This window comes from Periplaneta americana, chromosome 9 (assembly GCF_040183065.1).
Source record: "Periplaneta americana isolate PAMFEO1 chromosome 9, P.americana_PAMFEO1_priV1, whole genome shotgun sequence".
Taxonomy (NCBI): Eukaryota; Metazoa; Arthropoda; class Insecta; order Blattodea; family Blattidae; genus Periplaneta; species Periplaneta americana.
The window spans coordinates 169,530,486-169,591,433 of record NC_091125.1 but is presented as its reverse complement, the minus strand read 5'-3'; the positions used below and the strand labels follow the sequence as shown (position 1 = coordinate 169,591,433).

Here is a 60,948-nt window from a genome sequence, read left to right as displayed (position 1 = left end):
GAAAAAAAAAAAAAAAAAATATACCCAATGCAGGGCTGTACTAAAACCGATATATCTAAACCGTTTTTAAAGATAGATGCAAACAGTTTTTTGCAATGTATTTGCAAAAGCATGTTCTACAAACTGTTTGTAACAGAATTTTGATATTAATCCCTACGTTTGTAAAATAAACAATTAAAATTTAATAAGAATTTTCTGATTTTCTTCCTTGCAAACAAACGGACGTATTTTTAAAATGAAATCAATTAACAAAATTCTGTTACAGAGAAAAGTTTCCTAATAGTCTAAAGAATGTGTGTTCTAAATTTTATGCATGTATATTTAATAGTTCAGAAATTATATCCATTTTTGTCTGGCAATGTAGCAAAAAAAAAATGAAGTTACTGGAAACCGATAAAAGCGGGCGTGTGATTTAAAAATCCATAACGCAGGAAGTTTAAAAATGACGTCTCAACATCCGATAAGGGCACAAATACCAAACAAATGTTATGCAATGCATTCCACACATATAAAAAGGTATTTTAAAGAAAAAAAATTTGAAAATTTAATTTACCGGAAACAACAATAAAAGTGGGCGAGTGATTCAAAAATCCATAACGCAGGAGGTTTAAAAATGACGTCTCAACATCCGATAAGGGCACAAATACCAACAAAATGTTATGCAATGCATTCCACACATATCAAAGGGTATTTTAAAGAAAAAAAAATTTAAAATTTAATTTACCGGAAACAATAAAAGTGGGCGAGTGATTTAAAAATCCGTAACGCAGGAAGTTTAAAAATGGCGACTCAACATCCGATAAGGGCACAAATACCCACAAAATGTTATGCTATGCACTCCACACATATCACAGAGTATTTTAAAGATTTTATTTTTAATTTACTCATTTTTCACCAAAAAATACCATACTCTCCCCTGAAGCGATCAATTGAAACCCAAATTTATGTTCCAAATCAGTCATACAGAATAGCTGTACGTAACGATCCCAACAGTAGGTTTTTTTCCTTTCTCTCCTTCCTTCCACCTGAAGACGAAGGGAGAACCACCCTTCGAAACGTTGTGTTTTAATTTTTTGATTGTGACAACCAGCAATGGAAAAAGTCCAAACCCCTCACCTAAACATTAATGATCCACCATTGCTTTCCAACCCCTCATTTAGAGTTTAAAAATGACTATGAAAACCGAACTACACGGAGAAAATTGTCCCTCAACCTATTCGGCACAAATTTCAAGAGGAACTTTGGAATACTGAATTTCGGCCTTAGGAAATCTGGGGCAATGAGAACAAAGATTGTAAGTCGAGTTACGAAGTACTCTGCAGGATATGTTAGCAGCAAGAGTCTGGTTAAAAGTACGCACACTAGGTGACGCTTATCGCTGTGTTGCGGGATGTGGTGGAGCTGACTTCCTGAAAGCTCACACAGTACGAGCGAGGCACCCGGCGATGGACGACGAGGTGGAACGCCCCGTGTGCAGGACGCTGTTCAGGCAGGCGTCCCAGGAGATGCACCTGCGACCCACGCTGCCCTCGGACTCCGAAGATGAGGATGACGCCGCCCCTCGCGTCGTCGACGTTTTAGTCAAGACGCCCAGCAGCCAGTCCGCCGCTGACAGGGACGACGTGGGCAGCCAGTCCGCCGCTGACAGGGTTGGCGAAGGCAGCAAGTCCATCGCTGACAGGGTTGGCGAGGGTAGCCAGCCTACCGCTGACAGGGATGACCTGAGCGCCGAACGGAATGTATTGCAAGTTGAGCAGCGACACAGACCCGTTACGTTTGATGCGTCACGTCTGCAGCCGCCGGGTGACGAAAGCGTGCAGCGGGAAAGACCCGTGACGGTAGGCGAGGAGGCGAATTTCCAGCAACCGGAATCCGTCGGAACGCTCAAAGGTAGGGCGCTGCTATAGTAATCGTCAAGTAAGAAGGCGGCCCGATTTATAGCACTTCTGCGCATGCGGTCACGTGATTTCATAGTAAACTAATCAGCTTCATTCAACTGTTAGAAGATGTTACATTACTATTGCACTCTGCTTAATTATATATTTTTATATGTTACTTTTGATTAGCAATAATTGTGATTTTCATAATACAATTACTGTATCTGTTTTTTTCGAAACATGGGACATGAAGTTAAGCGGCCGTACTTGGAACTACAGCGCTTTGTTGCCAATTTGGGCGATCATGCGATCAGCTGATGCCAACTACCGTTGAAACATTCATTGATAAAATTAACGCGATGTTTTTGAAAGAATATAAAACTTGACAGGGAATGAAATTAAAAAAAATATATAAGAATCCTTGTGTGGCGGGCCTTTAGATAGATTCTGTTCTTTTTTACAAAAAGATAAAAATATCTCAAAATATAATTCCTCAGGGACATAGATTTCGCATTTTATCGCAGATTAAAAAACTACAATACTATATTATTTAACATGTTTTTGAACATAAAAATACTTACTTGAACAACATTCGGGCACATTTAGCATTTATCGTGATAGCGAAAATCTACCATCTCTACCAATGTGGTTATTTTAGTGCTTAACAGTTCACTAAAACAGATTGACTCGAGAGTTCAGGTGATTAGACGTGCAAATCTTTACAAATGATGACCGCCATATCTCAACGAGTCTAGAATCTATACTTCGTTTCATAATATATGATAGACGAATAGATAGACAGACAGACAGACAGATAGATAGATAGATAGATAGATAGATAGATAGATAGATAGATAGATAGATAGATAGATAGATAGACAGACAGACAGACAGACAGACAGACAGACAGACAGACAGACAGATAGATAGATAGATAGATAGATAGATAGATAGATAGATAGATAGATAGATAGATAGATAGATAGATAGATAAATACATGACTGAATGAATACCGATTAAGTGAATAAATAAATGAAAAAATAAACGAATAGATAAACGAATAAATAAATAAATAAATAAATAAATGACAGTGAATAGATAAATAAACCAGTAAATAAACAAAGAAATAAGAACATAAATAATTAAACAAAAAATAAATAAACAATGTTTCATTTAAAGAAGATTCTACGTATCTACGACATATAACTAGGGAAGGAAATATATTACTTAATCGAAATCCGATCTATTTCAAATACCTAATAATACGTCTTAATAATGATTCTTCCCTTGTGATTAGAGCTAGGATTTGTATGTAGTAAAAGCTAATATTTTTAGTCGGTATATTTATAAACATGCAAGCCATGCCCCCCCCCCCCACTCCTTTTACTTGTTATTCAGTACTTCCATTAGTTAGCGCTTAAGGTATTTAATCCTCTTAACCACCACTTACAAAACAGCTGGAGGTTTTAAAGCTGCATTGTCTAGTGCTTGTGACTTTTCTTGCATTTCGAGTCTTGTCAACCTTCTTAACCGGCATCACATCGACTCAACTATACTCGGCGTCATTCTTAACTCTTACTACGTAAAAATCCTAGCTCTACACCCGAAAATGTGTGTGACGTCGCAGTAAAAATTGAGATGTTTACAGAAACAACAGTCTGTACTTCGTTGGGCGGTCTGAAGCGTTCTACCTCCGTCCAACTTTAAGATAAGCGTGGAATGAGATTACTGCCATTGGTTGAATAGTAATTATACAGAGTGATTTATATAGAACTGACACATTTCTTTCATTAATTGTTTCAAAACGAATTATGCTAGCGACAACTTATTATACCTAAAATGTAGAGGAATTTTGGGAGATTATTTACCTCTATAGCAAATGTTCAAAATGTCCTCCATCCTGCATAAGGCACAACTCAACACGTCGTTCCATGTTACTGGCCACTCGTTGGAGGACTCTGTTGTCAATAGCTTGAATCTCCTGTGTGATGTTGTGTTTCAGATCGTCCAATGTCTGGGGACGTGTGGCGTAAACCCTGTCTTTTAAGTAATCCCATAGAAAGAAGTCCGGCGTTGTCAAATCCGGAGATCTCGGTGGCCACAGGTTCCTGGAAATTATTCGGTCGTCAAAGAAACTTGCTCTTACGTCAACAACAACCGTGGGAAGCCTAGATGAACGATGCTTGGCCTTTTCACTCACCAGAGACCCAGTTGTTTCCAATTTGTTTACCAGTCGCAGTATTGTGTTTCTTTTGGGAGGATTGCGAACACCAAATTCTCTCTGGTATGCCTTTTGAGTAGCTGTAATTGAATTCGTAATCCAGTATTGCTTCATAAGGAAGAGTCGTTGATTTAATGTGTACTGCATTTTCACGTTGACACAAAATGTCGAAAACAGCTGCCAACAATAGGAATAAAACATAAACATCTCCGCATCTAGTGCTGCCAACAATAGGAATAAAACATAAACATCTGCGCATCTAGTGACAAGGAATCGAAACTCCAGAACATTCTGCTTAATTTGGTGCTAAAATTGGGTCATTGAATGAATTTCCAACGGAATAATTAAAGAAAGAAATGTGTCAGTTCTATATAAATCACTCTGTACTTCTCTCCTCCTCTGCCGGGAACATTTACTTCTCCTGTCAGACATTACGGAACGAAGTATAGATAAACTAGAGACGCACCGTCAACTGAATGTCTCGCGTTCTTTCCTCTCTCCATGGCAACACATCATAAGGGGTGTTGGCGACCTTTTCTCTGTTTTACATAATACTGCTTAATAATCACTTGCTGAGCATAAAAAGAAAGCAGATTTCCTGATCAAAGGCAGTCGGTGTCGATAGCACAGAACACAAAGAACGTCTGATGTTCTTTTGGCGTCTTCCAGTCCGCTTGAACAAACTTGTCTAATTTTGTTTTGTCGGTGTCACTTTAAAGGTTAGAAGGAAAACCACCTACACAAAAAGGTAGTGGGTAAAGCTGCAGTGAATGTTATAATTTATTTAACGAACTAAAACAGACGTTAAACTTTTTACTTTCTCATTATAGAAAAGTAGTATTAAAAAGTATCGTGTCGGCCTGGATGGAGCAATCGGTACAGTGCTGGCCTTCTTTTTTTTTTTTTTCAAATTCAAATTTCAAATTTATTTACAATTTAAATTTGAATTGAATACATATGAATAGATACCCGAAATGAGCATATGCTCCTGCTCGGGTACAGTCCAGTAGTCTACATAAATTTTACAGGGTTCAAATAATAATGCTGATGATATAAATAATAGTAACAATAATAATAATAATAATAATAATAATAATAATAATAATAATGATAAAAAATATTTACAATAATAAAATAAATACTAAGACGGATAAAATAAAATATAAAACCACTAGCGAGAGTTAACACAACTTAAATAAGCATATAATAACCGGAAAAAATGCCAAACTCGAAAATCAACAGAAAAGTTCGTTGTATCGCAGACGACAGCAACCGCCGTATTGACGTTGTGTTGTGCATTAATGGTAGTAGGGGGGAGCCGAAAGTCTACGTAACTGCCGTTCTCTTCTAATCTTCACGTAAAATCATGGGAAGTTAATGCTGAAAAACAAAATGTCTACGAGTCAAACTGTTCATTATTACCAGGATAAATACAAATAATACTGAAATATATTAATCGAGTTTCAGTTATAGATCTCTCCTTTTGTGCAAGAGGTATCATATCAAAATATTTTATGAATGACGGGGAAAATATAAATTTCAATAACTTTCTAGTGACAAGATATAGTGACAAGTGCAATCAAGTGTATCTGTGGCGATGCTAAGAAAATCATTTATTGGAGATATACACTGTTATTAATCAAGAAAATGATCTATTTATATTTATTACAATGTTTTATCCTATAGGGTACATGCATAAGATAAATACAATAAAAATTAGTACCATATAATGCTAGTAACACTTAAAAAAAATTATAATAAAATTTATCAAATATCATACAAACATTTTCACTTTATTTTTAAACTTAAGAATGTGTAAATTGCTTAGGTCTGGATTATTTTTCAATACTAAATTGTATAGTCTTGGTCAATAATTCCTACTGTGTCTTAATCCAGCCGTGTCCGAGGTTGCTGGTTCGATCCCGGCCCAAGTCGATTGTATTTAAGTGTGCTTAAATGCGACAGATTCATGAGAGTACATTTACTGGCATGTAAAAGAACTCCTGCGGGACAAAATTCCGGCACAGTGGCGACGCTGATATAACTTCGGCAGTTGCGAGCGTAGTTAAATAAAACATATTAAAAAAAAAGGTACCCTGATTACGCAGAAATAAATGTCCAGACTCTTAAGGCAATACGCGTTTTCAGCGCCTCTGATACCGAAAGCGCGCTTTTTGGCATGATGTCTGCCTACGTACTGCGCTCTCGCAAACAATATCGGAGTTTTCTCGATATTTAATGCCGGTATTTAGGAGTAAATTTACCTAACGAACAAGAAATATACTTATTAAAAATTAACGAGTCTTCATTTCAAATCGTGAAAAGACAAACGCTTTTCTCTTCAAGAAACATCAGATGATTGTATTCGTGATTTTCTGTGCAAAGGTAGAATAAACTGGCAACTGAGACTGCGGGATTTCAGTCAAGGACAAAACGATAAACCAGTAATTGTATACTATTCATAAAAATTTCTATTTTTTTTTTTTTTAATTATTAGTCCAAGTTTTTGTCCCTTCAGTGAGATTACTGAACAGGTATTGGAGGGTCGCTTCTAGTCCCTCACTTATTCAAGGCTACCATTTACTAGTTGTAAACCGCTACGCGAAGGTGACTTTCCATTGGAGTGAGATCTCAAAAAGGTTATAAAGGGTGCCCCAACGAAAACACCGGATTTAATATGAATAAATGCAACAAAATAGGTAACAGAACAGATAACAGTGTCACCAATTCAATGACAACAAAACACTGTTGGGACATTGCGTAATAATTGTCTTGTTGTTGGGTCCGCGGAACTGTTATCTGTTTTATTGCATTTATTAACATTACATCCTGCGTTCTTATTGGGACACCCTATATATTAAAAAAAACATGCTTAGAGTGTCATTATAAATCACTAATAAATTTATATCAATTTAAAAGCCTCTTTTCGTATAGAAAAATATTAGGCAAGATTACAATACAGGAATAGCTATTTTACACACATTTGTGTAAAATAAAGCTAAACGCAGAAAACGTACCTACATGCAGAGCCACGTTACGTACCTTAATGACACTAATTTTTTAAAATAAAATCTTATTACTTTAATTACTCGAGTAGGCCTACTGAGATACAGGATAATGTGGTGGTGGTGGTGGTGGTGGTGGTGGTGGTGGTGGTGGTGGTGGTGGTGGTGATAATAGAAGGAAAAATGAGAGGAGAAACAAAAAGGTACGCAATCGTGCGTCCTTGCAAAGAAATTTGGGGCTGTGAGGAAGAATCTAAATGAGCTCCAACTCTGTTATACAGTCTTGCACAGGGCTGGGCAAAATACTGACATCTAAGTATTTCAAATACAAATACAAAATACTTCAAATAATTGTATTTGAAATACAAATACAAAATACTTTTAAAAAATTAACCAAAATACATTTGTATTTCAAATACTCGATACAATATATAGGCCTAAAGAAATAAGAATATTACCGTACTGAAAATCTAAAATATTATATTAACATTAAAGGTATTTTTACCTCGAAGTTTTATATAAACTCTGTAACTGAACATTCTTCCTTTTCCCAGTCAGGAATGAAATTATGCTACATATGAATAATTACTGCTCCCTTTCAAAAAAAAAAAAAAAAACAGTTCCTCAAATGTTCATAAGATAAGGATCCCCTTGCTGGTGAATGAATAAATCCTGCAAAACAGAACAGTCTCTCTACAGGCGCAGAGGAACACAAACTTGTATTATATTTATAAAAGCTTGTTTCACTGTTGGGTAATTCTCTAGAGTGCACAGGGATGTCCCTTTGCCATTGAAGAATTGTATGAGCTCATACTCCACAGCAGACAAGTTCTTTTCTTTTTGCTTTTCAAAGTCTGTTTTACTTGAGTTGAAAACATAAAAATTGTTTTTATTGTCTTCATCGTCTGAACTGACCAAAGATGTAGCAGACAACTGCTCAGCTGATTTCACACACATATTCTGTGTCCTCTTCTTATCATTTAGTGAGGCAATGTCAGGTAGCCATCTCATCTTCAATGATGGGTGGAGCAAGCTGCCAAAATAGCTCAATTTTCTTCTGGGATCAGATCAAACATCACTTTAAATCTTGATGAAAGTGAACTTATTAGGATTGGAGTTACTTGGAATAGATGGCGTAGATTACTAGGTAACAGAATATGTAATCTGTTTTTAAGGGAAATTAATGTGGACAAAAGTTGGCCGTAATAGCACGTCTTCTCGTTTTGCATTAAATCAAGGGCTACGGCAATGGGTTTCAGAACTGTACAATATTCGTCAAGGTACTGAAACTCAACATCTTTGAAGGTTGGCAATCCCAGTTTTTCACATATACTGTTTATATCATGTTTGAATTGAAATATTTGAGAGACTGAGTCATAAAGAGAATTCCATCGAGTTGGGCAAGGAACCTTTGATGAATATTTCAAGACGTCTGATATAATTTCTGAGGATTTGGGTCTCCTAGACGCATTCCATAATGCTACACATTTAGCAAGTGTTGGGTGATGGATCCTTGATGCTGTTGGAGATTTCTTTATGGCATTAAGGAAATCAGTTGTGGCAAGAAAACTAAGTGTAAGGTTAGCACAACTGAAATGGGCAGGCAAATAAGACGAAAGTTCATTCTTCAAATCCAAATCCAAAACTTGAAGAACAAGAAGAATAAAAAAATATTTTGAGTATTTGAAATACAAAATACATCAATTTTATGTATTTAAATACAAAATACTTTCGAAAATCCTTACAAATTACAAAATACAAATGTATTTCAAATACTGCCCAGCCCTGGTATTGCAAAACAGGTTGACAATAACGATACTGAGCGCCTGGCGCTGTAGGCAGTATGCAAAGCTCTTCCGCCATGCGGGCTGCCTTAGTGTTAGATTTAGTTCGCTCTCTTTTTGGGTGGAGGCTGCGGTTTTGTGATATAAAAGGCAAAGCACGTCATTTAGCCATCCAGGTATCACAATTAGCTATCTTCAAGAGCAACAACATGCAGCGTAAAACTACAAACTACAACTATCAGAAACCTGAAAGTACGTTTTTGTTAAAAATAACATTCTTTTTTTAAAACTAATATTCTATTTTCTTAAAAATGATTTTAATGAAATGATAATGAATTTGCTTACAATAGTTAAAAACATTATTTATATGAACAATAAGCTTTTTTTAGGTATACATTTTGAGTCTTAAAGTATAAACGATACAATGGAATGTATGTTCTTATTTGATCTATTGTTTTGTAATTCTGCAGGTTGCAATTGTTCATATATATTTCACATTATGCTTATTTCCTTTGCTATTACGAATTGCTAACAGATTTTGTTCATTTATGTAATAGATATTTATGAAGTTACTGCAAGTTCAAAATAATAAAAAATATAAATGTGTTAAAGTGTCGAATCAACTGTAGGAGTAGGCCTACTTGCAAACACTTTTTTAATTTAGACAATCAGAAAAATTCAATACAGAAGAAACGCAGACATATATTACAGTAGTTTTATTTATTGCAATCTGGCTATATGCAGACAGTTCATCATTGTGAAGAATTTCGCGGCAGTCAACAAAGCGTTCCACAATTAAATGGATTAATGACTATGTGCAAATGTATAATGTCGGGGTGGTATGATTGTATTGCACTGTGTTTAAATACATTTCATGGTATTCGTACATTGCTTCACAGCTAGAATATAAAACATTTCAAACAAAAAAAAAAAAATTTAATGGTACTATAAAGTCTTAATTATAGTCACAGTCTAGTTGAAATATTTACAGACGAGTTTTAGAATATAGTCTACTAATACAACTGAAAGGTTTAGAATCAATACTTAATACAAGACAAATATTCACGAAGAATTGTCGAATGTCATAGATTCACCTATGGAATAGTAGGCGTGAGAAATTAAGGCTCATTCACAATGAAAATTAAACATAACGTAAGCGTTAACTTAACGTTACAGTAAAACCAAGAAGTCATACCATCATTCACGATGGGAACATAAACATAACAGCAAACATACTTGGTAACCATGGAAACATAACAACGACGCCATTTCCTCATATTCTGTCGTATACTTCAGCGCTCCACGATTGTGTTCTGTTTGCAAATCACGTAAGCATAAGCATGAAAGTTTGGAGTTTGCAAACTTTCATGTTAACGTCTTACGGTAATGTTTATGTCAATGCTTATGTGAATCATTGTGAATGATCCCATTTGAGGGTACACGGGAAAAACGATCAAGGTCCATAAAAAATCGAAATTGAGTTAATAATGCTATCTTATAGTGGAAAGGAAGTACTATCATGTGTAGCTGGTAATAAGAAATCATCGTTCTTGACATTCCACTACGTCAATTTCTATTAAATGCACACATAACAAAGTATTAAGTACTTAAACTTTAAAATTCGTTTTTCTCGAAACTTTCTAAAATGCATCTTGATCGTTATTCCCGTGTACCCTTCATTTGGTAGCCTGGGCGCAAACTTGTGTTTATGTTACGGTCATGTTTAATTTTCATTGTGAATGGGCCTTTAGGTATTTCTTTAATTTGGCCCTAAATAATCTTATGTTTTGAGTTTGATTTTTATATCCATATGGAAGCTATTGAACATTTGACGATGGATGAAACTTGAGATTAAAAGAACGGATAATCAAAACAATATCATCTACTTCGCACATGCTAAGATTTTGACAGTTGTCACGAAATTCTTGCAATATGTTCGTCGCGGACGTTACAGAATTGTTGATAGACTTCTTTGCGCTCGCTAAACTCGAATTTAGCCGCCTGACAACAATAATATAGATATAACAACACAATTTTATTTTCTGCTCTCTTCTTGCCGACGTGTCAAATCAGAATTATTTCATTTTATTGTGGTGACAAGTCAGAGAAACTTCGATAGTGTGTTGAGTGCATTGCATTTTAGAACAGCTTAGCCGTAAGAAAATTATTAATTTTGAATTAGTTTTATCAATTATGCCTGCCAGAAATGTGCAGCTGAAGCAATGGTTGAAGGATAAACAACTTTAACAACTGATGGTATTTTAAAATTCTTATAGGCTTGTTTAACAGAAAAACCATCAATAATAGTAAATCGCTTGAATGAAATAGTTTTTTAAAAATTTAATTACGCATATTTTATTATTTTAGTGCATATACCCTGGTTTAAGTCCATACGTGAATGCATATCTTGTCTTTTTTGGTACATGTGAATCCACCTCCTAGCTAATGTTACAGACAGTTTTCAGTCAATATTTCAACTCATCTTCCCTTCACTTCTCTGCTTCCTTAAATTAAATATTTTAATCGGTCGACAGCCAGGGTTGCCAGATTCTCTCGTCAGGAATCCAGGACAGGTGACGATACTGCATACCATACGTGACTACACATTTGGATTAATCCAATTAGTAATACAACTGATTTGATTAGTTTTATGTAGGCCTATTTAGTTTATTTTATTGGGTTATTTTACGACGCTGTATCCACATCTAGGTTATTTAGAATCCGAATGAAATGGTGATAATGCCGGTGAAATGAGTCCGGGATCCAGCACCGAAAGTTACCCAGCATTTGCTCGTATTGGGTTGAGGAAAAACCCCGGAAAAAACCTTAACCAGGTAACGAAATCGAAAAATCGAAGGAGAATTGGGAGGAAAATTTAAAAGGTACGCAAAACGCGTCCTTGCAAGGGGTCGGGGGCTGTACAAAACTAAATATGTGAGCTCCAAGCCTGTTGGCCACTAGTCTCACTCCGGGTTACGCTGCTCCCCTGAGGGAGCTCTAGAAAATTTTGAAGGGGAAGCCGAAATTGGACGTAACCTCTTAGGTACCACATTCGCGGGGGGGGACTGACTTTGATCAATTGATCACGGAACGGGGCGAGGAGGAGTTGGCTGGTGTTTGCCGTTAGAATAGCAAGACGCCGTCATCTGTTATTCGATGACAAAGCATGTGAAGGCCGTCGGAAGAAGCGCCGTGAAATCTAATCTGCAATTTGAGAGGTCCCTGTCCTTTCAATTTGCGACTTATTGAGTGACCTCGTATATTTAATAGACTATTTATATTATCCGAACTAGGGCATACATCGTTTATAATAAGAGTGGAATATATATGGGGAAGGGCATATAGGTCCGTGGCCCATTTCTTATAGGGCTCATCCCGACATTTGTCTTACGCCTGAGGAAAACCACGGAATACCTTAGGCGAGATGAGTTGTCTCATGTATAAGAGACTAGCCAATTTGGCTATTATGTAGGAGGTGATTGCTGTCATGAGCCTTGTTGAATCGTCTCAATTTTGAGACAAGCCATTTGGCTATATGATGGCTCAATTACGAAGAGGGGGAGAGATGTAATTAGTTGATTAATTTAAAGTAATTAGGGAGATTAATGGGGATATGAGTGCAGGTCCGTGGCCCATTTCTTTTAGGGCTCTAACCAGGTAACTTGCCCCGACCGGGATTCGAACCCGGCCACCTGATTTCGCGGGCAGACGCGCTGACCGTTACACCACAGGTGTGGACCGTTTTAAGTATTTCAACGAATTATGTCTGGCCCAGACTTTTAGTTTTGTTACTATTTTGCAAGATCATGACATTTCCTTTGAAATATTGACAAATTCTGAAAAAAAAAATAATAACGTCATATTATAGCCTGATGTACATAGAAAAAAAATTGCATGATACAGTATTTACATCCTATCAATAATAAATAAGCTTCCAAAGACAGTAAAGACTAAAGATACTGTGTAACACGTAATACATACTATAGTATTATCGTTTTTATTTCAATACAACCCGATAGGAGGCACCAGGCGGCGTTGAACATAGGTTGGGCAGGGTCTTGAAAAAATTAGCAAGGAATTTTAAAGATACGTTTACAGAAATAAACAAAGAATAAAAGGAACTGTATTTTTTAAATCTTTTTGACATTCCGGTAAAAATGTAAGCAAATCCAGGAAACAGGACACACCATTAAAATCCAGAATAATTCTGAAAATTCAGGACGTCTGGCAAATCTGTCGATAGCTCCTGTTCATTGTGCATGACGTATGTCGATTAGGCCCGTAACACACTTGCAGAGTTTTCGCTAGAGAGAAATGTGTTGCGAGAAAATTCAAAGATTGATAACATGGATTCAAATGGACGTCCACACACTGGAAGAGATTCTCGTTCGAGGCAAAAACCTCGCGCGAGTTTCTCGCTGGAACCGGTAGCTCAGCGAATTTTCTTGACACATTTATCAAAGATGTTTGACATTTATACTCTTTATGACGATTGAATGTAGAAAAAGATATCACAGGTGGCGATGAAGTGTATTGTTTTTATTTGAAAATGAGGAAAGATGGCTGATAATTGCAGTCAGAAACTTATCGAACTTGTACGATGTCACCCGTAGGCCTATTTATATGATACACGGGATGAAAACTATAAAAACACGAAACTTGAAGAAGAAATCTGGAGACAAATATCAGATTATCTGAAAATAAATATGGCTATATTTTATTTTGATGAGACTTAAAAGTATTAATTAAACATTTGAAATGAAGGGCTCAGAGCCAAAGGCGACTAACCAACAATATTACAAAATGAGTAAATAAGAGTCGATATTAAGAGGAACCTGACAAAAATGATTGGTTTCACAATTTATTTTAATTGGTCTACATTGAATAAATACAATATATATATATATATATATCATGAATCTCTAACAACAATGTCTAGTTTTGAAAAAAGGCTTAATAATGAACAATACAAAATTGTGGGTTGGTCACCTTTGGCTCTGAGCCCTTCAAATAATGTATCTATATGTCTTAACAGTTTACATAATTTTAATCAGAACATAGCAAAGAATCCTCTATCATAACATGAATGGCAAAAAACTGAGGTCCATTCAACCTGAAATAACGCCTAAATTTATCATCATTCAAATCGAAACCAGTGTCCAAAACTCGCCCTTATTTTCGTAAGCTACAATGTGATTTTCAGATATTTCTGGCTTTAATTTTAGGCCTACTTGTTCTTTTCATTAACAAAATATGTTCATGTCACTCCATTTTCTCAACATCTGAATACTCAGATTCAACATAGCGTTCGTACGTAATTTGTAAAGTATATTTACAGGTTATATATTTAAGTACGACAATATACGTAAATACATAACGTATATTTCCCCCAACGAGTGATTTCTATAATCAGAAAAATGCATTCTGCATGAAGGCAGTGCTAGATGATCATAGCGAGGTGTGATCTGTGATAGCGAGAACTCGCCAAGTGTGTGGAGGAAGGCTCTTCGCCTCTTTCTCGCAACACATTTCTCACTAGCGAAAACTCTTCAAGTGTGTTAGTTTCGTAACACACTTGAAGAGTTTTCGCTAGCGAGAAATGTGTTGCGAGAAAATTCAAAGATTGACAACATGGATTCAAATGGACGTCCACACACTGGAAGAGATTCTCGTTCGAGGCAAAAACCTCGCGCGAGTTTCTCGCTGGAACCGGTAGCTCAGCGAATTTTCTTGACACATTTATCAAAGATGTTTGACATTTATACTCTTTATGACGATTGAATGTAGAAAAAGATATCACAGGTGGCGATGAAGTGTATTGTTTTTATTTGAAAATGAGGAAAGATGGCTGATAATTGCAGTCAGAAACTTATCGAACTTGTACGATGTCACCCGTAGGCCTATTTATATGATACACGGGATGAAAACTATAAAAACACGAAACTTGAAGAAGAAATCTGGAGACAAATATCAGATTATCTGAAAATAAATAGGGCTGTATTTTATTTTGATAAGATTTAATAGTATTGATTAAACATTTGAAATAATGTATCTATATGTCTTAACAGTTTACGTAATTTTTGATCAGAATATAGCAAAGAATTCTCTATCATATCATGAATGGCAAAAAAAAAACTGTTGTCCATTGAACCTGAAATAACGCCTAAACGTATCATCATTCAAATCGAAACCAGTGTCCAAAACTCGCCCTTATTTTCGTAAGATACAATGTGATTTTCAGACACTTCTGGCTTTAATTTTAGGTCTACTTTTTCTTTTCATTAACAAAATATGTTCATGTAACTCCATTTCGTCATCATCTGAATACTTAGATTCAACATAGCGTTCGTACGTAATTTGTAAAGTACGATAATATACTTACAGGTTATATATTTAAGTACGACAATATACGTAAATACATAACCTATAATATTTCCCCCAACGAGTGATTACTATAATCAGAAAAATGCTTTCTGCATGAAGGCAGTGCATAGATGATCACAGCGAGATGTTATCTGTGATAGCGAGAACTCGCCAAGTGTGTGGAGGAAGGCTCTTCGCCTCTTTCTCGCAACACATTTCTCGCTAGCGAAAACTCTTCAAGTGTGTTACGGGCCTTAAGGCTAATTCACACGGGGATAGTTTACAGGAGTCAAGTGCTTGGAGCAAGTCGACTTTCCTTCAACTTTCCCCGTGTGATATGGTCGAGACAGTCAAGTTGTGACTTGGCGGTCAAGCAGAATTTGAGTTGACGACCCGTCAACTTTTGTGTCCACTTTCCCGTCACGTGACCAACTTTTCTCCACACTTCCCTCGTGTGAATGCTAACTTGCAGCAACATGGCAAGTAGAAAGTTTGTAGTTTTAGGCCTATTGTCGAAGTAAATTAATAATAATTAATAATGAGCGCCCCTAAGTGGAATTCCAACGATATAATAAAGTTTTTGGAAGTGCATGAGAAGTATGAACTTGTATGGAATATACGTGACAAGAATACCTCAATAAAAACAGCGGGAATTATTATTCCAGAAACTAGTCAGTGAACTCATGGAACAAGGTTTCGAAAACAACAAGGCTCCAATTAGCTGCACACATGCTTTAATATGTGCTGGTGACATCTTCAGTTTCACCAAACTAAAAATGCCAGTTCACTATTGACTTTTATTAACTATAACAGAATACAAGAATTCAGACACCACTACGAATACAACATTCAGCGCGCGCTTTTTTTCAAGCATGGTTACAAGTTTAATGTCTCCGTGTGATCACAAATATAGCATCAAGTTTAGAGACTTCAAGCACTTGACTCCTGTAAACTATCCCCGTGTGACTCGGGTTTTAGAAAACGAATTTTCAGATTTATATTGGCGCCACAGAGAGTGTAGGCAGTCTCTTTAACGACTAAGCCGCCAACGCTTGCTTGCTTTAATTCACATCTCTGTTCACAGGTTTCGGAGTGAGAAAGAAAACAAGTATGGCGTCTCCAAGACCGAAGTCACCTAGGCCGCCCGTCGCTGCGCGTAAAGATGAGAAAGAGGAGTCGTTCTGGGAGAAGATCGGCACCCTGGGAAGGAAGAAGCGCATCAAGGAAGGTACGCACACATTATGCAGCACTTGTTTCCGAGGTGTTACACAGCGTTCTGCATCTCCTTATAAGGCAATTGTTGGTTCTGGGTGGGGCTAAATGTGTCAACACCCGTGGGAGGCCGTTGAACACTCCATCGAATGAGCATGCATTCGACAACACAAGCTTATCGTAAGTGTTCGATAAGAAACAGCAACACTGTAGTGTAGATTGAAGACTGGGGGTAGTGTCATGGGTGTAAGAAGCATTCCAACCAAGCCAAGAACCCCAAATTAGCTCCATCAGTGTCAGTGACGGGAACATGTGTTCCTCGTTACGTCATTACTCAAACACTCGGTGATTCAGGACACCTCTGCTTTCTGTAATTTTCTCGTTTCTAAGAAGACGATGTTATCAACAGGAAACCATAACCTCTTGTCAAAGTCTAAATATGAAACGTGCAATGTGCAATGTTTGCTTAAATCTCAAATGACCTTAAACGCAGCCTTTATGTTGCGTGACATCAGAGGCGCGAATTTAGAAATGTTTAATGGGAGAAGCAATATAATAATAATAATAATAATAATAATAAAGGTATCTCCTTCACATGTCATGAAGGCACTTAGGGGGCGTGGAGGTAGAGTCCCATGCTTTCTTGACCTCGACACTAGAATGAGGTGGTGTGGTCGGCACCACGCTCTGACCGCCTTTTACCCCCGGGAAAGACCCGGTACTCAATTTTATAGGAGGCTGAGTGAACCTTGGGGCCGTCCTGGAAGTTTGGCAACGAGAAAAATCCCGTCACCACCCGGAATCAAGCCCTAGACCTTCCAGTCCTTAGCCAGCTGATAATTTTTATTTATTTTATTGGGTTATTTTACGACACTGTATCAACATCTAGGTAATTTAGCGTCTGAATGAAATGAAAGTGATAATGCCGGTGAAATGAGTCCGGGGTCCAGCACCGAAAGTTGCCCAGCATTTGCTCGTATTGGGTTGAGGGAAAACCCCGGAAAAAACCTCAAACTTGTCCCGATCGGGATTCGAACCCGGGCCACCTGGTTTCGCGGCCAGACGCGCTGACCGTTACTTCACAGCTGTGGACTCCAACTGATGATGAAGATAATAATAATAATAATAATAATAATAATAATAATAATAATAATAATAATAATAATAATAATAATAATTCATTTCATTTATAGTGTCTGCTCAACTCTACATTCTCCAATCTTTCCTATTCTCCCCATATGATCCATATATCTTAAATATTGTCTATCATCTGATATCTTCTTCTGCCCCGAATTCTTCTCCTGTTCACCATTCCTTCAAATACATCCTTCAGTAGGCAGTTTCTTCTTAGCCAGTGACCCAACCAACTATTTTTCTCTTCCTGATCAGTTTCAGCATCATTCTCTCTTCACTCACTCTTTCCAACACAGCTTCATTTCTTATTCTGTCTGTCCATTCACACGTTCCATTCTTCTCCATATCCACATTTCAAATGCTTCTAGTCGCTTCTCTTCACTTCATCGTAATGTCCACGTTTCTGCCCCATACAATGCTATACTCCACACGAAGCACTTCACTAGTCTCTTCTTTAGTTCTTTTTCCAGAGGCCCGCAGAAAATGCGTATTTTTATATTAAAAACCTTCTTTGCCATTGCTATCCTCCTTTTGACTTCCTGGCAGCAGCAGCAGCAGCAGTTCATGTTACTTACTAATAGTAGACTACATCCCAAGACGTATAATAATAATAATAATAATAATAATAATAATAATAATAATAATAATAATAATAGTAATAATAATAATAATAATAATATAGCCACCGGCGTAGCTCAGGCGGTAGCGCATTTGCCTGCTGATCCGGAGTTGCATTCAGACGTGGCTTCGATTCCCGCTTACGCTGATTACCTGGTTGGGTTTTTCCGAGGTTTTCCTCAAATGTAAGAAGAATGTCGGGTCAACAGTGGCGAATCCTCGGATCTCATCTCGTCAAAATGTCGTATCCTTAGCATCATTTCCATTGACGCTAGATGAACTCACACATATTATTATTGTATAACGTCGACAAATAACCGTTAAAAATTGTAATACGTTTATATTAGATAAGATCTGTAGTTTAGCCCTGAAAACGGCCGACTGTCTTGAAGCACATAGTATGTATCAGTTTTGCTACTAATGTCTGTATTGTCTACATATAGTTGGCCTTTACACTAATATGCAACCTCATTTTTTTACAGCTTTCGTATGCAGTACATGTTGTATAGGAACGTCATACTGTAATTCAATTTTATAATGTATGCCCAGATGCCAGTTCGTTTCCTAGTTAGTCTTGAAATACAAGAAATCCAAGCATAATTTTTTCGTAGCTTATTTAAAGCTTACTAACGGAGTGTTAAAATTAGATATTCTTCTGAGTTCTGAGAGTATAGTATACAATACCAAACTTCATACATGATTATGATATAACAAATGGATGTGCAGAAACACGAAGTATAGTATAATATACCTGCATTTGTACCCTAACTATAACCTACAGAATTTTTTTCAGCATTTTTCATCATATCAGTGACTTTCTTTTAAGTACAGAATTATATTCAACTTTAAAAATAAAACAACAAATACTTCAGGACTCAGGAGATTAAGTTAGAGTTAGAGGATTCATTAGCGAGGCTCATTCACAATGAAAATTAAACATAACGTAAGCGTTAACTTACGAATATAAACGTTACGGTAAAATCAAGATCATTCACGATGGGAACATAAACATAACAGCAAACATACTTGGTAACCATGGAAACATAACAACGACGCCATCTCCTCATATTCTGTCGTATACTTCAGCGCTCCACGATTGTGTTCTGTTTGCAAATCACGTAAGCATAAATGCCCATTCACAATGAAAATTAAACATAACCATAACATAAACACAGAAGTTTGCGCCCAGGCTACCAAATGGGATCATTCACAATGACTCACATAAGCATTGACATAAACATTACCGTAAGACGTTAACATGAAAGTTTGCAAACTCCAAACTTTCATGCTTATGCATACGTGATTTACAAACAGAACACAATCGTGGAGCGCTGAAGTATACGACAGAATATGAGGAAATGGCGTCGTTGTTATGTTTCCATGGTTACCAACTATGTTTGCGGTTATGTTTATGTTCCCATCGTGAATGATGGTATGACTTATTGATTTTACCATAACGTTTATATTCTTAAGTTAACGCTTACGTTATGTTTAATTTTCATTGTGAATGAGCCTTAAGCATGAAAGTTTGGAGTTTGCAAACTTTCATGTTAACGTCTTACGGTAATGTTTATGTCAATGCTTATGTGAATCATTGTGAATGATCCCATTTGGTAGCCTGGGAGCAAACTTCTGTGTTTATGTTACGGTTATGTTTAATTTTCATTGTGAATGGAAGTGTTCGCACCCTTGTCGTACGCTAAACATTAACGCTATGTTGACGTCATTATGAGTAATGACATATTTGGTGACGTATGTTAACGTTCATAAAACTTAGGAAAGAATTACTTTACGCTATTTCCCGCTCCTTTAACATTATTTTATTGTGTCGTAGCTCCTATGATAGTCAATAAATCGCGCTGTAATTTTTAGTGCTCTATGTTTAAGGAATGCATAGAAACAATTGAAAAGTAAGAAAAAAATACTAATGTGATCCGTTCAGAATTAGCATTTACACCTTCAAAAGTTGTTAAGCGGTAAACTTTTTTTTGTTTTTCACGTTAGTTGAGGGTCAAAGCGAGAAATGTTGAGGAAGAATGGACATTACTTTTAAAAGTCTTTACTGGTTGCAGAGTTACGACGAGTTAAAGGAGCATTTTCGCTTGGCAGAGTACTCATTAATCAACCTTTTATCTGTCGGAATCTCATTGAAAAATTCTTTCCTGAGCCTTCTTGTACTTCGGCCTGAATAATTTATCAGTCTTGAACTGTTCTAAGTAGATGCATATTATCCACAGTAGTAAATATCAAATGACATGTCATGTTTTAACACCGAATTAGGCCTACGGTAAACTGCGTTTACGTTCACGTTATCCGGCTAGAGATGGCGGGTTCCACTATTAAAATAACGTGAGGTGAATGGCTCTGATTTGCTTTTTCATCAATGACGTCAATACAGCGTTAACGTTTAGCGTACGGCGAGGGTGTCAGTTTTTCTTGGGACGACTGTATTTATAGAACAATTAAGGGCTAAAAAAAAACAATACATTCTTGCAACGCATCTAATATAGGCTATGTCACCTTAATTAAGGTACGGTCACACGTCGCTACTTTTGCAGCGCTGCAGTACAAAAAACTGCACAACTCTCTTACTGCGACATGTGAACAACGGTGCAACCCGAAAAGTAGCGGCTGCCGAACCTGCTGTCCGCTACTTTTTCATGCTGCGCGCAGCTTAGAAGTAGCGACGTGTGAACAGGGTTCTCAGGGTTGCAGCCGCAGCATTTTTGATATCGGTTTTGTTGAAACTTTTGCTGCGGTTGCGACCAGTGTTGCCACCCAAATGTGCCAATGATACTTTTATTGTTTGGATGTATTTTAATGTTAGATGTGATGAAAATAAATTATTTGTAACAGTTATTAAATGCACAACACAGTCTGAGTACATTTGCTGACGATATAATTAATTTTTTTTTAATTTTTCGTAGCGTAATTTCAAACAGGAGGGTTGCCAACATTGATTACGTGAATATTCTGTTGGTTATCATTTAAGTATATTTGCGTTTTTGAAAGCTTTATAGTAAAAATAATGCCAATTTCTGAATACTAGTTAGGACAGAAAAGCAAATAATTGATAAGTAAGCTTTCGCATGAGTTTATTAATAATGCGAACATAACCACAAAATGTACATTGAGAAGTCTACACGGAGATGGAAACCTGCAGCATGACTGCGGCTGCAAAAGTAGCGCCTTGTGTGTGAACAGACTCGCAACCTCCAGTTGCAACTTTTGCTGCACTCGGGTTGCGCAGCACGAAAAGTAGCGTGCAGTGCGCTACTTTTGGCTTACGTGTGAACACGACACGCAACTTTTGCAGCTGCAGTATAAAAGTTGCGCAGCAAAAGTAGCGACGTGTGACCGTACCTTTAATGACAGTAGTGCGGAGCGCACGTCCCTAGAAAGCTAAGCGGTAAGGGGTGGAGTGGGATCGGTCTGCGTAGGGAAGCATGCTGGCGTACGATCAGTCCCGTCCGACAAAAGATTTTGTTAGGTAGAAGTTGGAGTGGAACCGGTCTGCAAAGAAACTTTGTATATACATGCAATGCAATACAGAACACATTCCATTACGACATATCACTGCGGGATACAATATACATAGAAGAAGATGCTGTATGCTGTTTTGTTGGATGTACTGCGTGAGAGAACAAAATATCAAAGATTCACAGCCCTTCTGTCGATAATCAGATTTGATCCATCAGCAACAGACCATGCAAATATATCTATACGTCCTGTACAAAACAGTTTTCGTGAGGAAGTAAGAATGCACTTTACAGTCGTGCTGATAAACATCTGTAATGAGCTGTTTTGTTGCAGTACAAGAAGTCCAAGAAGAAGGAAAGTATGCCATCGATTCACCAGGCAGTCCCACAGCCCCTGACTTGCCGCCAGAGGAGTACACGCTTGGTGAGTGGTGTTTCTTTCACTTTCAGTATTGTTGTCTAGACACTAAATGTTCAGTATTTGAAGCTCCATTAATAGAGTTTCACCAATAAAAGGACATGTTAACAAATGTTAAATGTTTAACGACTGTTAAAAAAGCTATTTTCACATCATCAGCATTCGTAATTTGAAACATTCGTAAAATAGAAAAGACGAAATTTCTGTCTGTCAGTTGAGTTGACTTCAGTGGAGCTTTGTTTTCGTTAGAAATTGTCGCTGTAGCACGAGTTAAAATTATTAGATTATCGTTTTCATAAAATTTGCGGTTTTATGAAACGAACTGATAACCATAATTGGAACTCCATTGTATTGTGAGATCACTGGAGTACAGACGTGGACAAATTATTAGCAAAATTGAAGATTTTTATTATATATTTTTAGAAAATATGATTCTTCAATTTAGATTACAGTTGACCTTTTTGTGTATTTCCAAATAATTAGCCAAATTGAAGATTTGTATTGTATATTTTCCAAAATTTAACTCTTCAATTGGACCACAATTGATATTTTTGCATATTTACAAATTATTAGCAAAACTGAAGGTTTTTTATTGTATATTTTTACAAAATTCGATTCTTCAATTTGGACTACAATTGACATTTTGGATATTTCCAAACTATTAGCAAAACTGAAGATTTTTGTTTTATATTTTTACAAAATTTGGCTCTTCAATGCAGTTGACATTTTTGCTAATTTACAAATAATTAGCAAAATGGAAGATTTTTATTATATATTTTTACAAAACTTTACTCTTCAATTTAAATTACAGTTGACATTTTTGCATATTTCTGTCTACTGTAATGATGGAAATATGCAAAATTGTCAACTGTAGTCTAAATTGAAAAGTCAAATTTTGTAAACAGAATTATCATAAAAATCGTCAATTTTGTTAATAATTTGTCCACGTCTGTATTAGGGCCTGCACAATTGAAGAATGTGATCCCAAAACTCGCTCAGTGCACTTGACATTTTTATGACTTATACATAGTAGTAATGTCATTGATTTCAGGGGGTTATTCTTTGAGACATTTTAAACAAAAAAGTTTATACATCTTGATTACACAACTTTTAACACTGTATCACTTCGGAATATGTATGATAACTTTCTTGTGTTAAATATTATTAACGTACCTTGTTAACATGTTTCGACCTATTTTCGGTCATCTTCGGAACTGGTTGTTGTTGGTCTTGGCGCCTCTTGTTTCCTGTGTGGGTGCGTTCGTAGTGTAGAGTGAAAGAGTGTATGTGTTTTGAAATTGAGTTGTGTTGAGAATATCGTTCGGGTGTGTTTTCGTGTGTCTGTATATTTCATATTGTTCTAGTAAAAGCCAGAAACTTTACACACTAGAACAATACGAAATATACAGACACACGAAAACACACCCCAACGATATTCTCAACACACAACTCAATTTCAAAACACATACACTCTTTGACTCTACACTATGAACGCACCCACACAGGAAACAAGAGGCGCCAAGACCAACAACAACCAGTTCCGAAGATGACCGAAAATAGGTCGAAACATGTTAACAAGGTACGGTAATAATATTTAACACAAGAAAGTTCTTATCATACATATTCCGAAAAAAAAAGTTTAATACAATTTTCCTCGTTTTTGCTCCCTTTTCGAGATAAAAATTGTTTTATATGAAACATTTGATAGTGTGTTTTGAAAAAGTCATTGATTTAATTCCCAATATGCTCAGTCAGTTTAAGAGAGCAGTGCATTATGATGATATATTATTGAGAGAATATTAGTTTAGTCCTTTAAATGTGCAGAAATTTGATTCAAATAACTGTAACCTTTCGTTCTGAAAAGGAATTTTAAAATGTTACATTTGTACGGATAAAATTTCTTCATATTTAAAGGGCAAAACTAAAATTCTTTCAATCATTTATCAACAGTAATCTCACTAGACGTTTTGATTTATCTAGAGAAAATCAAAACTCGAGTGGGATTTAATTGACTATTACACGATTAGAAGAAAGTATATAAAGATTAGAAGTAACGAAGTACTCCAATACAATAAAATATTAATTGACTTACGAAAAAACAACTGTCTTCAAAATGTATTATTGTACCATCTCAACATTACAAATATTAGCTAGATGCATGCTAGATGGCAGTAGTGTCTTTATACAGACACTGTAATGATTACTATTCAATAAATCTTAATATTAAACAATCTCTGATACGTGACTATCCATAATATCATATAGCAGAAGTTCTTTTTATCCTCTCAGAGCAGAAGCTATAACATAACCTAACTAATATACACAAGTGTTAGAAAAGTTTTAATTAACGACGATGACATAAAAAATAAACATGAATAATTTTAAAAGGAATAATTATCTAATGTACAATTTTCAAATTTGAATGTGGTTGGTGGTTCAATTGATGTTATATTGGACGTGTGCGTAATACAAGTGGAACTCGTTGATTTAGGCCTACATGGTGTATTCAACTTATTCAGAATTTCCGAATGAATAATTTTAAAAGGAATAATTACTGAATATACAATTTTCAAATTTGAATGTGGTTGGTGGTTCAATTGATGTTATATTGGACGTGTGCGTAATACAAGTGGAACTCGTTGATTTAGGCCTACATGGTGTATTCAACTTATTCAGGATTTCCGAATGGTGCTCTTCATTTATTTGTAAATCGGATTTCAGAAGATGCATAGGTATGATCAGTGATTTTTATTAATTCTTGTTCTTGAATGCAATTGCGAGTCATATTTGAAACTGCTATGCATCGACTGGAGTGGTTTGTAATTTTATATATATTTTTGACGTCCAGACCAGCGCAGTTTCAAATGTTGGCAAACAAAGAAACAAATTGTGCGATAAGCAGCCATGATTGGTTGAAATACGTCCTTTCGTACCGTTTTATTGGTCAAAAGTAGTATGACGTAGTAAGAGTGTAATAGTCATCATAATACACCACTCTCATAAACTGACAGAACATATTGGGAATTAAATCAATGGCTATGAAAGCACGCTATGAAATTGTTGTTGTTTATTGTTAGTAAAATAACATGTACAAAAATACAATCTTAGTTCTTTCCTGAAGGAGTAAAAACACGTGCTCATGGAGATATCTAAACACAAAGATAAACACAAACAAAGATAATTATTTGACACAAACTGGGTCAAGAAAAAAAAATACAGGAATAAATTAACTTTAAAAGTACAATTTCATATAAAACAATTTCTGTCTCGGAAAGGACACAAAAGCGAGCAAAATTATATTAAACTTTTTGTTTGAAATATCTCAAAGAATAATCCCCTGAAATTAATGACATTACTTATGGTTCAACCTGTATGTGTGTATTATACGAGATTATTATCGCATACATGAGATTATGTTTGAGACCTCTATCATATTTAAGCTTGTTTTCTTCCAAAACAACGCCAATCCTGATCTCAAAGTTTGTGGTATTGAACACGTCACTTGAAAACTGACTCAGTCCGTAGATCTGTGGATAAAAAAACTAGTCCAGTTCTTTCATCAAAATGGACTTAATGCGTTTTGGGATCACACTCTTCAGTTGGACACCTTCGATACACTGAATAAAAATACTTTACGTTCTAACCTGTTGTATATTTTGAATAAAATTAAACAAAAAACTATAATAGCTATAGAGATATACCACTTATTAAGGTAGCACTACAGCAGTGTTCCTATTGACTAAATTTTACATAAGTTCATTTCGCATTGCTTTTCTCTGATATTACGTTACATCTTGCTATGTATTCGATGTTATCAGTCAGCACTTTTATTTTAAATTCTATGTACATACTCTGAAAATTAAATGTCTCAATGCCTCTCGTGGAGGTTGAAAATTTCTCTTTTTCTTTATGTATTCTTTTCGTTATTTTTCACCATGTTCTTAACGAGGACCTTGAATCTATATCTGCATGGGCCAGAAAGTTTGGTTTGACTCTCAGTGCAAGAAAATCACAAGCAATCCTAGTGGGACATCAACGTCTGTTATGCAACATTATTCCTGCTCTTCCAGTCAAGTTAAACGACACAATAATCCCTTTTGCTTCCTGTGTTAAAAACCTTGCAGTTTACTTTGATACGTATTTAAACTGGAATAACCAAGTAACCCATATTACCAAAAAAGTGCTTTCCATACTACATTCCTTAAACACCATTCGAAAATTTCTTCCGCTATCACTCAAGAAAATACTAGTGGAAACACTAGTAATGCCCCACTTCGATTATTGTGATTTTCTACTGACTCACCTCAATGTCAACCAGTCGCAAAAATTACAACGTGCTCATAATTCTTGTGTTCGCTTCGTCTGCGATGTCCGTCGCACTGTCCACATTACCCCATCCTTCCAAACTCTAAACTGGCTATGGCTTAACGAACGTAGAAATTTTCATTCTCTTGTTCTCCTTTTCCAAGTCCTTCACATCTCTACACCTACCTACCTTGTCTCCCGTTTCAGTTACCTGTCATCATATCAATCTCTTCACACGCACGCAAAATAGCCGCATACTAGCCATACCAACACATAAGACATCATCGTATTCATCATCATACACAATCTCGCTCTCGTGCTTGTGGAATACCCTACCCAGTGACATCAGAGACTGTCGGAATTTAGTAGCGGTCAAAAGCAAGCTTATTAAGCATTTTCTTACTGCGTAGAGTAGGTTTAATTTGTACTTAATCAATAAAAGAAATGCTTCTCTCTTCTTAACTTTTACAATAAACTGTCTAGCTTTTATTAATCAGTTAATCTTTTAGTACTTTGATTTTTATTGTATCTGTAAATTTAATATTAATTGTAATTATAATTGTAATTGTATTCTTAATATTGTAGTTGTAATCCCCTGGTAGAGGGGACGAGAAGGCCTCATGGCCTTATCTCTACCAGGTTAAATAAATAAGTAACTAAGTAAGTAACTAAGTAAGTAAATAAGTAACTAAGTAAATAAGTAACTAAGTAAGTAACTAAGTAACTAAGTAAGTAACTAAGTAAGTAAGTAAGTAAATAAATAAATAAATAAATAAATAATGTTCATTTTACAGCTGTGAATATTAAGTTGGAAGATCAAAGGCGTTTGATATGCAGATGATATTGAGCATCACTAATTAAACAGGACAGTTCAACATCATAATTCATAACCTTTGCTTCTGTCGAAGTTGCACGGCATTCTTAAACACAATACACTAATTGAGCTTGATACGAAATAAAGATTTTAATTCAGAAGAGAAGTAACTCTTGTCTTGACATTTAATTCAGTGAAGACAGTGATGTCTGCATTTCTTTTACAGAGGAAAATGAGGAGCGGTCTATGATTGAGCCAAGATCGTTTGAGGAGCCCAAGCTCAAGGAGCTGATAGCAGTCCTCATAGAGTGGATCAATGACGAATTGGCTGACCAGCGTATAATCGTCAAGGACATTGAGGAGGACTTGTATGACGGCCAAGTTCTGCAAAAGCTGCTGGGTAAGAATTGTTCAATAATTTCACACGTGCTTGCATATGAACAGTCTTAATTCAGTACATGTTCTCTGTGTTAACATACAGGGCATATCAAAAGTCTGGTAACACTGTCAATATTCTATTACACAAAAACTACTAATGATAGTACTTTCAAACACACGTCAGTTTAAAGTCAAATTCTCAAAGTTATTCAGCCGCTTAATTTTCAGCGACGAAGCGACATTCCATACGAGTGGGAAAATTAACAAACACAACTGTTGTGTTTGGGGTACACAGAAACCTCACAGAATCATTGAACATGAGCGCGATTCACCAAAGGTTTATATTACTCCTGGTTCACAGAAAAGCTGACGGGAGAGAAGCTAGATGTACCTGAAGTTACACAGTCTGAGGAGGGTCAGAAGCAGAAGTTGGGCATTGTCCTTTCTGCAACAAACAGGGTGAGTGGTTGGAGTGGTCACGCTCCTAGTAACAACTCAGTTTCCAATAGTCTATGTGTACTTGTTTATACGCTTTTTTTTTTACAAAAAATGTGTTTATAAATCTATATCAGATGAAACTCAATTAACTCTTCATCTTTCCAAGAAAATGTATTTACATTGAGGATTCTTTCTGAAGTTTCACGATCATATTTAGACTAATTGCCTATACTTTGAACAAAGTTCAGGAGGAAAAAGACAAATCAGGTGCACAAATCATATTACTTCACAAAACTTCAGCTAAATAAGTGTACAGTAACTTATGTTGCATTTACTAGATTATTTAATAAAATTACTGTTAGAATATTAAATATATATTTTTAATGGGCCAGTTTATCATTAAAAATATTTCAGTAAAAAGTAATATTCTATTCCAACTACAAAATACGAGGGGGATCCAGGAAATAACGACCGTTTTGTTGTAATAATTAAAAAAAAAAATATTTATTTGAAAAAACAAAGTCTGTTACATAACTGAAGCTTCCTTTACTTCTCTACATAATCAGCACCTACATTTAAACATTTGTCGTATCTGTTCACTAGCTTTAGAATTCCCGTGTTATACTCCTCTGCCGCCAGTTCATTAAGCTAGGTGTTCACTGTCTTCTTCAACTTTTCATCACTTCCAAAACGCGTACCACACAGAAAGTCTTTCAGCTTAGTGAAAAGGTGAAAATCGCTAAGAGCAAGGTCTGGACTATAGGGCGGATGATCAAAGATTTCCCAACCAAATTGATCCAGCAATTCTCGAGTTGAAGCAGCAGTGTGCGGGCGGGCGTTGTCGTGAAGAAGCACAACTCCTCTCGAAAGCATTCCTCGCCTCTTGTTTTGGATGGCTCGCCGTAGTTTTCGTAAAGTCTCACAATAACGATTTGCATTGATTGTAGTGCCTTTTGGCATGAAATCCAGCAAAAGAACACCTTTGCAATCTCAAAAGACAGTAGCCATGACTTTTTGTGTTGAATTTTCTCGGTTTCTTGGGTGATGAGGGATGATGCCACTGACGTGATTGGCGCTTGGTCTCTGGGGTGTTGTGAGACACCCAAGTCTCATCACCAGTCACAATTTGATCAAGAAAGGCGTCTCCATCTGTGTGATATCGCATCAAGAATGTCAATGCTGAGGCCATTCTCTGAGTTTTGTGTTGGTCACTCAGTTGCCGTGGAGGGGGGTTATTATTAAAATTGTTTACAATTTACATTATCAGTATTTTAAATTTTGTGTATTATTATTATTATTATTATTATTATTATTATTATTATGTTACGGTATATTTATTACTATTATATTATGTTCTAATAGAACATATTCATGAATATATTATGTAAAAGTGTTTTCCACAGTTAAAGGTAATGAAGAGCCTGAATAAATTATTTTTATACAGTAAACCTTAACACACTCATACCACATGTTTCTTCGGTTCTATTCTGAAATTCCATTCAATATATTTTACGTTAAACTAAATCCATTAGATTAATTGGCAGTAATTATTTGTGAATAAAGGAATGTTTATAGGAGAACTATAATTGTTTACATGAGCTATTGAAAAATTTCACTTTTGCTGTAGATTTCGCAATAATTGAATTTAATGACATTAATTTGATCAATAACATAAAACTAACACGCTTTTCCATAAGTGCTATGAATTTCAAATTAGAAAAAAATTTGTCGGCTAAAGCAGCACTTCAAAAAAATAAATAAATAAAGCCAAAGAAATAAGACAATAAACAAAAAATTACACACTTATTTAAAAAATACTCGGATTCGAAACACTACGTGATCCAATTAAAAGAATGCTCAACGGAAAGTGTATGTCTGCGCCACAGCACATACACAACCTGCTGTCTTGTCCAAAGGAAAATTGTTGCGGCATCAATTGGAGGTCTCAGATTGAAAGCGCACAAATAACTGCCGGAGACTATCTTATCATGCACATCACGGCAATGTTTCATAAATATGTATTTCATTATTACATTCATCAGATCTAAAGTTCATTAATTCAATGTTTTCAGAGATATTTGTATGTCTTATAGGTTTATATTCTGAATTCTACTAATTTTGTTTTATTCATATTTTGAAATTATGCAGAAGACCTGTAACTACATCTTTCTGATGCTTTTAGAGACTGAATATGAACAAAATCTGTCAAATAATTCAGGAGAAACCACCGTATATAGACACATAGGTGGCATGCTCTTAGAAAATATTTCGTTATCAGAAATGCTGAAAACCTGTATTTTCGCGGAAATATCAAAATCGATATACTTTCTCAAATGACAAGAATAAAAATAAAAAGTAAAAAAGAAACTACGAGGCGTGTTCTTAAAGTAAGTTCCAAAAGGATGTAGTAAGTAAACTGGAAGATATTTACAAACCATTTTTGTTGCGTTGTATTCCCCACACTTCAATTACTTCTCACCATAATCTCCACCATTATTGAGGCATTTATCGAGTCGTGGCACAAGTCTTTCTATCCCCTCATTGCAGAATTCGCCCGCCAGCGATGTGAATCACTACCGCATTGCTGTTTTCACTTTATCGTCACCATCAAAACGTTGACCACCAAGGAATTTCTTGAGGTGCAGGAAGAGATGAAAGTCACTTGGAGCCAAATCCGGGCTGTAGGGGGGATGGTCAATTTGTTCCCAGCCAAATTTCGAGAGCTGTGTGTGGCCATCTCCTGACCATTCCATCACTAATGGCATCATCACAAAGTTGACGATGAATGTCAGCTGGTTTGATGTTTCTTGCATTCAAGAAACGGATAAAAGACCGCATCTCTCAGTCAGCGGGGTGCTCGATCACTTTAAACATTTCAACTGATCACAACTAACCACACACACGGACTGAAGCTCTGAAACTGCATGCACAGCTTGCATGAGGACTGAAGAAGAAAACACGCATGCGCAAAATAACGATTGCAGCAATGCGACGGATATAATTGAAAACGGAACTTACTTTAGAACACGCCTCGTAACTACACATTTGGCTGAACTGTGACACGTCCTTGTGTTGTACAGGTGCTGAATCTGCCACGCTGGACGCAGCACAAGTGGAGTGTGGAGAGTGTGCACTCCAAGAATATCGTAGCCATCCTGCACCTGCTGGTGGCGCTGGCCCGCCACTTCCGTGCCCCCGTGCGTCTGCCTGAGAACGTTGCAGTTGGGGTGGTGGTTGTGCAGGTACAAAGCTGTTCACACTTCTTGCCACTTGGTAGAGACTTTTCCTAACCACGTACTTCTGTTCACAGAAGAGGGATGGCTCTCTGAGTCACCGCACTGTGCTGGAGGAGATCACTTCCACATACGACGACCTCGGCATGCGCTGTGAGAGGGATGCATTTGACACCCTATTTGACCACGCTCCTGACAAGCTGCAGGTTGTTAAGAAGGTGGGACTCGTTACTTCATATTTACATTAAAATGTCTTCAGTTGGCAGAGCACTGACTTACGGATCTGGGTTCAAATCCTAGTAATGATGGAGTCGTATTTGTGACTGACAAAGCCAAGAGTCTTGAGGGGTTTCTTGTTATTTATTCTTAGTACATATTCATTGAAACGGTAGTGGTTTGAGTACAGATTTCTTCTTCTGCTTACACATTAAAGAAATTGAAGACAACAAAGTGGCCAAATTTACGTAAGCATCAAATACTAAGCAAATCTGGCTTTCAGGTAGAAGCTCCCTGTAAAGCAGGTTTGAATAATTTCAAGGAAAAATTGTTCCGGGACCGGGTATCGATCCCGGGACCCTTCACCTAGGGCGCGAACGCTCTACCGACTGAGCTACCCCAGGAACCATACACGACACAGTCACAATTTTTCCTTTGTATCCACACAACTCAAATGAGCTGACAAGCCGCCAGATCTCAACTATGAGTGCACACAAATGCTGTGTGACTTAAATTGTTGCTTTCTGTTAATGTACTCCCAGTAACAAATGTATTATGCAAATCTGGCTTTCAGGTAGAAGCTCCCTGTAAAGCAGGTTTGAATAATTTCAAGGAAAAATTTTTCCGGGGCCGGGTATCGATCCCGGAACAATTTTTCCTTGAAATTATTCATCAAATACTATTTTATATAATTTCTTTCAATAACAGTTCCTGAAAAACAAAGTTCCGTTTTCTTGATAATTTGAGCTTACAAAGAGAAAATACAGTAAAAACTCGTTAATATGCTCCCATATAAAATGCTATCCCATTTATTACGCTCCTTTTAAATTATGGTTCCTGGACATTTCATATATAATGCTGCATAATTTTACCCTCTTGTAATGCTTCCAAATCCGGCTTGTAGTGTTTTTTCTTTCAATCGGCAATGAGTAAAAAATTCCATATAAATTGCGAAACTTGTAATGTTTTAAAAGCATGGTGAAGACATATGTTATGTGACTGAACTAAGGGTCATTGCCCCACGAGAGCAAGAAAGAAATTTCATCCTATACTTGAAAAAACCCTCCAGTCAGCACCGTTCCAAGATGTATTTGTTGGTACTTTCCTTTGTATGAAAGGATTTTTTAACACTCAAAAATCTCCCTGTCAATAGGCCTACATTCCTGTCCTATCTGTAAAATTTAGTTATGCTTTGAATTCTGTGGAGTGTGCAGTAAGTCTGATAGTGCAAAATGGCAAAGCAGAAATCTCTGTCTATAACTGAAAAATTACATTAGTGTTGCTCCTAGCAGTGTGTCAAGTGAAGTTATATGTAGTTACTTGAACCACACAGAAAAAATTATCATTCATAATAGCAGTACAAACACACGGCAAACAGCAATCAAAGACTTTCTCATATGAAATGATCTCTTATTTCCATTTTGCACTGTAACTAATGCACAATATAATATGTTCCTATGAAGCGATGTCTAAATTGTTTTTCCCATCTCATAAATCATTTCCTGCTTATAATGCTTTAAGGCCACAGTCCTTTGACAAGCATATTAACAGGGTTTCACTGTAGCAGTAAACTCAGAGCTATAGAGTCCGATTCAGAATCAGTTTCGATGGGATCAGAATCAGGAGAAATATATGAAGAGTCCACTGCAAGAATGATGGATGTCACTTTCTTGTCGAAAATGAACCAAGACTGTCAATGCATAGCTTAAGACATATAGAATGTGCATAGAGAGTTATATGGCATTAACACTGATAGTCATTGTCCAGTAATGATTGGAAAATCACAATTAAGCTTTAAGCACTAAGCATTTCAAACTTTCAATTGCTTCTCCTGCAAAATGTGTTCCAAATGACATCCATCATTCTTGCAGTGGACTCTTCATATCAATTCTATAGCTTTGCTAACAATCACAACATTAATATGTCACATAATACACAACCAAAGTTAAATTATGCTGAATTAATGCCTGTCTTCTTCCATTTATGATTTATTTTAGTATTGAACTGTAAATTTAAAGTTTTATCCCTTTTATGGACAAACTTGTTAATGGCATTTGTGTGTTCCTGCCTACAGTCACTGGTGACATTTGTCAACAAGCACCTCAACAAGGTGAACCTGGAAGTATCGGATCTTGACACACAATTCCATGACGGCGTGTACCTCACATTGCTCATGGGGCTCCTGGAGGGCTTCTTCGTGCCTTTGTACAGCTTTCACCTCACACCGCAAGACTTTGACCAAAAGGTGCACAATGTGAACTTCGCATTTGAACTGATGCAGGACGTGGGACTTGCCAAGCCCAAGGCCAGGCCTGAAGGTATGTCCAGTGCAAAGTCAGCAGAGACTATATTATGTCAGCTCTTTTCTAGTCATACAATACTTCAAAAGTAGATAAAAACTGATATCCTTTATGAGAGACAAAGGATTACTAAAACATATTAGCAGTAATTTTATTGTTAAATATACTGTTTCTCTTTATATAGATACTCTCTTTCCCTAACTTTGTTTAAAATTATTAGAGAAAGAATACTTTCAGACAGCAGGAAAATTTTCGACATATATGTACTTACTTACTGGCTTTTAAGAAACCCGGAGGTTCATTGCCACCCTCACATAAGCCCGCCATTCTCAAACAACCTTAATCTCTGTTCCTCTCTCAAAGTGAGAGTCCGAGTTTCACAACCATACAGAACAACTGGTAATATAACTGTTTTATAAATTCTAACTTTCAGATTTTTCGACAGCAGACTGGATGATAAAAGTCGACATAAATTTTAAAATATTATTTACTATAGTCCACACCTGTGGAGTAACGGTCAGCACATCTGGCCGCGAAACCAGGTGGCCTGGGTTCGATTCCCGGTTGGGGCAAGTTACCTGGTTGAGGTTTTTTCTGGGGTTTCCCTCAACCCAATATGAGCAAATGCTGGGTAACTTTCGGTCCTGGACCCCGGACTCATTTCACCGGCATTATCACCTTCATCTCATTCAGACGCTAAATAACCAAAGATGTTGATAAAGCGTGGTAAAATAACCTACTAAAAAAAATTATTTACTATATGAGTAACGTTAGATATTATAAAGCACGTACTGTTTCAAGTTAAAAAAAAAATTATGTGCATGTAATCGTGGTTTTACAGAAATCATTCACAAAAATATAGTCAGAGGAGTGGTGCTGTCACACTGCTGCGACACTAGCAAAAATGCACATAAAAAGATAATAAACGTATCAAATACTTTCTACACTAATGCAATTAAAATGTAAATTCAAGGTTATGTGTAAGGTACTGTGTAAGAAACAATCTTATAGCCTTTAGACTATAGGTATCATAAATTTTTCGAAAGGATGAATAAAAGTAAAACTCACTATCAAAATGCGAACTTTCAGAAAACAAACAGAGAACTTAAGTTAAAAAGGGGGGAACAAACAAATGACACATGTGGACACTGCCTTGCAAGTTCTGTTGTTCTAACATCATTATATGGGTCCCACAATACACTCAGCTGCATCGCTGGGGTTCTGTGGTTGCCACCATACCAATCCAAGATTAGTAGGCCTACAGTTTATTTTCTTTAGTAATGTTGTGCAATACCATTATTGAAAAGGGAGGAAGGTAAATATAAAACTCATGTATGAGTGCCTTCTGTAACATTTGTTACTGTTTTCAAATGAATCGGAAAAAAAAAAAAAAAAAAAAAAAGAGATCTCTTCCCGTTTGGACGATAGTGGAGCATGACTTTTGGGATTCTATCTCAATGCATGCGATGCAGATGATTTATCCAGTTCTGATAATGTTTTACGTGATTAATTACAGGTTCTAGTTGTAATTCTTCCAGTACTTCTTCATTGCGTTTGTGATCCCATTTCTTATATCCCGCTGTATATCTCATAAATTTCATTTCATTAGCCGTTATTCTGCTTTTGTCTTTATTCCTCAATGTCCATGCCTCACTGCCGTAACAAAGTACAGGTCTCGCCAAGGTCTTGTAAAGGCGAATTCGAGTATGCCTTTGTACTAGGGAAGGTTTCATAATGGTGTTAATTATTCCCATTGTTTTGGTGTATTTAGAAATTTTCTGTGAAATGTCTACTTCATCGAAAAAAGATAATGTGTATCCGAGATATGTAAAATAATTGATCCTTTCTAATATTTTTTAATCTAAACATATTTTACTAGGCACAGGGTATTTTCCGCAGAAGGCCACAATTTTAGTTTTTTCTTTATTGATTTTCATATCATATTTAATTCCAATTTTGTTAAAATTAAAAATTGAAAGTTGTAATTCATCTTCTGAGGATGCCACCAGAGCTAAATTGTCTGCAAAAGTAATGAATCTAGTTGTAAATGTCTATTGAGTTGTATATATCCATGAGGCAATTGTTTCCATTCTCTAATTATTTGATTCATATAATAATAAACAGCAACGGTGAAAGGCCGCAGCCTTGTCTTACTCCTGTATGAATTTCTGTCCAATGCGATAATTTATTGTCACACCTTACTGCAATTAGATTTGTTTTATAGATATTGTATATGTTTGCTATAAGTTGTTGTGGAACATGGTCTGCGGCTAATGCTCTCCCTACATAACGAATTAAAATATTACATGTGATCTTGTTGCAGATATCGTCAACCTGGACCTCAAGTCAACGCTGCGTGTACTCTACAACTTGTTCACCAAGTACAAGAACATGAGCTAACTAGTCTCTGCGACCAGATACTGCCTGAATTAGACGAATCTCAGTTCGACATCTTTGTAGGGAACAAGCAATGGCAGACACAGGCAGACTTATTTGCCAAACAAATGTTCACAGATTGCCCCTGGACCTTACAATGCTAGTCCTGTCAGATACAGCTCAGTGTATATAGCAGCTGCTCTGCCACATTCCAAACAATTCCGTGAGTCAAAATGAAAGGATTTAGATTGGCGAGAGAGACATGAAGACTTGGTAGGAAGTGTCCATATTTATCAAACAGCAACACTGCCCAACACAACTTCCTACTGAATCTCTTTGATGCTATACTGTCTTTCGTTCAATAGGATCATGTTCTAGAGAAGGAAGGGGCATGTCAGGATGGGAGAGGGTTCATTGTAGATCTGTTTCATGTGTAAGCGATGACCCTGTATGACCTCCTCTTGCAGTAAACAAGCAGAGTCACTTTCGAACATTTGATTCCGCTGATGTTTGTGCGTGTCTGAACCATAACCACGTGAGAATCTGTTTGTGAAATAAAATAAAATTAAATTAAATTCAGGACGTGACAGCCATGGAGGGCTAGGCCATGCAGCCAACTGCTGGTCTCATGTCTACAACCTCAGCTCAGGAGAGGTGAATGATCACCCAACCAATATGGAGGTAACATGTGAGCAGCACTATTGATTTCTTCAGCTGTTGGTTGGCATACAAAATCACATTACACTACTCATTATAGCGCTCAAATTCCTCATGGTACTGGATGGCCATCAGTCCCATACACTGACCGAAATTTCATGAGAAAATTTCTTACCCATGGCAACTCAGGCCAGTGGTTGTTCTGTATCGCTAGTCAAAGGCATGTTGCTTTAGATTATGCAGCTACAGTATGGGACTTTTGAAGTCAAGTATTGTTTTAAATATTTTCAAGTTTGAAGCAGTGTATATACGGGGTGAATCGTACTATAAAGTATTGCAGTGTATTCTATAAACCAAAACGAACGTATTTTGTCATATAAATGTATAGCCGATACTGCATTGTTATTTCAAAGCTAGTCTACCAGTTACCCGTGGTTAAAATCGGAACTAACGATCAGTGTTGTAGATGCAAGCAGCAATAGCAGAATTGTTTCTTACTTCACCGTAAATCAAGATCATATCGGTCATTTCACTGTTTGTGTATGGTTCCCCCATTCTATATTAGTGCCACCCCCATTCTGTATTAGTGCCAACTGTTATGTTATGCAATTCAGTAAAGTAAAAATAACACTAATCTCAGTTACAATACTGAACATCAGGAATCAACAAAACATCACCATGACTACAAGACATGGCCAACTATGAATACATCTCTTTTTAACCACAAAACAACACAGACTGTTAGTTCCGATTTTAGCCACGGATAATTGGTAGAGTAGCTTTGAAAGAACGCAATGTTGCCATATTTTGATAACAATGCAGTATTGGCTATACATTACTTACTTACAAATGGCTTTTAAGGAACCTGAAGGTTCATTGCCGACCTCACATAAGCCCGCCATCGGTCCCTATCCTGAGCAAGATCAATCCATTCTCTACCATCATATCCCATCTCCCTCAAATCCATTTTAATATTATCCTCCCATCTATGCCTCGGCCTCCCCAAAGGTCTTTTTCCCTCCGGGCTCCCAACTGACACTCTATATGCATTTCTGGATTCGCCCATACGTGCTACATGCCCTGCCCACCTCAAACATCTGGATTTAATGTTCCTAATTAACTATGTCAGGTGAAGAATACAATGCGTGAAGTTCTGTATTGTGTATGTAACTTTCTCCATTCTCCTGTAACTTCATCCCGCTTAGCCCCAAATATTTTCCTAAGAACCTTATTCTCAAACACCCTTAATCTCTGTTCCTCTCTCAAAGTGAGAGTCCAAGTTTCACAACCATACAGAACAACAGGTAATATAACTGTTTTATAAATTCTTTCAGATTTTTTGACAGCAGACTAGATGACAAAAGCTTCTCAACTGAATAATAACACGCATTTCCCATATTTATTCTGCGTTTAATTTCCTCCCGAGTGTAATTTATATTTGTTACTGTTGCTCCAAGATATTTGAATTTTTCCACCTCTTCGAAGGATAAATCTCCAATTTTTATATTTTCATTTCGTACAATATTCTCGTCACGAGACATACTCATATACTTTGCCTTTTCGGGATTTACTTCCAAACCTATCGCTTTACTTGCTTCAAGTAAAATTTCCGTGTTTTCCCTAATTGTTTGTGAATTTTCTCCTAACATATTCACGTCATCCGCACAGACAAGCAGCTGATGTATACGTTATATGACAAAATATGTTTGTTTTGGTGAATAGAATACTCTGCAATAATTTATACATAATTATGACTCATCTTGTATAGAAGGTTCTGCTTGGAAAAAAAAAATGTTTAACTACTGAGGTATGTTTGATAAATAATGAGTCATTTCGTGCTGTCCAGTGCACCAAGTTTATGTGACATTACAACTCCAGACAGCCAGTTCACTCACAGTAAGTTACAATATGCAATGTGACAGCTTTTGCATCAAGATACGAAACTTAATTTTCGGTTCAGTTTTGCCAGTGGCTGGATCATGTAGCAGTGCGTGATTTAACTTGAATCGTGAGGTGAGATTATTTCCATTTGAAATTTTTCTCACAGTTGTGCTTGTTCCTTACAAAGATCTAAAAAAAATGTAATGTAAAATAAATGTAAAATGAAACAGGCTGCTATATACTGCTTCCATTCAGTCTGTGCTAACATGTGACGTGCCTAAGTAACAGTAAGTGTTGAAGTTTCATTTGTGCTGTTGAAGCAGATCAGAGGTGACTAGTGTTCCCAGTAGCACAAACAGTACAAGTGAAACATCAAACGTCATGCTAGTTAATATAACCACTTTTTATTGTAAAGACGAGTCTGTATTTTCCGACATAATTTTATATCAAACAATATTGTTAACAGTCATCCGAGTGGAATGAAAATAAACTTATGCTAATTACATAGAATTGTCACTAATATTACACTCTTGCTTACTCCTATACTTAGAGTCAACAAATGTCCCGTTTTCAATGGAACTGTCCTATTTTTATTTTTGTCCTAACCGTACTGTTGGTTTCACAAAAAAAATCTCATCTTGCCCATTTTCAAAGTAACGTGTTTCTTTGAAGATGACATTACATTGTTAAGTGAAACTGAAAACAATGCCATGACATTTGGTATATTAATTCATATGACAATTGATACACTGCTCGTTTTCATCAAAGTCAATCAAGTCACCAGATGTTCTGAATATAATCTAGGCAAGGAAGAACCTGATAAGTTAATAGTGCTAACTCCCCCCACAAATTCAGCCAGATAAGCATGCTAAATTTCTGAATGTTAAGAACAAGCAATTACAATTCTTTTTAGATGGGAACCTATTAACATGTAACAGCGAAACATATTCTTACAAACACTCAAACAAGGTGGAATTCGAATGTCAAGATCATCATATCATTTTACAAGCCGAACTAAAGAGAGGGGGCTACTCATCAATTAGCACTGGTCAGCTTGATGAGTTAATGACTGAATTTGGTATAATTTTCCTCTAACCAATACCTAATTCCCTCTTTACCCTTTCCTATCCAGTCCTCTGACTGAACTCTTACTTTCTTCGACCTCGAAGGCATTAGAGCATTTGAGGCCTAGGGGTTCATTTCCCTTTCCTTCCTCCTCTTTCTACTTTTCTGTTCCTAGTGCTGACCTGCTATGGCACTAAAATCGTCCTCCAGTGGCTTAAGGAGGGAAAGCTGGTGATCAACAAGATCTCCCAACTAGGTCTAATGGACCCGTCGACCAACAGCAGGTGTGGTCCTCCAGACATTCTGGGGGTTGTGTGTGAATGAAGTAGCCACCAAAACGTTAAAATATGGTGTTCACTTAAATCGGCTACAACTTGCCATTTATTGTCAAACGCCTGGCATTAGAAAACAACAACATATCTTCTGTTCACACTACCTGACTGGAATTAATTAATGTTTTCCCAGACTCAAAATGCTGTATCAATAAGAGAAGCTAAAGGGTTTTAAAATATTCCCAGTTGTGTGATCAGTCTTAATTCTGTGTTTCTTCTATCACTTTTTTCAGAACATATTTCTTAAGACGATTTACTATTCAACATTCTTCACAAAAAAGCAGTGATGCACAGTTTTGCAACAAGATAGTCTGTGAAACATGTTATGTAGGTTGCCAGATGTACGATTTTACTTGGATCAATACGGTTTTAGCTCTTTTTGTTCCACATATGGTGCATGTCTTGAACTGTGCATCAAATGATTTATTTTCATTTTTCAAAAATATGTTGTTGTTGTTATCTAATGCTGGGCTTTGGCAACGAAGCCATTAGCGTTCTTGCTCTCCAATATTTCTCTGTGGTGGATCCATCAGGTAGAACTTCACAGGTTATGAGATGATCTTCAGTCATTTCTTCTTCTTTATTTTTCAAAAATATTATAATTGTAATAATCAAGTTTTTGCTAAACATTTCCCCACTAAGTGCATATACAGAGAAAATATTTTCAGTAATGGCTACAAAATGAATGAATGAAAGAAATAGAAGTACTGCAAACCTTATAAAAAATGAACTTTGTCTATACTAATTCAACAGTGATGAAAATTGTGGTAGATTTTACAAGAATATTTTGTTAGACAAAAAATTGTTAAATATGGCATTTTCAAGTGAACAGTGTACAAAAAGAAAGACTAGTTTGCAGTATAATTGTATGTAAGCCTATGATTATACTATAATAAACAATTTAATTTATAATGCATAAGTCATAATGTGTCTGGCATCCTCAGAAGATGAATTACAACGTTCAATTTTTAATTTTAACAAAATTGGAATTAAATATGATATGAAAATCAATAAAGAAAAAACTAAAATTATGGCCTTCTGCGGAAAATACCCTGTGCCTAGCAAAATATGTTTAGATTAAAAAATATTAGAAAGGATAAATTCTTTTACATATCTCGGATACACATTATCTTTTTTCGATGAAGTAGACATTTCACAGAAAATTTCTAAATACACCAAAACAATGGGAATAATTAACAACATTATGAAACCTTCCCTGGTACAAAGGCATACTAGAATTCGCCTTTACAAGACCTTGGCGAGACCTGTACTTTGTTACGGCAGTGAGGCATGGACATTGAGGAAGAAAGACGAAAGCAGAATAACAGCTAATGAAATGAATTTTATGAGATATACAGCGGGATATACGAAATGGGATCACAAACGCAATGAAGCTGTAATGGAAGAATTACGACTAGAACCTGTAATTAATCACGTAAAACATTATCAGAACAACTGGGTAAATCATCTGCATTGCATGTGTAGACAGAATCCCAAAAGTCATGCTCCACTATCGTCCAAACGGGAAGAGATCTCTTGGTCGTCCAAAGAAGCGCTGGATTGAAAATTCAACTGTGAGATCGTAACAGGCCATTTGGCCTAATACTTGAAGGGAAGAAGACGAAGATAATATGATTAATTTTATTAGTTAATACATAATATACAGACTGCAAGGGGTATAAGTGCAAATAATTTGATACTTGTTTGTAAAAAATACATGTAACACTGTAGCATATTTACTGTCTAGTAGTTTTTTCTTAAATGAATCACATACTTCAGGACCTAATGTGTTTTTAACGGCTTTAGTATGCAAACTCTGTTTCTCATTATTTAAATTACTACACAAGATACAGTTCTAGCAGTGAGGTGTTGTCAGATCAATTTGCTCGCAGGCCAGCTACCCAGCACATTACATAATAGGATGATTTACTGATATCCACCTTGTGTATGGAGCAACTGGAGAATCTACAATGTGGCAAGAGACCTGTATATTGTAACAGATTTCCAAATCGTCGTATTCCCAAAAGAAGAAAGCTTGTTGCTGTGCATGAAAGGCTGCGGGACACAGGGTCTTCACAGGTCATGAACCATAATTATCGTAGCATATTAGCGAATCTAAAAACATCGTATTTTTTCCCCACAAAATTTACTTTCGAAGATTGAGAAAAATATTGCACATATTGATTCATAACAGTGTTCTCGATTACTACTAACAACATTTGCACTTATAACCCTCCCATCCTGTATTCTCATCTTGTTGTTTAGTCAACTGTCCGAAGACAGGTCTGCACCATTTATGAGGGAACTAGGCCAGGAGATAATGGAGTAGGGTCCACACCTGTGGAGTAACTGCCAGCGCGTCTGGCCGCAAAACCAGGTGGCCCAGGTTCGAATCCCAGTCGGGGCAAGTTACCTGGTTGAGGTTTTTTCTGGGGTTTTCCTTCAACCCAATACGAGCAAATGCTGGATAACTTTCGGTGTTGGACCCCAGACTCATTTCACCGGCATTATCACCTTCATATCATTCAGATGCTAAATAACCTCAGATGTTGATACAGCGTCATAAAATAACCCAATAAAATAAAAATAATGGAGTAGGGTGTCCAATTCCTTTCTCCCTCCATTGCATACATCGCCCTCTAGCTACATATTACACTAATCAGACTTCAGATGCATACAAACAATTGTTCTTCCTCTGACACATATCGTCAAGTGAGATGTACTGCCTGGTAATAGACGTACGTATCATCCAGAATCTCACCTTACACACTCAAGAAAAGGGTTTTTTTCTCCTTAAGAAATTGAATGTTGATTAAAGGTGTTCCTCATATCCCATCTCCAAATCTGGCAACCCCAGCAAGAGAAATGAGGAGTGATTTGCTGAGTTCATAAATTCTATAGAAACGTTAACCAACCAATTCATTTCTGATAACCACTGTGAACTGTAAAAATTGAGAGCTGAATGCATTGGTAATTCACAAACATCTAAATACAAGCAAATTTACTACAAGGTATTACATAACATTGTAACATAACTTGAAGTGCAATTTTCTAACTATAACAAATTGAAATTCTCGAATTAAGTAAAACATTTTTAAACTACAATCACAACTATTATTATACGTAGCATCAACTCGTGAGTTTTAAAAGGGACGGGCCCACAAAATTTGTATTCAAGCATAGCATAAGAAAAGTGTTTGCGTAGGCTTCCGCAGCTGGTGTACATGGTGTGTGGATAAGCTTCGGGTCTTCTACCGCGTTGTCTTGGTGTTGGTGGCTGACGTTCCGACCGCTGTGTTGTGGTCATCTTCAGAGCAGTTGTTGGATAAGGAAATAATATTTAATATGAATACTCCCCTTCACACAGACCTCAACCGGATTGGACAACGAAGGACCAATCAGATGCCAGAAGGAGAACCTACGACCTAACACTGCAAGTACTCCCCCCATCGAGACTACTATATATCTGTGGTGTTCGGGTAAAGGGGTGTAAGTAATTTTTTTGTCCAGGTGGAATTTTGTTCCTCAGATGAACACACAAGTTAAATTATACAAGTGGGTGTGCAAAAACCAAAGAATACTAGCAGTTGATGTGTTTTATTTGTGTAGAAAATTATTTGTAATCAGGGTTCCAAGTTTAATTTTCATTTATCTCCGAACTCATTTTTATGACTTATCTCCCTTTACCCAAACTCCACAGATATATACGAGCTCGCAGACTATTTCCTTATCCAACAACTGCTCTGAAGATGACCACAACACAGCAGTCGAAACGTCAGCCACCAACACCAAGACAACGCGGTAGAAGCCCTGAAGCTTATCCACACACCATAGCATAAGAAAGTTTATCTGATAATTCATTTCCTTCATATAAATTCCAACCCACATTGTTTTTGTAGCAACGAAATCTTCTATTTGCCTGTTGAAATCTGGAATTTTTTCTCCATAGCTAGCAATACAAATTCTCTGTGGGACAATGGCATGTCAATTCCCATTTTTTTACAGGTGGATTTATTAAACTGCCTGTTAAACGAAAGATGATTTTTTATCAATGGCAACAATGCTACAACGGAGCCAGACAATGTCATTTATACACAAGTTAGTTGTATGTGTACCTTTCCTCAAATGAACTCACTCTTCCCACTCCATCCCTGTGCACAGTGATAACAAGAACACACCAGCTGTGAGCGAGCTGTCGCGGAGTCAGTTGCGATGTTTTCGAAGCAGGAGCAACGTTGCTTGTTAAAAATTGAATGTGCTAGAGGTTGCACAGCACAACAGCGTCACTAAGGATTACAATAGACGCGTTGCATTTCCAGTAAGTGACGAAGACGTACATACAGTGTCCGCGTTAGTGGAGACAAATAAGAACTTCACGATTCGTGAGTTAGCCCTTCAACTCTGCTTCACATTATGAAGGTAGAACCCCACCAATGTGAAAGCTATGGTGATTCTTGCCTACGATTTGGATGGCGTTACCCTAAAGCATACTGTTGTCCCAAGGCAGAATGTCAATGTGCAGTACTACTGCAAAACAATCTGTGAGAAGAAAACGGCTACCTTTATGCATAACCCACCATCATTCTGCATGGCAATGCTTGGGCGCATACAGCAGGAGCTGTGGCTGACTTGTTCAATATCTGGGCTGGGAAGTGCTCTACCATCCCCATTCTCTTCGGATTTAAGTCCCTGTGGCTTCGATCTAATCCCTAAGATGAAGGAACCATTTCCCGGGATTTCCTTCCGAACAGTTGAAGACATTCTTCAGGCAGTGGATTGCTCTCTTCGCACTATCAACAGATTGGGCAGTGCCAACAGTATCCGATGACAGTATCCACATTGTAGGTTTACATAATGCTGGTGACTATATCGAAGGCCTTTGAAACTTAGAACCATGACAATCAAGTGCCTTCCATTAGTAAAAATACATATACACAGTAAATATATAACATGGAGGAATACGTGACTATGTAGACTTAGGGTAGAATCGCGTCTGATCATATCTTTCCATTAAACTTCCTATTGCATGTAGCCTTCCCTTTTGGCTTTTTTTTTTTTTGTCAAGTTTATGTTTGGAATAGGTCTATCTACTAGTACTTACTTACTGGCTTTTAAGGAACCCAGAGGTTCATTGCCGCCCTCACATAAGCCCGCCATCGGTCCCTATCCTGACCAAGATTAATCCAGTCTCTACCATCATATCCCACCTCCCTCAAATCCATTTTAATATTATCTTCCCACCTACGTCTCGGCCTCCCCAAAGATCTTTTTTCCCTCCGGCCTCCCAACTAACACTCTATATGCATTTCTAGATTCGCCCATATGTGCTACATGTCCTGCCCATCTCAAACATCTGGATTTTATGTTCCTAATTATGTCAGGTGAAGAATACAATGTGTGCAGCTCTGCGTTGTGTAACTTTCTCCATTCTCCTGTAACTTCATCCCTCTTAGCCCCAAATATTTTCCTAAGCACCTTATTCTCAAACACTCTTAATCTCTGTTCCTCTCTCAAAGTGAGAGTCCAAGTTTCACAACCATACAGTCTATCTACCAGTATTTGTTTTATTTATAATTTTTCTTCTAAACTTCTAGAAGTAAGACTTTTTTAGTAACTGTCCATAAAATTTATAATTCTATGGTACAAATATGAGGTTAAATATTAGAAATGGTATTAAAGTACAGTCCTATCGCTTCAACAGTTAAATTTATATTGTGCTAATATTTTACTAGGTTATACAATGATAACAAGAAAGCTACTTCAACCAAAACTCAAGTTTTAGCAAATGTTCGGCTGGTAACTGCTAAGGAGTATTTTGACTAATTTTCCACATTTCAGTAACCGCACACGAAATAAAAAAAATTAAAATCGCGAGAAAGAAATTTGTCATTTTATTCAGCAAAATAATCAGTGTGAGCTACAGGTCATTAGCACATAACAAATAGTTAATTTCAATGCAACACACACATCATTAACTCACCAGCTGTAGGATCTTCTCGAGCACCAGAGCTGTGTCCCAGCTGCGTGCATGGAACACCATCCTCGTGTGTGGCTTGTGCCGCGGTAGCACGGCCGCATCAGACACAGTGACTGAGCCATCGGCATCTGCCTCTATAAGCCACACCACACTGGCGAAGAAAAGGTCCACGAGAGGACATGTCTTGAGCTCAGTGTGCAGTGACGTAAGGAGCACTGTGGACTTCTTTGACTGCCTGGAGCACACTGACGCAGCATCCAGCAATGAGGCACACACAAGAGCAGCGCGTGCCTGGTCCTCTGTGAGGCTGCAGTAATGGTCCAGACTGTCCACGATCAAGACGCCTGGCATGTGAGCATGTTGGTGCAGGCTGTACAGCTGATGTGCCAGGTCCCGCCATGTTGGGAGATACCTGAGGGCATAGAATAGCCTCGATATGAACAAGCAATGAAACTCACCTAAAATTCCATAATCCAAAGACAGGTTCCATATTATGTATGGTGTAGAAAAAAAGACTCAAACTGCTGAAACAGAAATACAAGGTGGGACATGGAAAATGACTTATTTTTAAGTTGGTACCAAAGGTTAGGAACCCAAGGAACAATTTTTGGCTGACTAGTGAGTCACCATGAAGTCCTGCTCATGCAGGCGTAGGCCTAATAGGCTTATAGAAGATTTGAAAAAATATTTATACATAGGTTGGATAAAAAGTTATGGCAACAGTGCTGTCATGTGACGATGGTGCGTTCGAGAGCTGCCAGCTGTGTGGACATGAACAAGGACTGTTAGATGAGTTACTGCAGCCAGCGGCGACAGTACTCAGTCAATCTACTGCAGTGTGTAGAATGTTGACTTTCATAGGGATAGTGCGAGAGTCCTAAGACCACGTTTACAAACCTAAAGCAATGTTTCTGGATCAAAATTGAAGTGACACGGGGTCGTAGCGCACAAGAATGTTTTCAGGGACTGCGTGAAGCATGTGCCGATGCAGTATTGATATATCGCACAGTGGCACGATGGGTTAAAGCGTTCCGGGAAGGCAGGAATGCTGTTCAGGTTCTCCGTACAGGACGACCCCATGTGGAGGACAACACAGTTCAACTCCTTGCTTCCCTGTTCGATGCTAATCGCCGATGGACTGCGCGTGAGTTAGCAGCAGAAGTCAGAGTATGTCAGAAAACTGTGCTCCACATTCTGCAAGACATTCTGGGTTAAAGCAAAATTACAGGGCGTTGGATACCCCATGAAATTTCCGAGATTTAACAATGGCACCGCTATGCAGTTGCACAGGCCTTGTTGGACCAGTACCAAAGGAAAGATGACGACTTTCTTGGACGAATCGTCGCTATGGACGAAACCTGGGCTCGCTCATACGAACCAATCAAACTTGAAACGTCAATCAATTGAAGGGAAGCATCCAGGTTCTTCTCGTCCGAAGAAAGTGCGCCCTACATAAAGTGCTGTGAAGGTGATGTTCATTGTGGCGTATGACATTGATGGGGTAATACTGCACCATGCTCTACCTCCAAGGCAGACGACAAACACGGACTACTACTGGAGGTTCCTGCAGCACCACCTTCGTCCAGCCCTCATGAGAAAACGACGACACTTGGTGGTACAGAACCCCATCATTCTTCATGATAATGCAAGGAGTCACACCGCTGCTGCTGTCAAGGACCTCTTGCGCCGCTGGCAATGGGAGATTCTGGAACAGCCACCGTACTCACCCGATATGAGTCCATGCAATTACGATCTTTTCACAAAAGTGAAAGAACCACTGCGAGGGACCCGGTACAGAGACCAGAGATGAACTTATCCGTGCTACAGAGCGGTCAATACGGAACATCAACAAAGATGGACACGCTGATGGTGCACGATGCCTTCCAAACATTTGGAAAAAGGTAATAAATAAGGGGGGGGGGCGACTATATAGAAGGTATGTAAATGTTGTACCCCTGTGAATAAAGCCATGTCAGAAATATCGAACTGTTGCGATTACTTTTTTTCCATCCATAGTATATAGAAATATGAACATTGTGAGAATAAAATTCTGAGAATCTTTGGTATTAAACCATATCCTTATTAAGGATTATTTATCATACTAACCTATTAGCTTCTTTAATACATGTCTGAGTTCGGAATATCTGGCTTCAATTCTGCCTGAAGTGTTCCAACTGTAGGCCTAACCTTGGTAGGCATAGGCCTACGGATAAATAAATATTAAATAAGTTAAAACATGACATGAACAGAGAGGAACAGAAGTAAATAGATTCCGTCAAGAAATTGTATTTTTCTCAATTCAATCTTGTATTCTAATAGGAAAGCAAGTTAATTACAAAATACTTCAACTGATCTTTTTATTACATTGAATAAGTTGTTTTTATAGACCTAATTATATGAATCTTGCTCGGTTATGCTGTCGCTGTCTTCCTCTGCTACTGTCACTTGCACGATGCAAATTCACATTAAATACTCACATGAACCTGATGTTGCTCAATGCAGCAGCACTGTGTGGCGACACCCCATGCACTGGAGGCGGTAGAGCTGTGGGGGCGTTTGAAGAGATATACAGCACTTTGGAGCCCTGCTCTGCGAAGTGGACAGCACACTGCAAGGCAAAATCCACAATCATAATTCAGTGAAGAGAGAGTTACGAATGTTATATTCACTATTCTATCTTAGTGCGCGGACGAACATTATGTTTATTTACTTTTTCTTCTTGTCAGTTCTTTTGACATTCTAACATGCCAGTATGTTATTGAACAGGAAGTTAAATTGTTATTGTAACTGTAACGGATATATTGTATCACTGTACTCAATACAAATTAAGTTACATTATGTACTGCAGGCAAAGATTAGGAATACTTTTGTTACCGGTAATAAATATTTTACCTGAAAAAGTAATGATGATTTGTGAACATCTGTCGGTCCCACTAATAAAACAGAATATACATTATCTGGTGTCATTTCGTTAGCTTTAAACTGTAACTAAATCATGAAAATTCTCTTTACAATACTTTCAAACGATGCAGCTCTAATAAACACGGTGACAAATTCGAGACACAAGACGAAAACTAAAATATTGTATCCAATAATTTTGAAATGAGAACTCTCTCACTGCAGCCATTACAGTCAGTGTCACTAACCATTGCCAGCAAAAGTTGCTAAAGCAGTTCAATGAAACTAAATAGCTAAACTCTTGTAAACAGTCGTTTTATTTATATTCATCATACAGCAATAATAAAAATGTATCATAGTTAACAGATAAGTGCATATTAGAGTAATATATGACTAAAATAAAATAACGATATATAGTTATAAATTTAATGTGTTTGTAGAATTGGTTATTTCTATGTTAAAAAAAACATCCAATAAAATAATCCCTCTCCTCCATACTAATTCTCCTCTGGTGTCCTCTTAGTTACCCATTTGTCCGCCAGGTAACGTTGGCATTCAATGTTGTTCGGAAAGAGGAGAATTTAAGCCTGCCATGCATGCCAAGAGAGAGCGCAGTATAACAGCTTAGGTACTAGTCCTGCTTATTTTCCTCATGAAAACTAAACTACTCCGTGGACTAAACTGGAGCTGTCCCTAGGAATTTGAAGTCATAACATTTATCTTCTGTAATAATTATGTGGTAGGCTATATAATGTTTCTGTATATTAGTTGGACACTTTTCCGGAAAAATAGTTTTGTTGAGAGGCGAGAGTAAATCCATCGTAATCATCTTCTTCTAATACTGATCATTACTTCAATTAATTAGTGACACAGATGCATCTTTATTTCAAGCCAGAGCTTGCTTATCCTTACACTGTCTTCTCAATTGTTTAACCTATGGAAAGCAGACTGTGTAAATGTAGAATTTACAAAATACTGTATATCTCGAGCTCCAAATCTTTTTTCGCGCTGTTTTTGTTGTAAATTTAGTTATGCCTACTAAACATGAGAAAGTGAAAGTTTATATTATCCGTGTATTTATTGTTTAGTTATTAATTAAATTATTAATTTAGAGATTGTCTCAAATTCTCTCCTGTAGATTCTTATCGTAGGCCTATTCTCCGAATTTGTGCTCCACACTTTGTCTCCAATTCACTGATGACACTATGGTATGTGGTGAAATGAGGCCGAGGATTCGCCATGAGATTACGTGACATTCGTCTTACAGTTCGGAAAAACCTCGACAAAAATCCAACCATGTATTCAGTCCAATTGGAAATAGAACCCACTTCGAGCACAAATCCGGATCAGCAGGCAAACGCGCTACCGCCTGAACTACGCCGGTGGCTTTCATTGGTTGGTACACACAGCACTCTCAGAAACTCAATGTGTGGGACAGCTGAGGAAAAACAACAAAAATATTTTTTTTTTTTTATGAAAGGAAATTTGAACTCTTATAAGTATCTGGAGTTTTCGCGTGATTTTGTTATTACAACCTGCAACCATGTTTCACGCTGTCCTTTAGAAGAACATCCAGTTTCAGGAAGATTATGCTCCTGCGTATTTAGGGATGTAAGTAACGGTTTTCATCAACGAAATGTTTTCTGCAATGGATCGAAAGAAGAGGACAAATTGAATAACCGGGTAGATCACCTGACCTAAATCCGCCGAAGTTAAAATTGTCCTGTGATTGAGAGAAAAACAATGGAAGATTCCTTTATAGACTGGGACATTGGTTGGTTGTGAATGGATCTCATTTAAAGAATCTCTTATAAAAGAGTGTGAAGTGTTTTATTTGTGTTACAATTTGATTAATAATTGTCATGGAACACTTTAAAAATATATAAATAATAAACCGAATGCTTTTTGGTTTAAAATTTACACAATTTGAAAAAAAAAGTTCATTTTCAAATATACAACTTAAAGCATATTCCATAATACGTGCAAAACTTAACGCAAAGTGTCATTAAAAAAAGTTTTGTTATATTCTATACACCACGCTTTCTTCTAAAACACTGGCATATTATTAGTTGACTTATTTCCAACAATTTTTGTATATAAAATGTTATGATGATAAAATTAAAAATCACCCAGTTACATACGTTTTAAACTGTACAAAGTTAATTACATTGCATTTTAAAATTATAATTACAGGTTCAGCAATACAGAAGTATAGGCTAAGTTGTAAAATAAGTTACAATTTAAAGGAAATAATTATTTTGAAAACATTTTCTTTACACCATTTATTTGTTATAAACATAGGCTAAGTAAAGAATCTTAGAAATTTGAAAATAAATTATTAACCAGGAAATGAGCTCAGCCAATTGATACAGCTAGCCCTGACGAACTCAACGCGGGAAAACCATTCATTTCTGAACATGACAATAAATTGTGAAAACAATCTCCATAACATCATTTTTGTTCCATATTTACGGAAGGAGGACAATAATAAGAAAACCTCTTGTGATGGTAAAAGATGCGAAAAAGAAGAATTTGACTCAAATTTAAAATGAGATACATAGTCAGGGTTGCCAGACGTCCTAGATTTCCCGGATTGTTCTGGATTTTAATAGTGTGTCCTGTGTCCTGGATTGAGTTACATTTATCCCGGAATATCAAACAAATTTGAAAAATTCAGTATTTTGCTCATTTATATAAAATTATTTTAAACGTTTCTTATTAATTTTTTTTAGATCCTGTCGAACCTATGTCCAACGTCGCCGTTAACGCCACTTGACGCCTCCTATTGGGTTGTACTGAAGTATACTATAGTATGTTTCTACTTTCTTTGTAAGTTGATTTATTATTAATAGGATTTAAACACTGTAACGTTCATTTTTTCTGTATTAGATCAGGCTATAATATGGCATAATTTCCCAGATTTGATCAATCATTTAGAGGAAATTTCATAATCTTCTTCTTCTTCTTCTTCTTCTACGTCACGGTTTAGGCCTTTCATTAGCCTGTTCCGGCTCCAAATTGTTGCTGCCTCCATCTTTTCTTAGGTCTTCCTAAGTTCCTTTTTCCTCGTGGTGAGTAATTGTATGCTGCTTTTGGTATTCTATTGTTCGTCATCCTTGTTAGGTGGTTTTCCCAATTTGTTCTATATTTCACTATTGTTGTATTTAGTTCCTCTACTTTTAGTTGATGTCTTATTTCTGTATTGTGTTTTTTGTCTGTTCTTTGATATCCTGCTATTGGCCTGAGGAATTTCATTTCAGCAGCTTGTATTCTAGCTATATGTTGTGCCGTCATTGTCCATGTTTCGGATCCATAAGTAATTGTAGGAACTGCCATGGTCTTATATAATTTCATTAGAGAGTCTTTTCTGGCTTTATTTTTCAAGGTTCTTTTTAGTGTCCCTGTTATATAGTTAAACTTGTTTAACTTGTTATTTATATCTGTTTCTGTTGTGTATGATATTTCGCAACCTAGGAAATTGAATTTTGAGACTTGTTCTATTGCTTTATTTTCTAAAATTATCTTTGTCCGAACTGGATAAGAGCCCTTGAAAGCCATTGCCTTTGTTTTTCCTGATGATATTTCCATGTTGTATTTTTTTGATATTTCGTTTAATTTATAGCATTCTCTGCATTTCGTCCTCTGTTTTTGCAATTAAAATCTGATCATCTGCAAAGGCTAACGTTTTTATTATCATATTTCCTAAATTAATTCCTCCTGTTGTTATTTGTTTCCATGATCTTATCATGTCGATAATCTAGAAAAAAAATTAACAAATTAGACCGGCCCTATATAATTATTTGAAGTACATGATACCAAAAAAATCGTTATATAGCAAATTGAATTAATTAAAATATGTAGTCACGTTTAAGGTGCGCAGTATCACAGTACGCAGTTCTGGATTCCTGATGAGAGAATCTGACAACCCTGTACATACCCTACTTCTATAGAATATGCTAAGAGTAACATTTTAAAAATTTAAAAACTTCGAAGTGTTAAAGTACTGTAGTTGGTTCCTATATATATATATATATAAAAAAAAAAAAAAAAAAAAAAAAAAAAGTTGACTGTAATGTCTTGAAAATTATTTCATGTACAAAAAAATATATTACGTGTATCAGATGTCCCCTTCGATGTAATTTAACTTGTAATTGTCGATTTGTGTATATCTGAATATTTCACACGGAATTTTGGAGGTGAAAGAGTTAGTGAGCCACTCTTGTACAGGGTGCGTCAGAAAGAACGGATGGATTTCACATGGCAAGAAAATTGTAAAGATTCATCAAATCAAAAATTTATTATTATCAACATATTCACCAATACATGCAGTTTATTTATGTAAAACAACATTATCCATATGATGTCCTTGGCTTTCAATACAGGCATCGAGGCGTTTTCTGATGTTCGCCATCACTTTCACAGTCATAGCTGGTGCAATTGCCACGATTTCTTCACGAATCGCTGTCTTCAGTTCGTCCAGTGTATGTGATCGATGTTTACAAACTTCCGCCTTCAAATGGTCCCAAAGAAAGAAGTCGCAGGGCGCGAGATCTTACCGTAGCCTCGGACAATCTCAGTGCAATAGAATTTCGTCCAGGTGATTTCTTCTTTAATGTTGAACCTGTGATACGAAATGAAGCCACCCACCGCAAAATTGTATTCCGAGTTGGAATCCTAGCGTGACATCCGATGTCGAAATGAGTCCTGAGTGGCGATCACAGATTCTTCATTTTCAAAAATGTCTCTACAATAAAAGCACGTTGTACACCAGACCAACACCATGTTCTCAACTGAAACTGCATTCTCTGGCTGACCCAACAGTCGTGGTCCCCCTCACTATATCTCTCTCCTCGTTGCGTATCGATAGTTTGAAATCCATCCGTTCTTTCTGACGCACCCTTTATATATATATATATATATATATATATATATATATATATATATATATATATAGCTATAATCTTCTTGGTGGAGATAAGAGACTGACGATGAAGCATGTCGCTTCGAAACGGTCGTATGCCTATTTCAGCATTATTAATCAGTCATTATGTTCAGTTGAAATGCTCGTGGATGCTGCATGTTAGTCACCTTTTGGGCCACCATTTACGACCGCCGAAAGCTCTTGAATATCCATCCCATTATGCTTCATGGTGGTGCTCGTTGTCACGTGGCTGACCAAGTGGTTAATTTACTTAACAGGTGGAACTGGGAAATTCTAGAGCATCCTCTGTATTCTCCGGATATGAATCGCTGCGACTACGACCTACGACCTACGACGAAGAATCATTAAGAGGGGTGCGCTTTGGAAACAGGCAGGGCAGTCAATTAGGAGCATACAGCAAAGTGGCGCTGTGGACGGCATCCGTCGTCTTCCAGAGGTGTGGCGACGAGTAAGTGATCTCTACTTTTAGGAAATGTAAATATTTATTTATATTTATTTATTTATTCTGGTGTAGTTAAGGCCATCAGGCCTTCTCTTCGGCAACACTAGGAATACAAATACAATAATAGAAATAAACAGAAAAAAACACTATATACCTACAAAGTAAAGCTACACAAGAAATAAAGAGAGAGGGAGAAAAACCACTATAAACAAAGTAAAGCCACACAAAAATATACACAGGTTGCAGTCACACAAACTTTAAATGAATGATTAAGTATCATAATTAATTGTATCCTAACTAATTAACTAACATAAACAAGAAACTTGCAATTTTAATCTAGATTAAAAAAGAAAAAGAAAAAAAAAACACAAATCAATACTTCTAGCAATACCTAAAAAACATTAACTAAGACAAAATTTTCCAATTTAATTTTGAATTGTGATAAAGTCCGGCAGTCCCTGACGTCATTAGGTAACGAATTACAGAGGCGAGGTATTTCTACATATAGGAAGATGAGTATAAAGAGTCCAGGGGCGTATTTTGCGGGCTACCGGGGCTACCGGCGGTAGCCCAAGGAAATTACAAAAGAAAAAGTTTATAATATAACATAATGTAATAATTTTGTATTATTAGTTTTACCATAGTAATTAAAATTAAAGTAACTGTTAGATATATTTTGTGTAATAATAGGGTCAGCGGTAGCCCAAACCCTTTATCCAGTATACGCCACTGATAAAGACGTTCTATGATGAGGGATAGAAAGAAGTGCTTGATGTCGGTTTCGAAGAGTTGTAAGAAATTGAAAGCGCGATAACAGATAATTCGGAGTAGAAGTATGCATGATTCTAAACAGAAGAGACAGTGAATGTATTGTTCTGCGTTCCTTCAGACGCACCCATGAAAGTAACTGGAGGGAAGGTGTTATATGGTCGAATTTACGAGTATTGCAGATGAATCGTATGCACACATTATGAACACGTTGTAGTCTCTCAGCTAAGAGTGAACTTACATTAGTTAGCAAGGAATCGCAATAATCAAAATGGGGCATTACAAGCGTCTGAATAAGATTCTTTTTTAGACTAAGTGGTAGAAATTCTTTCATATGAAACAAGGAGTGAAGTTGAGAAAATGTCAATTGTGAATTAATATTATCTAATATATACAGTCACGAAGCTTGAGTTGTGAGGGTGCTAAGAATAATAGACTGTGCCGTACTATTTCGCATTGTCTGTAATGAGGCGATAGAAGCGATCCTATACCTGGTAAGGTTTATCTTGTCTCAGTAGCAATAAAACCAAGTCCCTTCAAATGAGGGTGGAGATTATAGGAGCGTTGTAAATTTTCAGGATTCCTTCAAAACCTTGTTATTGTGCAGGCTGCCGGAACTCAGTTTCTTGAAAGACAAGCTCAGTGACGGAACTACACAGTACGAAGAGAGATATTTTGTTATTTTATTTTGTGCTACAGAATGTATCAACTAGTCCCTTCCGCCACTGGATGGATGGACGGCATCGCTCCACTCTCCCCATCACCATAACAACACAGACGAAGTAAGACATACCTCCTTTCTCTCTCTTTTCACATTGAGACAAGATACATCACACAGCCTTTAGTGGTTAGCAACTATCTATGGATGCATATTTACTACGTATTGAGCTTCGTGACTCTATATACTAGACTGTGGTTTTATGATATTTTATATTAAAAGTGTTATAAAGTGAACTGAGGTATACAGAAAGAAATGTAACCTTTGTTCAGTTCTGTATTTGACGCATAAGAAGCAGCAGCAACATTTGGCGACCATGTTGCTAATGTGAATTGTAAATCGGGAGTTAATTCTTTATATTTTACTTTTCAACGTGGTTGGAACATTTTCCACAATGCAGCTGTGTTAGATGGTTTATTCATCGGTCGAAGTTGTCGATCAAGAGCAAACCGTGCAACATGGAGCTAGCGATCATCAATACATCGGGTTGCACTAATGTTTAAAATACTGTGAAGTATTTAAGCGGCACAGAAGTTCGATGGGTAGTGACAGCAAAACGAAAGTGGAAGAAATGAAATGAACAATAAAAGAAGATTGAGGAAAAAAAATAATAAGAAAAGAAAGCAGAAAAATGAAGGCCGAAGTAATGAAATAATCATTTTGTGTCTTGAGGCTGGGTATCTGCTGCCATAGTTCTGTGCTTGCAATGTTTTGTCTTCAATGGTGCGCTTAGTTTATAACCAGTGACTAGCAAAATATTAAATTTCATATTTTAAACCGTAGGCCTACCTTCTAGCGATATGGAACTTGGGTTTTTACGATTCATGATATGAAGAATGCAATTAACGCAAAAATATGTGTAGGCCTATTTCATAATGTTTTGGTAAAACATATATCCTTTCTTCATATTTTGTACGATTTCCTCTCTTCCGTTAGTTTTTCTGTAACTATCACAAAACTGGGATTTATATTTTTTCTAGTGTTTATAAATGATCTTGCCCCCCTAATAAGAGATGTAGGTCATCCCATATTATTTGCAGATGACACAAGTATAGTAATTACAGCCAATAACTCCAACACATTCCAATTTTCAACAGAGGAAATTCTCTTCAAAATATGCGACTGGTTCTCAGTCAATAAATTGGTATTAAATTGTAACAAAACTAACATAATTCAATTTAAATCCTGTCCAAATTCAATGTTGAAAATTTCTAGCGTAATAATTAACAATAGATCCCTATTAGAAACAACAACAACAACCAAATTTCTTGGCTTAAAAATCGATAATGTGTTAAATTGGAAAAATCATATTAAAGAAATTACCCCCAAACTAAATTCAGCTTGTTTTGTTATTAGATCTATGTAAAAGATAGTAAATATCAATACCTTAAAAACAATATACTTTGCATACTTCCACTCGGTAATGAGTTTTGGAATAATATTCTGGGGAAATTCCACAGATAGTAACAGCATATTTCTATTACAAAAAAGAGTAATTAGAATAATAGTAGGTGCCAAATCTAGGGAATCGTGTAGGACTATTTTTAAAAAAAGTACAAATAATGCCCATGGCTTGTCAGTATATCTTTTCATTAATAATCTTCCTCGTATGTAATACTGAAAACTTTGTAACTAATTCAACACTTCATAGCATAAATACACGTCAAAAATGACTTTCATACTCCATCGGCAAGTCTATCGTGCTATCAAAAAGGAGTGCGTTATATGGCAGTAAAATGTTTTAATAGCCTTCCTATCGATATAAAAAATGAAACTCAAAACATACAATTATTTAGGGCCAAATTAAAGAAGTACCTAATTTCTCACGCCTTCTATTCTGTAGGTGAATTCATGACATTCAATAACGCTTCATGAAATTGATACTAAAACTTTGTGTTGTACTAGTAGACTATATTGTAAATCTCGTCTGTATATATTTCATCTAAACTGTGACTATAAATTAAGACTTTATAATAGTTTTAAGTTTTTTGACTTGTTCCATATTCTAGCTGTAAGCAATGTATGAATATTATGGAATGTTAATAAATGCAATACAATACAATAGATATTATAAGGATACAATATAGAAGTTTTCAGGAAAAATTGAAAAATCTAAGCCACCCAATCCATTCTATCAAGTTAATAAGGTGCTTGAATATAAGAGCAGTGAAATACCAGCAAATATTAAAGTACCAAATGCACCATGATATAAGTATGCTCCCATTACATCTTATGATGTGAAGCGAGCTTTTCCATCGTACAAAAGAACATGAACTGTACCGTCAGCTAGAGTGACTTCGTCTTCTAACACGGAAAAAAATAAAAATGGCGCCATCTCACATTTATTTCACTGAAACAGGTTACTAATGCCTGATTCCGATATATGACAGAACTAGTTTCAGTATGGAAATTTCAGATTGGACTTCGTGGTTCCACAGTTGGTTATACTGGAGTTGTGTTGTTTACATTTTTCAGTGAATTTCTTGTGCACTAAACTTTCTATTGCAATAGCTGTCTGAACTTACTTCAGTAAGCTGGTAAGTATTTATTTCTGTGGCCAGGAGGAAAAGGTCGTAAGTAAAAATTTTATACTTTTCAGGGGAGCAGTAGAAAGATTGAAATTGGTGACAATTATAGAGTTCTTTTAATTAAGAGGTTTTTCCTGGATATTATTTATTCATATTTCTTCTAAAATAGGTAATATTGCTCATTTAACAACTTTCTTGATTATTCCAAAAATAGCCGCACTTAAGCCCTTTTAAGATTTGAATCCAAACTGAATAGAAGGGACTATCTAAATATAAGACCTTTTTCATATCAAAATAAATGAGAAATGTAAATTATTAGGAATTCAAAATGGGTCTTAAACAATTATAGGACTGTTTACCCTGGCGCTTAAAGTTTCAAAAGGAAAGGGCATCAGTATTTGATAAATGCCTAAAATACAAGTTAGACCTTTTTAATAGGGAAGCATGGAAAGTAAACATATGATGGTTTGTAAGGAATAAAGTATTAAATATTCTGAAGTCCTTTATTCTGTGTGTGCTCCATTCAAAAAGTACTTAGGACATTTGATAACGCTCTATAAATCCAGTCAGGAGTCTTATTTGACTTTAACCGTTTTACCAGATTGTAGAGAATTGTTTCTACTTTCAGAATATATAAAAATCTCATTTTCACAAAAAATTGACTTAAGAGCTTTTTCCTCCCGAACACAGATTTTTATTCCTTAATATGTATACTTGAAACACAGACTACTATATACAGTCACGAAGCTTGAGTTTTGAGAGTGCTAGAAACCATAGACTGTGACGGTACTATTTTGCATTGCCTGTAAAGAGGCGATATTAGCGATCCTAGTGGTGAGCAACTATCTAATGTTTGCATATTTACTACGTATTGAGCTTCGCGACTGTATATACTAGACTGTGCTTGAAACACCAATGAAAGACGCAATTATTGAGCCAATATTTTAGGTTATTTAGTTGGATTTAGGGAAATGTGGCGTTTCTAACAGCGATTTGGGGTGATTTTGTCATCAAAGTTTGCTCATGTTTTGTATTGAAAATGAATTTAGGTATTTTTTATTTTCATTTATATCCATACATGAATACTAACAAATACTGCTACTTGCTTTTGTTTTCATATAAGTAGGCCTAGGTACGTATTGATCCATCGTGCCACTCATGTGTATGTGTCCCCAGCAGGAGCCGGTCATACAAAAATGCAATGAAGAAACTTTCAAGAAAGCTGCAGATGATGTTTTAATGAAACGATTAAGGCAAAGAAAAGCGGCTATAAATTATAGAATTCCTATTTCAACTTCGAAGAATAAACTGAAAAACAGGCACACAAAAGTACCGGGGGCCAAAAGATTTTCAACGATAGGGAGGAGAAATCATTTGTTGACCATCTTATCAAGTTATCAGATTTTGGGTTTCCTGTGGATCAAACTGATTTTAGAATGACTGTGCGATATTATCTGCAACGCGAAGGTGTAAGTGTGACTAAATTAAAGGGCAATACCCCAGCCTCTGATTGGATCAAAAGGTTTCTCCGTGATCACCCTAAATTAACGTTGAGGTTTGCTCAAAATATTAAGAAAGTAAGAGCTGGCATCTCAGCAATATGAATGGGAGAGCATTTTGAGGAAAACTGATCCTCCGAGATCTGTATCGGGGAAGAGGAACAACTGTTTCTTTTTCAGTCCTAGAGTTGAATGATTACTACTGCAAATAATTATTTTATTAATGAAACAATTGTCTTTAGAGACAATTAATATTGAGTACCCTCCACAAAACTGGCTTCATTTATACACCGACGGATCCTTGATCTCCAGAGAACAAGGTGCAGGTGCAGATGTTACGTGCTGTCTCTTCTCACTTTATAGATCTCTTGGATATGGAACAACAAGTTTTGATGGAGAAATCATTGCAATAAGTGAAAGTCTCAGGAATCTTCTATGCCACATCAATAAATTTAAAAATGCAGTTATATTGTCAGACTCCAAAGCAGCTATTCTATCAATAGTCTCTAAACACACACCTTCATCTCAAACAGCAGAAATAACTAAAATGCTCTCTCAGTTAATATCACTCAATAAAAGAATTGTATTTCAATGGATACCATCCCATTGTGGAATCCTGGGAAACGAGAATGCGGATGCTTTAGCAAAGAAGGGTAGCACTGCTACTTACAGACCTGTTACTAAATCTACGTATTACTCTGTGAAGAGATTTATTAAATCTACATACTTAGACTTCAACAAACAAAATTTGATTAACCATTCTCAAGGGAAAAAATGGAACTCTCTGCATCATAATCCACAGTTAATTCCCGATCTACCACGAAAATCGTCTGTAGCTGCATTTAGATTGGCAACAGGCCATGATTGTTTGGCCAAACACCTGCATAGAATTGGAATATATCAGTCCCCTAACTATCCAGTGTGCAACTCAAACCAAGAAATGGATTCGGAACATCTCAAAATCTGTGCTTCAGTGGCTGATCATGATAATATCTTTGAAAAATATTGGAGTGCAAGAGGTCAAATGACTTTATTGTCAAACGCCTAGCATTAGAAAACAACAACAACA

The 60,948-nt window shown here is 36.6% G+C and overlaps 2 protein-coding genes across 2 annotated transcripts; one reads left to right on the top strand and one right to left on the bottom strand.

Annotated features, from left to right (window-relative positions):
- The first annotated feature begins 1,310 nt into the window (after positions 1 to 1,310).
- Positions 1,311 to 36,339, top strand: parvin (beta-parvin). The gene is made up of 9 exons (XM_069836343.1): positions 1,311 to 1,890; positions 16,336 to 16,479; positions 22,029 to 22,118; positions 27,458 to 27,631; positions 27,971 to 28,068; positions 31,128 to 31,289; positions 31,358 to 31,498; positions 33,571 to 33,814; positions 36,120 to 36,339. The coding sequence occupies exons 1-9, from the start codon at positions 1,326 to 1,328 to the stop codon at positions 36,194 to 36,196; spliced, it is 1,695 nt and encodes a 564-aa protein (XP_069692444.1). The 5' UTR covers positions 1,311 to 1,325; the 3' UTR covers positions 36,197 to 36,339.
- A 9,636-nt stretch (positions 36,340 to 45,975) lies between these two features.
- Positions 45,976 to 49,211, bottom strand: LOC138705705 (uncharacterized). The gene is made up of 3 exons (XM_069834279.1): positions 48,977 to 49,211; positions 48,562 to 48,692; positions 45,976 to 46,496 (listed from the first exon to the last, which is right to left on the bottom strand). The coding sequence occupies exons 1-3, from the start codon at positions 49,049 to 49,051 to the stop codon at positions 46,079 to 46,081; spliced, it is 624 nt and encodes a 207-aa protein (XP_069690380.1). The 5' UTR covers positions 49,052 to 49,211; the 3' UTR covers positions 45,976 to 46,078.
- Between the last annotated feature and the right edge of the window lie 11,737 nt (positions 49,212 to 60,948).

Excerpts from the sequence above, each read along its gene's own strand:
- parvin (XM_069836343.1), top strand. The coding sequence starts at position 1,326 with ATGTTAGCAGCAAGAGTCTGGTTAAAAGTACGCACACTAGGTGACGCT. Across the intron at positions 22,119-27,457 it reads GCCAGAGGAGTACACGCTTG|AGGAAAATGAGGAGCGGTCT; the intron begins GTGAGTGGTGTT and ends TTTCTTTTACAG. Across the intron at positions 33,815-36,119 it reads GCCCAAGGCCAGGCCTGAAG|ATATCGTCAACCTGGACCTC; the intron begins GTATGTCCAGTG and ends ATCTTGTTGCAG.
- LOC138705705 (XM_069834279.1), bottom strand. The coding sequence starts at position 49,051 with ATGACACCAGATAATGTATATTCTGTTTTATTAGTGGGACCGACAGAT. Across the intron at positions 48,693-48,976 it reads AATCATCATTACTTTTTCAG|TGTGCTGTCCACTTCGCAGA; the intron begins GTAAAATATTTA and ends TTTGCCTTGCAG. Across the intron at positions 46,497-48,561 it reads TTGAGCAACATCAGGTTCAT|GTATCTCCCAACATGGCGGG; the intron begins GTGAGTATTTAA and ends CTATGCCCTCAG.